This window comes from Polypterus senegalus, chromosome 10 (genome assembly GCF_016835505.1).
Source record: "Polypterus senegalus isolate Bchr_013 chromosome 10, ASM1683550v1, whole genome shotgun sequence".
Taxonomy (NCBI): Eukaryota; Metazoa; Chordata; class Cladistia; order Polypteriformes; family Polypteridae; genus Polypterus; species Polypterus senegalus.
This window is the reverse complement of record NC_053163.1, coordinates 3,659,862-3,731,950: the sequence shown is the minus strand read 5'-3', so window position 1 is coordinate 3,731,950 and position 72,089 is coordinate 3,659,862. Positions and strand designations below refer to the sequence as shown.

At 39.5% G+C, this 72,089-nt stretch overlaps 3 long non-coding RNA genes across 6 annotated transcripts; all 3 read left to right on the top strand.

Moving 5' to 3' along the window:
- Positions 1 to 19,594: 19,594 nt before the first annotated feature.
- LOC120536541 lies at positions 19,595 to 25,578 on the top strand. The gene is made up of 3 exons (XR_005635138.1): positions 19,595 to 19,634; positions 21,359 to 21,499; positions 24,078 to 25,578. It is a non-coding gene; the product is annotated as an uncharacterized LOC120536541 (long non-coding RNA).
- Positions 25,579 to 35,731: 10,153 nt separating this feature from the next.
- Positions 35,732 to 40,110, top strand: LOC120536540. The gene is made up of 3 exons (XR_005635137.1): positions 35,732 to 35,770; positions 37,515 to 37,655; positions 38,902 to 40,110. It is a non-coding gene; the product is annotated as an uncharacterized LOC120536540 (long non-coding RNA).
- Positions 40,111 to 44,433: 4,323 nt separating this feature from the next.
- On the top strand, positions 44,434 to 58,903 carry LOC120536539. 4 transcript variants are annotated; one of them, XR_005635136.1, is made up of 5 exons: positions 49,625 to 49,948; positions 51,843 to 51,922; positions 52,900 to 52,973; positions 54,143 to 54,292; positions 58,533 to 58,903. It is a non-coding gene; the product is annotated as an uncharacterized LOC120536539 (long non-coding RNA). The 4 variants fall into 4 exon arrangements; XR_005635133.1 differs by lacking the exons at positions 49,625 to 49,948; positions 51,843 to 51,922 and adding an exon at positions 44,434 to 44,516; XR_005635134.1 differs by lacking the exon at positions 51,843 to 51,922.
- Positions 58,904 to 72,089: the final 13,186 nt, after the last annotated feature.

Here is a 72,089-nt window from a genome sequence, read left to right as displayed (position 1 = left end):
TCTCCTCTGCACAAGTTCAAACCAACACAATCTCGCCCGTCTGACTTTGTCTCCCAACTGTCCCACCTGAGCAACAACAACAACATTTATTTATATAGCACATTTTCATACAAACAGTAGCTCAAAGTGCTTTACATATTAAAGAATAGAAAAATGAAAGACATAATTATAAAAAATAAATCAACATTAACATCGAATAAGAGTAAGGTTCAATGGCCAGGGGGGACAGAAAAAAAAAAAACTCCAGACGGCTGGAGAAAAATAAAATCTGTAGGGATTCCAGACCATGAGACCGCCAGTCCCTCTGGGCATTCTACCTAACATAAATGAAACAGTCCTCTTTGGATTTAGGGTTCTCACGGAAGGGCTTGATGATGATGATGGTCACGTAGACTTCTTCCTTTTAATCCGTCCATCATTGTTGGAGCATCGTGAAGCTTTGAGTAGGCCACCACCACAAAGAAACCGGAAAAAGAAACAGAAAAGAGAGTAGGGGTCAGTACCGATTTTAGAGCCACCATGAATAGTTATTATGATGAATTGAACATACAGAGTATCAGGATTAAGTTAAATTGAAGTTATAAAAGGCCATGTTAACGTAATGTGTTTTCAGCAGTGTTTTAAAGTGCTCTACTGTATCAGCCTGGTGAATTCCTATTGGCAGGCTATTCCAGATTTTAGGTGCATAGCAGCAGAAGGCGCCTCACCACTTCTTTTAAGTTTTGTTCTTGGAATTCTAAGGAGACACTCATTTGAGGATCTGAGGTTACGATTTGGAATATAAGGTGTCAGACATTCCGATATATAAGATGGGGCGAGATTATTTAAGGCTTTATAAACCATAAGCAGAATTTTAAAGTCAATCCTGAATGACACAGGTAACCAGTGTAGTGACATCAAAACTGGTGTGATGTGTTCTGATTTTCTTTTCCTAGTTAGGATTCTAGCAGCTGCATTCTGCACTAGTTGCAAACGATTTATATCTTTTTTGGGTAGTCCTGAGAGGAGTGCGTTACAGTAATCTAGTCGACTGAAAACAAACGCGTGAACTAATTTCTCAGCATCTTTCAGTGATATAAGAGGTCTAACTTTACTTATGTTTCTTAAGTGAAAAATGCTGTCCTAATGATCTGATTAATATGTGATTTAAAATTCAGATTACAGTCAACAATCACCCCTAAGCTTTTTACCTCCGTCTTGACTTTTAATCCTAATGTATCCAGTTTATTTCTAATAGCCTCATTGTATCCATTATTGCTGATCACTAAAATTTCAGTTTTCTCTTTATTTAACTTGAGAAAATTACTATTCATCCATTCTGAGATACTAGTCAGACATTGTGTTAGTGAATCAATAGAATCAGGGTCATCAGGTGCTATTGATAAGTACACTGTGTGTCATCAGCATAGCTGTGGTAGCTCACGTTGTGCCCTGAGATAATCTGACCTAACGGAAGCATGTAGATTGAGAATAACAGCGGACCCAGGATAGAGCCTTGTGGAACACCATATTGGATATCATGTGTCTTCGAGTTGTAATTCCCACAACTAACAAAATATTTTCTCCCTGTCAGGTAGGATTCAAACCAATTTAAGACACTGCCAGAGAGGCCCACCCATTGACTAAGGCGATTTCTAAGAATGTTGTGATCAATGGTGTCAAATGCAGCACTCAGATCTAAGAGGATGAGAACAGATAAATGGCCTCTGTCTGCATTTACCCGCAAGTCATTTACTACTTTAACGAGTGCAGTTTCTGTGCTGTGATTTGTTCTAAAACCTGACTGAAATTTATCAAGAATAGCATGTTTATTTAGGTGGTCATTTAACTGCATAATGACTGCCTTCTCAGAACTTTACTTAAGAAGGCAGGTTAGAGATGGGTCTAAAATTTTCAAGAGCTGAGGGTCAAGATTATGTTTCTTAAGTAGGGGTTTAACTACAGCAGTCTTAAGACAGTCTGGGAAGACCCCAGTATCTAGTGACGAATTTACTATGTCAAGAACATTATCAATTAGCACGCCTGATACTTCTTTGAAAAACCTTGTTGGTATCGGGTCAAGGACGAGGTGGAGGGTTTTAATTGAGATATTATTTTTTGTAAATCAGGTAAATCTATCCTAGTGAAAGAGTTTAATTTGTTTATAACAGGATGTTGGGGTTTAGGGGATCCTTAGTGTTGGGGAGATATACTATGTTATTTCTAATATCATTAATTTTTGATTGAAAATACAGCGACAGCCTCACAGGTTTCACTGGAAGCACTTAGGAGGCATTCCTTTGAGCTACCTGGGTTTAGTAGGCGATCAATTGTTGAAAATAAGACTCTGGGATTACTAGCATTGTTATTTATAATCTTGAGAAATAGCAGCGTCTCTCAAGACGGACAGTGTTATTGTATTCTGTTATTTTGACTTTTAATATTTCGTGGTGGATAGTAAGTTTAGTCTTCCTCCATTGACGCTCAGCTCTACGGCATGTTCTCTTTAAATCAGACACTCTTTGGGTCTTCCATGGTATACAATGCTAGAAGATTTTTTCACTGTCTTTTCAGGTGCAACTATGTCAACAGCAGCTCTCACTTTAGAATTAAATCTTTCCACCTTACTATTTACATTGTCCTCGCTATTATAGCTGGCACTATAAACGGACTGATTGCTTAAAATGTTTGTAAGTTTTAAAGCTGCTGCCGAATCAAAGAAGCGTTTTTTAACAATATGCTTCTCATGAGTGTTTTTATCATTATTTCTATATTAAAAGTAGAAGAAAATGGTCTGATAGACCAATATCAATGATCTGTTTTATATCAACTTTCAGTCCTTTAGTAATCACTAAGTCTAATGTATGACCTGCTTTATGTGTAGGCTGATTTATGAGTTGTCTCAAATCAAAAGAATCCAGGAGGTTCATAAATTCTTTTACTTTTAGATCACACTGATTATCTATATGAAAATTAAAGTCGCCAACTATTAGGAGTGTGTCATAGTTAGTAATTAAAATTGACATTAAGTCAGAGAATTCCTCAAAAAACGACGCGTTATATTTAGGAGGTCTATACACGGATAGTACTAGAACTTGAGAATCTCCATGAATAACAACGGCGAGATACTCAAAGGACTTGAACTTACCAAAACTGACATCTTTACATTTTAATCGCTCGAGTAAATGTTAGCCAATCCGCCCCTTTTCCCTGGCGGTTTGCATGAGTAAAACTGTAATCCGGAGGCAGATTCGATTAAAACTGACGCGCATCTGAATTCAGCCATGTTTCATTTAGTGCAATAAGATCTATTTTTTATCATTAATAAGATCGTTGATAAAAAACGTTTTGTTAGTTAAAGCTCTAACATTTAATAGTGCCATATTTAATGTTTCGGAGGTGCAGAGATGAGTACTATGTGCGTTATTGTTATTTGGAATAGGAACTAAATTATTATTATTAGCGCTCTGTGTATTTTTGTTTAATCTGTGATCTGTTTTATAGTTTTAATACATTGTTCCTCTAAAATAGTGATTTTAATTAGATTATTGGAGTTTATGCCGTATTTCCTAGGTTTTCTACGTGCATTGAGATTGCTTATTACAGTATTAATGGTGTGAACTTTAACGGAAGACTCTATTAAACATTCATCATGTCCTGGCACAGCAGTATTATTTCGAAGGGGTTAAGAGCAGAGATAGATAGTCAAGAAAACGAATTACCTTGATATGTTTTCGGAGAGGACCCGGCCGAAACTGTTCGGATGCAGGCCATCACGCTTGAAGAGACGGCCTTTCCAAAAGAGATTCCAATTGTTGATGAAACCGACATCCTTCTTCTTGCAGAAACCCTGTAGCCAGTTGTTCAACCCTAGCAGACGACTGTAGTACTCGTTGGATCGTCTGACGAGAGGTAGTGGACCCGAAACGAAGATCTTTGCCGATTGGGTCCTCTCCTTCGTGTCTTTAATCAAAGCTGCGAAGTCAGCCTTCAGGATTTCTGATTGTCGGTGCCTTATATCGCTTACGCCGGCATGCAAGACGATTGCTCCAACTGCCCTCTCCTTGTGTTTCTCGTAGACTGCTGGCGCACGTTTCATTACATCTCGGACACGAGCACCGGGAAAACAAGAAACAAACGATTTTGCATTAGGGCATGCGACATTAAGGTTTCTAACGATAGAATCACCTACCACTAATACATCACCAGGTGCTGAAGGCGAAATGGGGAAGCGGAGAGGGTCAAACCGGTTCTGAGATAAAATGCTCACCTGTGCCGATGGAGGTGCTCTGGCCTTGAACCCCCGCCTGCATAGCTGAAATCCACCGAGGTCAGCAGCGCGCCGCTCCTACGAGACGCTGGGTGAGGTCGGCACAACGCTGGGTTGATGTTTCGCCGGTTCCAGATGGCAAGGACGGTTTATCCAACAGCCGGGCCTTCAGATTTCTCAGGTATTTCCATCGGGACAGGAGTTTCTGAATCTGTTCATCAAGTGCTTGGAGTTCCTCAACTACGATTTCAACGCGAGTTACCCCACTGTCGGCCATTTTCTGCTTCGTGCCCTAGGAGAAATGAGAGAGAGAGAGAGGTTAGCAGACCCTCTAATGTCCTCATTTCTAATCCTGTCCATCCTCATCACACCCAATGCAAATCTAACAGTCTTTTGTATATATTGACATGATTTCAATGTGTAATACAGTTATTTCATGGTTTCTGGTAGAGAAGGTAAGGTTGCTTTTGTAAGTAAATAAGCAAGCTAACATTTTGTTCTATTAGATTCCATACCATATTGTAAACCACTCCTTCTGTTTATGAAGGCCTCAGTTTCTGTAGTCATTGCCTTATGAATGTACAAAATAAACAATGTGCCTATTAGTTATCTGCTAGATGAGACCAGTTTTATTTTGATACGAGAGTATAATATTTTACAAACTCTAACACAGCTCCAGCCTTAACATCTTTTCATTGCTAGTTTTCTTTTATACCATCAAAATATCAGATTTAGAAAATGAGTGAATCAACTTATCAGATCCCTGAAGGTTTTTAAACCCAAATTCAAGAACATATTCTTTCTACTCACCAGTACATCATTGCTACTCAAGGATTGATTACTTCTTTATAGATAATAACTTCTTGCCTAAGATTAAATCTTGTAAATACGATGCTATTGTTATTTCAGACCATGCTCCGATGATCTTGGAGCTGAAATTACTAAGCCCCATACACTCACCCCAAGAGATGGCGTCTCAATCCGCTTCTATTAGCTGACGAGAATTGTACTGAATTTATATCCAAACAAATTGAATTCTTTCTAGAGACAAATACATCCCCTGAGATCTCTGCAGGAATACTCTGGGAAACTCTTAAGGCCTTCTTAAGAGGACAGATTATCTCATATCTTTCCCACAGAAATAAATCCGCTAAGAAAGTAGCAGAGATAAAAAGCGAAATTACTAAAATAGATGAAGAACATGCCAGACTACCAAGCGAGACTCTACATAAGAGGAGGCAGGCTCTACATTCAGAATTAAACCTCTTGACAACTAAAGAAACCGAACAACTAATTTACAAATCCAGACATCATTATTATGAACATGGAGAGAAAGCTAATAAGCTTTTAGCAACAAATTCACAAGCAAGATGTATGCAACGCAATCTCGTAATTACTAACACTAACGGAGATAAAATCATCGAACACAAAAATATAATGTACACTTTTAGAGACTACTATAAATCCCTATATACTACTGAGTTTAAAGAAGACAATATACAATCTAATGCATTTCTGGATAAATTACAGATACCACAAATTGACGCTATTAGTGTGGAGGAGCTGATAAACCTCTGTCATTATCAGAATTACTGGATGCTATAAAGTCACCCAAGGTGGAAAAGCAGCAGGCCCTGACGGCTACCCTGCAGAGTTTTACAAGAAATTCTCCGCTCAGCTAGCTCCCTCCTATTAGCAACATTTACAGAAGCCAGAGATAACCAATCTCTTCCACAAACCTTTCGCCAAGCACTAATCACTGTCTTCCAAAACAAAATAAGGACTTATTACAATGTGCATCATACAGACCAATTTCACTTCTGAATAACGACGTTAAAATACTCTCTAAAATCATAGCTAGAAGGATGGAGAAAGTGCTCCCCTCAGTAATATCACAAGACCAAACTGGATTTATTAGGGGCCTACACTTATCTTCAAATCTTCGACGCCTGTTTAATGTAATATACTCACCAACTAAATCAAACACCCCAGAAATATTATTATCATTGGATGCAGAAAAGCATTCGACATGATTGAATGGAAATACCTTTTACTATTTTGGAGAAGTTTGGGTTTGGCCCAACATTTGTGCATGGATTAAATTACTGTATACTAACCCAGAAGCTTCAGTTTGCATCAATAACATTTGCTCAGACTACTTTAAACTAGAACGTGGCACAAGACAAGGATGCCCTTTGTCACCACTGCTGTTTGCAATTGCCATTGAACCACTGGCAATACATTGTCGAAATACTGATCAGATAAAGGGGATTAGCAGAGAAGGACTGGAACAGAAAATCTCATTATATGCAGATGACATGGTACTGTATATATCGGACCCAGAAAATTCTGTGCCTGCAGTCTTAGCAGCACTCACAGAATTTCAAAAGCTCTCTGGTCTCAGAATTAATCTGAATAAAAGTGTACTCTTTCCGTGAATTCGCAAGCATATAATATTAGATTAGACACCCTTCCTTTTATCATTGCAGAACAGTTTAAATACCTCGTAAACATCACAAGTAAACATAAAGCTCTTTATCAACAAAATTTCGCGTCTGCATGGAAAAAATTAAACAAGACTTGCATAGATGGTCAACCCTTCATCTCACACTAGCTGGAAGAATTAACACTGTTAAGATGAATATTCTTCCTAAGCTCCTTTTTATTTCAAAACATACCAATATACATTAATAAATCGTTCTTTAAGCAATTAGATTCAACAATAACCTCATTTATTTGGAATTCTAAACATCCACGCATCAAAAGAGCGACCCTACAAAGACAAAAGGCAGAAGGCGGCATGGCTCTACCTAACTTCCAGTTTTATTACTGGGCAAATATACAGTCGATAAGAACCTGGACACAAATAGAAGAACATACACAGGCATGGACCGCAATAGAAGTAAAATCCTGCAGTACTTCTTTGTATTCCTTGCTTTGTGCTCCAATAAACACACGTTATCGGCAATACACTAATAACCCAATTGTGCTCCACTCACTTAGAATCTGGAACCAATGTAGAAAGCATTTTAAGACGGAGAAGCTTCTTTCTGTGGCACCCTGCAAAAGAACCACCTCTTTCAACCCTCACAAACATATGCAGTTTTAATATCTGGAAAAATTTGGAATTAACTTGCTTAGAGATCTTTATATAGACAACGCCTTTGCATCCTATGAACAATTACATTCCAAATTTAACATTCCAGCTACAAATTTCTTTCACTATCTTCAAATCAGGAACTTTGTTAAACAGAACCTTCCAGATTTTCCTCATCTTGCACCCTCATCCACGCTGGAAAAATTATTGCTCAATTTCAAGGAGTTAGACTCCATCTCTACAATATATAAAATCCTTTTACAATCCCTTCCTTTCAAAGATCCAAGAGGACACTGGGAAAATGACCTCTCAATTAATATATCAGAAAAGGAGTGGAAAGTAGCAATGCAGAGAATTCACTCAAGCTCCATATGTGCAAAGCATACAATTATACAACTCAAAATTATATATCGAGCACATCTGTCTCGACTAAAACTCTCCAAAATGTTTCCAGGGCATGATCCAACCTGCGAACGCTGCAAATGCCCCAGCCTCACTAGGTCACATGTTCTGGGCCTGCTCCAAATTAACATTATTCTGGACAAAAATTTTAATTACCTCTCAGACAGTCTTGGACTCACAATCCCTCCTAACCCATTAACAGCTGTGTTTGGGGTTCTTCCAGAGGGTCTTAAAGTGGAGAAAGACAAACAAACTGTGATTGCATTCACTACACTGTTGGCACGCAGACTTATTCTGATAAACTGGAAGAACCCAAACTCTCCTCTTTTAAGTCAGTGGGAAACTGATGTGTTATATTATTTAAAATTGGAAAAATCAAATACTCAGTTAGAGGATCTGTGCAGACTTTTTTCAAAACATGGCAGGATCTGATCAGTAATATTTTGAAATGATTTTATAAAGCACAGAGAATTTGTTGATTTAGGTATTTTTAAAGCCTTAAATTTTACACGTTTGGCTTGCTCTCTCTCAAGGGTGGGGATCGATCTGTTCTTAGCATAATTCTTTTTTTTTTTGTAAAAACTTGATTGCTATGTATTGATTGTAATAAAATTAATAAATAAAAACATAAAAAAAAAAAAAAGAAAATGAGTGAATGGATATTTATGAAGAAGAGGCATCAAAGTTGTGCAGGGGTTAGTTCTGATGACCCACAGACACAGAGTCCTCATTTTAAATCCCCTGCATGTCTGCTTAGCACTTTGTGGGATTTTTCTCTTTGTACTTTGGTTTTTCCACCATCGGTAACTCTTTGGTTTTGGGATGAAAGGCGGCTCTAATTTCAGCCACGTGACTGTGTACATAATGGAGTGCCACTTCATCCATGGTTTCCTTGCCTCCTTTCTTTATGCTGTTGTAACTGGTCTCGTCTGCACGCACAATCCTGCTGCGTCCTGGCCTTGGATTTGGGTAACTCTCAAAGCTCCCGCGTTGTGATATACAATGTGCCATACAAACCGCCAATAAGGATTCAAGCACACACCCTTCATTTCTTGATTTTGTCTTTTTTAACAGTCTGAAATGTTTAAACAGAGAACATTAAAAATGACAATTGAAGCTCTGTGATTCCTCCTCCACTCACAGTAACACAATGGGATCAATGCTAAATTATAATGACATACAAAGCCATGCACAGCTCAATATACAGATAATAAAAAAAGGAATAAATAACATACCTTGAAGGATTAATGTAAACACCCTTTATTTCTTTATTTTTTATTAACAGAGAACATAATTAATGACTTTTCAAGCTTTCTGATTCCTCCTTTTAAATAAAAAAATAAACAAAAAACCATGGAAAGGCTGTTAACCGCTCACATTAACACGTAACCAAAATGAATAAAACATCATTCAAAATATTTCAAACAGCAACTGTACACTACAAAACCATATTACCTTTACTGTCATATACAATAGAAAATAACTCCAGCAATTTGAAATAATTTGATTAATCTACTCTACAGAGAATAACAGCGTGCTTACCTCACACTGATGACGTACCATAACACACTAAACGGAGTAGGAAACATAACAGGAACACATACAGCATAACGAACGTTATCAGGGTTTGGTGAGGCTCCAAACAACTAAACTTATTATTTTAAACACTTGTTACATTCACCCCTCCTGAAATTCACCATCAGTCTGATAACCAACCATCTTTCCGATTAGACACCAAATCATATGGTTTGCTTTTCTCTGGCACAAGTATGAATGACAACAGTCATCTGTTTCAACTTGAAAGTTACCCTCAACAGAAAAGGTGAAGTGGTACATGAAGTTGACCAGGCTTCATAACCCCATAGAACAGGGTGGGCAAAGTCGTTCCTGGAGGGCCGCAGTGGCTGCAGGTTTTTGTTCCAACCCAGTTCCCTTATTGCTCTAGTAACTCTTCTGCTTCATTTTAGTGGTCTCGCTCATTAAGATTTTGAACCCTTATTGCTTATTGAAGTCTTAAACAGCTGTATTTTTGGTTTTTAATGGCATTTTATTAGCAATACGATTCAAATGACCAAAGAAACCAGCATTTCTCCATTTAGCTTGTTTCCACTCACACCTGTGTGTATTTATCTTGCACATTAGGGTTTAAGTAAGCACTTGGGGGGAAAGTGAAGAGAAAAAAGTGAAAGATTGAGTATTACTCATACATTTTAGACTTCAAATAATTTAGATGATATCCTTAGAAAGGAAAAAAAGTCTAGGATATGAGAATGGCCTGATATGGCAGAGTTAAAGCACGAGCAAGCCATGAAATTGAATTATTGGCAAGACCTGTGCAGAGGAGAGATGCTGGGTATATTGGGAGAAGGGTGCTAAGGATAGAGCTGCCAGGCAAGAGGAGAAGAGGAAGGCCTAAGCGAAGGTTTATGGATGTGGTGAGAGAGGACTTGATGGTGGTGGGTGTAACAGAACAAGATGCAGAGGACAGAAAGATATGGAGGAAGATGATCCGCTGTGGCAACCCCAAACGGGAGCAGCCGAAAGAAGAAGAAGAAGATTGTTTTCTAATTAAGCAACTGCGTTCGAGCAAAAACCTGCAGCCCTCCAGCAATGACTTTCCCACCTGTGCCATTTAATAATGTGACATCTGATACTCCACATGGCGCTTTGCCAACATACAGGATGTATCAGAAATGTACAATATAGATAAATTCATCTTATTTGTGGATACAACTAAGTAGAAAAAAATTAACGTTTAACCAGAGCAAAAAGAGATGGAGGATGTCTCGTAACTGAACTGGAATCACTCTTAAGAGAAGGATTCTGAACCGAACTTTCATTGAGCTGATTGACAGGTTTAACCACCCTGCCTGTTTTTGTTCTAAAAGACCTACCAGAAGTAGAAGCAAGGTTAGGGTTAGGGTTGAGTAGCATGTGAGAGTGAGGCTACGCTTGATGGTAAACGTGCAACTACAGAAGAAGCGGTCTGTGTAAATGGAGAGACTACTGCTTCATTGGAGGACTGATTAGGTCTCTGCATATTTTCATCTTGACAATCAATTTCATTTTTTGAGTTGGAGAGCAGGAAGTCTCACAATTGTCACTATCTGTGACAGCAGGCAAGTGAGAAACTAACATCCTTGACATGAGTGTTTGAGTAACTTCTCCTGTTCCTGCATAGCTGATATGATCCTGTTTACCATCAACAGGAGCTAAGCTAGTTTCTTCATTATCTGCAAAATAGAACTGCATGTACAGTCTCCAAAAAGAGTTGCATGAAGACACAGAAAGTGTATCAATCTCTTCAGGATCTGCATCTGAGAGGTTCAGTGGAAAAAGCTAACACCCAGAGGCAAGTTCCTGTGTACCACTCTCTCCTGTCCCAGTTCATCCTTGATCTTATAAACATGAGTCTGAGGATTTCCATCCACACCAGTAAACACTGTGCTTTCCCATTTGTCAGCTAATTGTCTTTTGCCGTGCTCATTCTTGTTAGCCACAAGCAGACGATCACCAGGTCTGAGATGGGGGCCTTTGATCTTTTTGTTGTATTGCTATGCCTGATGATGCTGCGCACTGAAGGAATACTGCTGAGTAACATTCATTGCATTTTGCAAATCAGATAGTAAAGTCTTTGCATATGTACTATATTCAACTACAACAGGATCCTGCAAGACTTGTTTGAGCAGAACATCCATAGGCAGTCTTAGAATACAACCAAACATATGGAAAAATGGATCATATCCTGTGGTTTCATGCCCTGGAGCATTGTAGGCAAAAGTTAATGTCTGAATCTGCTGAGGCCATAAGTGTTTTTCTCTTAAAGGGAGGGTACGAAGCATGTTCTCAAGTGTGCGATTGAACCGTTCTGTCCCTCCATTCCCATAGGGTGGTATGCAGTCGTGTGGGACTTAGATCTGCCTGACAGATGAAGCAATTCAGCTATTAGGTCAGTCTCAAAATTTGAACCCTAATCAGTGTGTATCCTTTCAGGAAACCCATAAACACAAAACACATTATCCCAAGTTTTTTTTAGTAATTTGCTTTGATGTTTGGTTAGCAAAGGGAAAGGCATGAGTCAGTTTTGTGAAAAGGCCTGCAACCACAAGGACATTCACAGATCTTTGCTTGTGATCTTCTGCCGACCATAAATGGTAAACCAACTCCATAGGAGCTGAAGTCTTGATACCCCTTAAAGGTCCTAATGGGACTTGGCATAAACACATCTCTGACAGCATTTGACATAGGCCTTGATGTCATTTTCCATATCAGGCCAGAAAAGATGCTACCTGGTCAGGTACAGTGTTCGAGCCTGTCTTTGATGTCCTGCCAGATCGTGAATACCAGATAGTGCTTTGTCTATCAACGAATAAGGAAGAACATACTGAAATTTCTTCTTACCTTGCACAGAGTCTTTAATCAGTCTGTACACGATGCCATTTCAAAGTTCTAACAAATCCCTTTGTTTCAACAACCTATATATGGACATTTGAATTTGCACCAGGTCGTTCCCTTCGTGAAGGTCGTCTCTTTTGGATCACAAAAGGTAGCACAAAAGTAAAAGATGCCAGCTTGGACACCCACTGCTGCTCACATGCATCAGGTTTGGGCTTAGTTAACAGATAAGTAAGTGGCTTATTATCAGTCCATACTGTGAAGTTATGACCCTTCAACCAATGACTAAATTTTTCACAGTTGCTCCATTTTAATGCCATGAATTTCAGCCTATATGCTAGCTACCTTCTTTGTGAAGCACTTAAAGTCTTACTTGCAAATGCAACTGGTCAAGCCTTCCCTTCACCAGGAACAACCTGGGAAAGCACAGCACGAAGAGCATTAAGAGATGCATCTACCGAAATAATGGTTCATTGAAGTCTGGATGTACAAGCACAACTGATTCAAGAAGCTATGTCTTTAGTGAATGAAAAGCGGTTTTACATTCTTCTGTTCGATCAGATGGTATGAGTGAATGAAAAACATGCTGTCTTTTCCTGTCCTTGGCAGATTTTCCTCTTCGTTTCTGTTAGTGCAATCAAAGGCTTGGCTATGGTAGAGCAGTTAGGAATAAAGTGCTGGTAGTAAACTACCATTCCCAAAAATGATTTAATTCTGCATAAAGAGGGAGTGCAGCCATCACCTTCCATTAGATCTTGTGTCGTTAGATTAGAAATAGCTTCCACCTTAGAAGGATCAACCAAAACACCAGTGCTGTCAAAAATGTGACCAAGGAATTTGACAGTCGTCTGCATAAAGTGACACTTCTTTGGGGGCCAATTTATGATTATTTTCCCGTAATCTTTGAAACACAACCTGAAGACTGCAAAGGGCATCTTCTTCAGTAGGAGAAAAAATTAAGAGATCCTCCAAGTAGCATAGCAGCTTCGTGAAATTCAGATTCTCACAAATGCTGAGCATCATCCTCATAAAACAGGCAGGACTATTACACAGCCCTTGATGCATTCTGCTGTATTCATATAAGCACAGAGGTGATATGAAGGCTGTGTATTTTTGTCCTCTTCATGCAAGGGAATGTTGTAATATCTGGAAGTACTGTAAGGTCCATTATGCTAACAATAGAATTGCCTCCTAAAGCAGCCAAGCAGTCTGCTGGATTTGACAAGGGGTTGGCAGCTTTCAAGGTTCTTGCATTCAGCCAATGCAAGTCAGTGCCAATTCATACATTACCATCCTCCTTCCACACTATCACCAAAGGTGAAGCAAACTCGCTCACTGACTTCCTGATTATTCCATTTTTTTTCCATTTCAGTTAAAACTTACCTCCACTTCGGATAATGTGCAAGGTGCACCCTATGGTATGGAAGATGAAATGGATGCTCATCAGTTAAACAGGTACAACGCACAAAACCTTTAGCTTCTCCACAGTCCAATAGATGTTTCAAAAAGATGTCTTTGTACTCTATTAGTAGTCGTATAAGCTTTTCTTTGGTGGGACTACTGATCTGGCAGTCTTCAACATTAATATCACTGAGCCCAAAGTCAGCAACAGTAGGTGTAGTACTATAGCATAGAATCTATACCTGTGGGATGAACTTAGGTTGTTGTCATCGGGAATCATAAAAATACCTTGAGAAAAATCTAGATCTTCCACAGTTAAACATGGTGACACATCAGCTATTTTACTATTACGTTTCAAAGTAATTGAATTATCTGAAAGATTAAGAAGCTTAACCATGCTTTGGTAAAGCACGTTGCCGCACCCACCACACAACGAAACAGCTCTCGATCTCGGGTTAGAAACACCCAAGGCAGAAACGCAATCCAGTCCCAACCATCGGAAATGACCTTCTATCTGCCGCAGTCAGGTGTTATGTGGGCAACCCCTTGGCCTGGCCAGCCACTCAGGTTTCCAACAATAAAGATCCTATGCTCTGGATCGCCCCACACTGTAGTGCTGTAACTGACTCTCCCTCACCATGCACGTAATGTGCCTCATTCGGGAATCCGTGAGCAACACAAGATTCTCCGGGATAACCAACATGAAGGAGTCCAGTCTTCGTCTCAGGTTACTGGTATAGCGTCCATGTCACAAACAGGATGCACCAGGACTTGGACCTTCGTCCTTTTGCAGACATATCAGGGGGCCGCACTCCCTTTTCCAGCGACCTCATGACCCCCATGCTCTCCCAGTCCGTCTACTGACTTCATAGGAAGAGTCACCAGAGCCACATGAATGTCACTGCTGAGATAAATAAACCTCTCGACGAGGTCGACACTCTCTCTGCAGACAGACACGCTGTCAACTTAAGGTATTTGCAATTACTACTTCAATGTGGCAACGTAACAGGTTTATATCCATATTAATACACACCATCTCTTAAAGATTTAACTCAATATCTCAATAATTTACAGGCTGAATCTACAGTATATTAAACCGAGTACAAACATCCTCTGTTTTACACAATGGTATTTACGGTAATAATAAACACTGCGTAACGTAAAATATTAACATGGCTATTAATTCAGAATGGGTTTCATCTAACATTTAACGCTTGACTTCTAAATATGCAGAAAAGAACTTAGCTTTGGTCACCAATCACACAAAATTTCTCTAGCAAGTCATCTTTCAGTTTGCCGGAGACAAGGTTTTATTTGTGCCGCCGGCGATTTTTAGGCGAATACAGTTAGATTTCAGGCTGAACTTCCCCCATAGCCCCGCCTCCGGGCGTTCCTAAACTGTTCTTAAAACGGAGGTGTGCGCGCAGTTCTGCTCGCAGTCGCAGGTGAGTTAATCAGATTTCTCTTTAATTTATGTATGTATGTATTTATTTATTTTTTATGTATCAGTATGCTGCTGCTGGAGTATGTGAATTTACCCTTGGGATTAATAAAGTATCTATTTATCTCGTGTGTTCTAACTGACACACCACAGAGACTTCAGCGAACAGCAAGTCATCCTTCTCACCTTCTTTTCCAATAGGGGGCTTGCACCTGTGATCAGTGGCTGTTTTTGATATGGGCGACATGGGCCGTTGCCCAGGGCGGCATCTTGGGCATTGGCAATTTTTTTTTTTTTTTTTTTGTTGCGCGCGCCCATGCTGCCCCGACATCATGCCAGCGCATTTCTGGGATTGCATGGGCACCGATTTTCAATTGCGCATTTGCGAGGTGTACTTGCTGCTTGCAGAAAAGGGAGGAGAGGGACGGGGCGGCGGGGGATTCGTTGGGTGGCAGGCGCGGAATCAAATAACCAGCTCGCAAAATAAAGCAAACTAAAAACAAACAAACACAAAAGCACCAGACGTTATGATATTGACTTGTAATTTGCACCGACGTGTTTTCTAAATTCTATCACACCCATATGCGGGAAGTGAGCGCGATGGCCCTCCGCGCGCCAGTTTGCTGCTGCTGCGCTGAAGTCTCACACACAATCTGTCGAAGGGGAGGGGGATGGGGTGCTTCCAAATAAAGCACATTTTATTCATAATATTGTCAATCCAAGCCCATTATGTCACAATTAATTTTTTCTGGGTTGTGCGAAATCGCAGAAATCGTTAGATGGGCGCTCCTTGCGCGAGCAGAGTACAGCAAACAGGAAGAATAAATTCTCCTGTGTGAAGCTGACGCCAGCTCAATGCGTGTGCTCTCTCTGTCCTTTATCACAAGGTTAGTAAATTCTCCATAATTGAAGTGCACATTACTGCCTTCAAAACGGTAAAATATCGTCAATGAGATTTTGAACATGTTGATAAAATGATTTGAGTTAGTAAGAGTGAGTTTTTTTTTTCTATGGATGTATATGTTTGTGTTTGCGTGCTAACTTACTAATGCAAATAACTCGCGAAAGTGGAGAGCAGTAGACTGGGAAAGTTAACCCGAAATAATAAACTGACTAGTGACCTGGTGAACTGATGACTGAAGATGGTACTAAAGTGAAAATTCTTTACACTGTAACGAAATATTTTGGTGCTGTATAAATGTAAAATTTGATTTTGTCTCTGTTAGACATTACATTTCCAATAGTTTATTTTATTGTACTGATTTTGTTCAGTGTTTATTAGAACGCGGGGGGCTGGGGGGTGGGGCGCCAGAGGGGGTGTTCGCCCAGGGAACCAAACAGGCTAAGACCGCTCCTGCCTGTATTTGTGGCACGGGGTCGGAGAGGCGTCCATGAGTGATCGGGAGCTAAAACATTACCACCCGCAACTGTAAATAACTCTATATGTGTATGTCTATGTCTGCGTTATGTCACAACCCGTAAAATTTGTAGAGCTTTGTCTTCTTTGAACTGTCCGATATGCAGCTCCGAGTTTGTAGGGCGTTCATGTGGAATTTCTGATTGGAAGCTCAATTTTATCGTTTCGTTAACAGACCGTTTAACACATTATTCAGTACAGTAGAAAGATATCGGCCACAACAGAGAGGTTTACGTAACGTCTGGTATAAGGCGCCGCTCCCCTGAGCTCAGTCTCCGCCTGGTTTCCACCTCTAGAGCTAATTGAGCAGCCGACGAGCTGCGTCACAACGATGCGCAAAGGACGCAGTTTTTATTTTTAACAATAATAATTTTAATTGTTATGTTTTGGAAAATGAATTAATACCCAGAAAAATATCTCGAAATAAAAATAAGGCTAATTTATTTTCAGTACTTCGTGCAGTGAAATTTAAAACAAGAATGAACACAAGCAACATAATGAAAGAGAGAAAGAAATACATCACCATCTAGTGGCTTGAACTAATACTGGGCAATACAGTAAAACGCTTTTGATGACCATATAATGTCAATGCTAGACATAAATTCTTTGACCAGACCTCATTAAAAAGTAATGTAATGTAAACAGCATTAGTAGTAGTATGTATTTACATCCTCAAGGACTGTTTTTATATGCAAGTAGTTAAAAGATAAAAGGCAGGCCAATTAAACAGTCATTTACTTTAACTCTATACATTTTTCTCTTCAACACCTCTGTGCAATTAGTGGTTTCCAAATGAAGTTCTGTCAGAGCCATACGCCTGTGATGATGTTCTTGTTCTACTGCACTTCTTCAGTTATATGACTTTATTTTGCTTGCATGGCAATCTGCATTTTTATGCATGAATAAATTCTTTATTTCTAGTAAAGTTGTGGAGCTCAATTTGCTCTGATTGCTGTTTTAATTTTGTATTATATTTAAAATATATATTTGCTTATAGAATGTGTTTGTTTTCTCTGGATTCCACGCTGTGTTAAATGCAGAGTCCTTGCTTCTGTTATATTTGTGTGCAGATTTACAATATAAGTTTATAATATTACATGTCTAAATTGGTAAATTCAAATTGATGAAAACGTTTACCAGAGTTCTGTAGCCCTTACTTGTTTCCTGTGTCCCTTGTCACTCGTGCTAGTGATGCAGTGCTGTGAAAGTCTGTTCTTCCCATGTGGGAAATTAAACTAGCTAAGAGTAATTCAGTTAAAGTGTAAAAACCAAAAAACGTAAACTTATATTTCTTATCTATACTTATAAATAAAACAAAAAAGGCCAATCTAGTAACATTTTCATTGAACAGACAATTGTCAAACATTTCATAACAGGAAAAAGATGATTCAGAATGGGACGGAATGTGTCTTTCAATGATAAAGGCATAAAGCCACAGGTCATTATCATTCATTTGAAAACAGTAAAGCAAACAAAGATAAACAACAGAAGTTGGGGTTGGCCCTGTGATTTCTCACCCAGTAGTAATCCTCTCAATCCAAAAAGTACAATTGGCTGTATACTGTTTTATAATCTGTAATTAGGACTACAGGACTGAGCTGAAACATTTTTTATTTGAAGGGATTCAACCTCCTATGTTTTAAAGTTATCCAATTCAGAAGATGGTGGAGTAGGTACATTTTTATCCCACTAAGTAAGTTAGTTACCTCTGGACTGCACACCTTTCTCATGTTACAATGTAACTTAAAAGCTAACATTTTTTGTTAAGTCTGAAAACTGGACTGTGTCTTCATTAAAGGATTTATTGATTTGGGTCTCTAGGGTTAGGTCAGCATGGCCCCATCATAAGTTTCCTATTAATACGAGCCTCAACCCTCTACCACTCCACTAAATATAAACCTTAGGTGGTGATCTACAGCAAGCATGAAATGCACTTTAATGTAACAATACAGCAAGCATCATTTAACACACAATATCAGGGGCCTTGTACAAACGTGCACCTTGAAACCTGACTGTGGCAGTACGGCAAACCATATAATGCCAACAACAGTGTCTGAATATGTGACTCCATTGTACATTTCACATCATAAGTGGCAAGGCCACTTCTACTTGTCTACATGGTGACCTACTGTCCTCTAGTCAGTCATCCAACAACCTCCACAACCAATGTTATAGTTTATCTGTAAAGCACCTTAATGACCTTTTGTCCATCGTGGTCCAATGCATGCAACAATTGTATCTTGAGACTTTTTAACAGTGGTTTTAATTCTCCTTTGAGTGCTATATTTCAAAAATGTTATTTATGAAATGTGAACTGTAATTAGGTACAGACCTTTGACATCCAACAGCTAACAGCACTTCATTCTACACCATTTGTTTCTCTAAAGCTGTTGAGTCTTTTTGAGGTCCATTCTTAACTACATGACATTGTAAAGTGCTGGAAAAAGTGTGGACTTCATGTAGTCTACTAATGCATTAAACTACATTTTATTGTCACTATTAACTCTGGGTATGATTTGCTGTTGCAAAAAAAGGAAAAATGTGGTATGTCTCTGAAAAAGAAACTAATCTGAATTTTGTCTGAACTTGTTTCCTACATTGTTTTAGGTTTTATAACTCAAATTTCACATTTAGGTTAATTACTGTACCTGTAGATAAGAAGGATGTGGGTTTTGTTTTGTCACTTCAAAGGGTCAAGCATTTCTTTATTTAAAAAATTATTGCATTTGCTCTTTTCCAAGTGTACCAGTTTTTGGATTAAGAACTTCCATTGGTTGAAATGTTAACTTTATTTATATAGCACATTTAAAACAACATAGGAATGCTGTGGCCAAAGTGCTTTACAATAATAGAATAAAAGAAAACACAATTAACATGAATAACATAAATGGAGATAAAATAAATAAACATAAAATAAATAATCACCGAGGAAACCATCAGTATTACTGAAGGCCATGGAATGCAAGTGAATAGAAATGAGTCCTTAATCTCATTTTGAATTGCAGACGACTCCTTTATGTGATGAGGTGAAGAGTTCCACAGGCGAGGAGCAGCAGCTGCCAAAGCCCTGTCTGTCCACCTTAGTTTGACACTCGGTATGAGGGACAACAAGAGCAACTGACCAGAAGATCTAAGCACTCTGGATGGCTGGTGTAAAACACACAATTCAGATAAATAGGCAGGAGCAAATGATGGCTGATATGAGAACACACACACACAAAGTCATGTCAAAGTAAGTGAAATCCCTTTATTTCTCTCCTTGTTACACAAGATCACTCTTCAGGACAAAGCAACAGCCATACTATGGCACTCTGTGCCTCACATGCATAAAATTCCTTGTGATACATTTGATCCTGATGGTCATCATGATTTACTGTGACAGGTCATGGGGTGCTGGTGGTAGTTTTGGCTGGGACATTGGTATAGTTATTGTCTTTAAGTCCTTGTCCATTGTGCCCATGAGGCATTCTTCTCAGGTGTCTCATTTATAAAACTTTGTCTGGATTGAAACATAAGAAAATGCATTGTGGAAATCAGGGGCGCTCCAGCTGCCCCAACCCCAACACAGACAGGCAGAGGCACGAGTCCCAGCACAGCACACGCTTATTTTCACACATGGAGCACATCTCTTTCGCTCCCCACAACAGCGCAGCACCAAAGGTTGCAGACAGTCCTTTCTATCCCTCCTTTTCCCAGTCCTTCCACCCCACTCCTCTTTCTGCAAGCTTTGTATTTCTTCCTCCCTACTCTGGCCTCTTTAGTGGAGTGAGGCGGCTCCTTTTACGTTAGCCCTGGGAGTGTTCCAGGTGGCTCATTAATTAGACCAACTCCCATCTTGCCCTGCGGGAATCTGTGGTGCCACAGCCACCAAGGAAGACTGCCCACCAGTGTCCTGGGGAGGAGATGCCCTAAAGATGCTCTCCCCCCTGGTCCTTTCATCCAGTTGGTGTCTCAGCCGTGTAATGGCCTTGGCCACCCTTCACAGCATATGCAAAAAAATCAGATTTATAAAACCTGGCGTACGACCATTTCTGCATAATTTAACTCTCATAAATCACAATCATCTTGTAAATGCCCATATGTGAATGTGCCTCAAACACTGCCCAGTTGCCACCCTGAAGCAGACATATATGGACTGTGCTAAATACATATGCAATTAGGATGCTGCAGACATTTATTGGCTGGTAGAGCAGCCTCCCTCCTGATGTTTTGAGTCCTATGATGTGCTCCACAATGGAGTGTGCCAAGAGCTTGTGTGATATTGTAGTGCCTCTCCTACAAAACTATTGGATAGCACATACAGCCTGTCTCATTTCAATGAAGTGAGCTCATTGCTTTGTGGTAAGCCACTTTTTATTACAACCATTTGCTTTACAGATATTCTCATAACAGTGACCTCACTCAATAACTTTCCTCATAACAATCACCTGGTCTTGTGGACCTTCTCATAACAACTACCTTGCCTCATAGATTTTTTCATAATATATTTCCTTCCCAGTAACTCTTCCCATTACAATCTCTTTCCCAGCAGATTTTCCCACAACGACCTTCTTCCCAGTACACACTGTCTCATAACTATCACGTGTGGCTCAAAGGGCGTACTTGCCACCTGGAGGTGAACCTCACCTCTCCATTGATTCTCATGGGTCTAATCTGGGGCTGTTAACGATTGATGGTCTTCTGAGTTGTAAAGAATTCACATTAAGTGTATGGAAAATCCTGACCAACTGTACTTTTTGCTCCTGACTTATGATTTTGTCTTCTTTACTGCACAAGCTATGCCTGATCTCTCAGCTTAACTTATGACCCACAGGAAAAATATCTTTTTAATTCTGCACTTTGTACCATACAGAGCCCAAGTTCTCCTGTAATCGTGGAGGCTCATTGCAGTTGGATTAGTGGTGTTGATTTTTCTGTACATACATGACCGACTCATCCTTATATTGATGTTGCCAGATATCCTAACCAAGCAATTAACACACTGAGGACTGTGAACCAAACCTCAGTGGTGACTTGTGCCCACCTCAAGAGGAGCTCCAGCGTGGAACGCCTTATTACAATGAGCCAAAGCCAGCCATCAACTACTCCATTTGCCAAGTAAGATTTGTTTTTCTTCCATTCCATTCCTGTGTCTGGCACTCTCTCCAGTTTGACTATAGCAGACTCTGAATTCCTGGGTGCAAAGCTGAGCTTTCAGTTCAGTTATAAATAAGAGCTTGTAAACCGGAGAAGGTACAGAGTTTGTAGAGTCAGCACAGATGGGGAACTGTCAGGCTAATGGCCGAGGACGTATGCACTAATTTCACAGTACACACAAATCTCTGAATATTCTAGCATTCTCCCAGCACCAAGTGTGTGATAGCTTCCAGTAGTGCTGAGGCTTTTCACAAGTGACACTGCTGTCAAGTTCACGTGAGCAAGTAGACATTACAGAAGAGAGAAATTCATTCTGCCTACCTACAAATACAGTATTTTTGAAACTCTTTTCTTTGTTACCCAATTGAAGCTTGACATGACCATAATGAATATGGCATCCATTTTACTTTCTGTGCTGTCTACTGAACCTATCTAGTGACAATATTCTGGTCTGCTTAAATTGAACACACTAAGAAAAAGTCTGATATTTAAAAAGCCACAGAGCTGCCAGTCAGTTCAATCATTTCAATCACTCCAATGAACCTCACTAATATCCACTGTTCAAGACCAGATTTTGCTTCTCAGGAGCAAGTCAGAGATACATTTCTGTCTCCCTTTCCCACCACGCATTGCTCCCTTTTGAAGATGTCAAGTGATTTTTGAGATCTTCTAATGTGTCCTAATTCACAGTTCTTGCTTTTACTTAAGAATTCACATGAACAGGAAATTTTTTTTGTAACTCTGGTTACCCTGATTTCCTGCATCCAGCTTTATAATAGTGCCAGAGTGCCACATGGAGAGCTGCTTCACTGACCATGCTACACTCATAGGGAGCTCACATTGGTGTAAAGCAGATCCAATGAAGCACTCTGGTGCTCGTGGTCCTCTCCTTAGTTCTCTGTCTTTCTCATCTTCTGGTTTGTTTAACAAATGGTTGGAAAGTCCTGGTTATGGATATGGCTGCTCTACTAATGGTATTTAGACAATGAGAGGAGAGAGAGAGAGAGAGAGAGAGAGAGAGAGACACCTGTTAAGACTTGTGAACATTCATTTTGGTATTAAAGTCAAATATTTCTCCAGGTCAAAGTTCTGTTGAGCATTACTCTAATATGCTGCTTAACTGGTCAGCCATTTTATTTCCTTAGGATAAAGTACCATATTATAAGACTGTTCTCCTCTTTACAAAGATCTGTTTTAGCATTGAGTATCTTCAAGATTTTAAGAATATATATTGCTTGTGTGCTAGATAACATTTTTTTTATAAGAGAGTATTACATTTTACTCAGTTTAACCTACAGTACATCCAGTCTTAACCACTACTGCATCAACATTTTGTTTTTCCTTAATAAGGAGGTGCAGAGGTTATTCCTGATGACTCTTGGCTGCAGAATCCTGGTTTTCAATCCCATGGCTGGCCATCTTTGTGTGTGTGTGTGTGTGGGTGTGTTTGTTTTTCCTTGTTCAATAGTTTTGTATTCCTGTTTATAAAGACATGAAAGTGGGGCTTAATAATAGTTATAATCTTGGTCAGTCCCATGGTGAGTGCATGATGGACTGGCACCCCATCCAGGGTTTATTCTTGCATCCTTTCCTGTTCCAATAATTCATATTAAATCACCCACAGTCCCTACCTGTTAAACTTCTGCTATATTTGGTAAACAGGATTCAAATGTAAGTAAAAGAATTGAAGATTGTGGCACAGAGGTTAGAACTGCTGCCCCATAGATTCACCAGGCTGGGTTTGAATCCCCTTTCTGGTTGTTGTCCATAAGGGGTTTGTATTTTGTGCACATACCTGTGTGCCCACATCCTCAAAAACGTGCGAGTTTATAAATCTTCTCAGTGTGAGTGTCTGATATTATGAGTATCATTAATAGCATGTAGGAAGCTGAGAGTTGCTCCTTCATCATTAGTCATATGCATTTCTTTGAATGCGCTCAAATACTTCAGTAATTCATTGTCTTTATTTTCCCACTTGGTAAATTGACTTGTGTTTTTATAAATACTGAACAATATTGACACGCTTGGGTCACACATTTGCACAGAAGCAGAGGAGGTTGTGAAGACAGGAACTTTATTCAGACACTGCAAACAATTATATTTCTCTTTCAAAAGTTTAAACGTGCTCCTTGACAGGACAGAGATGACAGTTTTGTCTCACAATTAAGAGAATGCAAACGTATCTTCCTCTTCAAAGGAGTGCGCGTCCAGAGCAGAGAATGTCCGAGAGAGAGAGAAAAGCAAACAATCAAAAACTGACAGTTGCTGTTCAGGTTCTTAAGTATGTGGAGTACTGCACAGAAAGTATATTGTGCGACAGAGCAGCCACAAGTAAGGGAGCAATGTGAAGATTGTCTGTCAACGTTTTTAGGAGGGGTTTTCCGAGGAGCGTCCGTATCCTGTAGGGGTGTGATCAGCCCCCCAGCTCACAATATAAATAAAGTGTTTTATTATTGGAATCGTAACATTCCAGTTCTCCTAACTGCACCTAACCTAACTGTCATCACACACTGACATCCTGCTCTTTGCTTTTCTACAGGGTGACTTCACAAGAAACCACAGGCTTGTGTGATCAAGAAAAATGAAATTTTGCCTAAAGGTTCCCAGTGTGCCTAACAGGCTATTTTTTCAGATTTTTTTGTTTCTTTAAGATTTGATTTGTAATTTCTATTTATATTTTTTAGTTGGGCAGTGGTCAGTATTGCTGCTGTATGGATCCAGTGTACTATGTTTGAATCCTATGCCTGGTCATTATCTTTATAATGTTTGCACATTCTGTGTGTGGATGTGTGTGTGAACATGTGTGTGCGTGAGAGAGAGAAATAACTGGGTGGTTGGGGGCTCTAATTTTCAACCTCTGACACTAAACTGATGTATTGTAGATGTATACATATACTTGAGACTCATGATGAACTAATGCCCATTGCCAATGGGATTGCAAATAGTTTTAGTTCTTGTCAATTTTTATTTGTTTAAGTACACCTTTAAGTTTATGAAATGTAAATATTCTATATTTATTACTTTTTTAAATTACCAAATGTTCATACAGAAGAAAAAGTATACAGGTGATATTTTTAGAAGGACAAGTGTTTGTAGAAAAAAAAAAACAAACTGTTAGTGCTGTCCTGAAGAAGTAACAAACACAGGGTGTTAGACATTGTGCCTGAAAACCTGAACCTTTTATGCTTTAGTTACTCAGCTGTCAAAACCCGAATGTTTCAGAGCATTTCTGACACGCAGAGCAGTGATCCATGAGCACAACATGTCCTCTAAAGTGTCTAAGCTGCTATTTTCATGCATTTCTGTTCATTTTGTTTCTTAGAGCAAACCCTTCTTTAGTGTCTAGTAGTACTCTCTAGTTTTTTTCCACAGTACTTCTGATTTGTCCTATTTGCTCAATATTTCAATTACTGGGGTTTTGTTCATAAGCAATCTCTCACATCATTTTTGGTTCATAGACTTGTGTGTTTTAAATCCCTTGTCTGGGGTGAACACTCGTGGAGAGCTCAGAATTAAGGAAGGTGGGGTTTTAATGCCACAGGGACAATTTGAAAGAAAAGTGAAGCTAAGAAGTAGTGTGAACACAAGATTAAATGTGTTAAAAGTGTACAGTGTTTATCTGAATTATGCTATCTTAACATTTTTTTATGTTGAGCATATGAAAGCAGTATGAATAGTTGAATGGAAGTTTAATGAAGATTAATACTTTGTAATCATTTAAGAATGACCTTAAATTGATTACTTAAAAGGAAAGTTTACTGGCTGTGTGTTTGAGATATATATGGAATGAAGTTAAGAAGTAATGTATGGACAGTGTACAGTGTTAATCTGAATTATGCCATCTTTCAATTTTTTTATAAACGTTAAGCAATATGAACACTTGGAAAGATTTCTGTGCAAGTGAACAATGTTACTATGAAGCTGTGTTATATAACTGACATGAAATACAAGGAAAGGATGAGTTTCTTATTTCACTTTTATAACATTTTGATCATTTTTACAACAGTGCAAACTCAATAAAATATTTTGTTTAATTGGAATGATTGTATTGTCTTTGTCCTGGATCAGAAAATCTTTTATTTTTTGAAAGTGTTCACTTTTTATATTAATTTTTGCTCAAACAAATCAGTATGAACTGATCTTACATGACTCTTAAAAGCAATTTAGCTGCAGAGGAAATTCATATTTAAAGTGTTTTTCTTTCATACATTCTTTCTGTGTTGCACCAGTAATTTAAAATCTTAAGGCAACTGTTTCAATTATCTGAGAACAGAAAATAAGTATCAATCAAAAGCTGTTTTAAAATCTTTATAGCTTGCAAAAGGAAAATGACACACAGATCAAAGATTTTGAGCACACTCATTTATTGTGAAGACTGGTGGCCAATCAAATGTGTGCGTGGTCACATGTCCCGAAGCTCCATGTGAAACTTTAACTAAATACGACTTGTCTGAGGCGACAAAATTGGAACTTCACAAGGAGCGATGTCGGAGATCGAGATACAAGACCATTTCATCTTTACATCAGAGAATATAATCTGTGAGTAATGCTGAACCCTACCTCGAAACGCTGCCAAAGACAACATCCACACTTGGTGATGCTGATTTTCACTAAGCTTTTCTAAGACTATCTATACATCCAGACTGTTCTGTTTGTTTTCTGTTATATTGTCTATTTGGTGTTTGGTATACTTTAATAAATGCCACATTACTTTAACATTTCCATACTTTATCTTTATCTCTTGAGTGCTTGAAGTAAATATTCTGTCTGTTATCTTAAGAAAAAGGAATTACATTTTTTTTTTAGTAATCATTTCTGTTGCTCCAACTAGAAAATGTAGGGCAATATAATAAATAATAATACTATTATATCTATCTATCTATCTATATATATATATATATATATATATATATATATATACAGTATATATATATGAGAGAGAGCGCTTTCCCATGCTCAAGGCACTTCAGAGTCTTGCATATACCCTGCTGTTTTTTTTCTAACATTGGATACAAATGTTTTACTGAATATAACAATGAAACCGATAACAAACCATTAAATACAATAAAGGACAATAAACCAGAGTAAAATACTAAAAGAAGAACCTAACAGATAACCTAATTTGTGATATAACAGACACACAAATTATCCTGAGCACCTGGACAGAGAGGTAAACTGAAAGAAAGGGCAGAATGTCAAGTTAAGTTAAAAGCCTTCCTATATTGATGAGTTTTAAGTTGTTTTTTTTAAAGAATGAATGGAGTCGGCTGATCTCATTGATTTCAGGATGTCATTCCATAGTCTGGGTGCTGTGGAGCTGAAGGCCCTGCTGTCACCCAAAGAGTGCAGGTCAGTGTGAGGCACAACAAGATTACCAGAATCAGAGGACCTTAGTAGGCAGACAGGAGCAGAGTGATTTAGAAGGTCACTGATGTGGTCCAGTGTGACGCCATTTAAAACATTGTACGTTATTAATAGAATTTGATATTCAGTCCTGTAAGACACAGGGAGCAGTGAAGGCGAAGCACAGCACTGTTTTATTTTTTTTTAAACTTCCTTTCTCAGCAGTCTCAGAATGGACTCAAGAGGGCCCCAGCATATTTAGGACTGTCTTTTCTTTTTAATGTTGCACTTTTCTCATGTAGTTGATCCCCTTTTATTTTTAAATAATGTAAAATAAAAATCTTAATTCTTGATTTTTTTTTGTCATTACTTAATAATTTCTTTAGTTCAATAACCGCACAGACAACATGATGCCAGCCCTGAGTTTAAAACTCATCTTCACCAATCCAAAAGATAAGAGCGCAGTGATTGGTTGAGTTCTTCTGAGAGACCCGCCTGTTGGGACTACCACAGAATTCCCAAGGCAGACAATATGGGGTGGCCAGTGTAACATCTTTGATTTTATTGTGGTCAAGATTGTGACTGTGTGTGTCCATAGTAAGAACCGTAACTTGCTTAGACTTAGTTTCTCCTACATCATGTGACACATTCAACTTCTACCCAATTGACATTTACTGATGTTAGTACTTCTTGGAACGTTGCCCACCACCTCTTTGATAGGTGACCCTCATGACACATTGCATGACAGTGTCTTCTTAGAATGGCAGGCCACCCTGTTGGAGTACTTGTTATATCTGATCATATTTTGGTAGGACATTGCCACTATGCAATGTAAACATCACTGATGGAAGATGTTTACCCTCCAGTTGATCTTACTTGAGATGGACCAGGCCTCACCAGAGAAATTCACACCACTGGCCTGGCTGCTAGTGGTTATTTTGTGGGCTCTGGCAGTGATCATCCTGGTCCTCCTTGCCCAAAGGGCCAGATACCGGTGGGTCCTACTGATGGGTTAAGGACCTTCTACGAGGAGCCCTGTCCAGTTCTCCTAGAGGAACTGCCTGTCTGTCTCCTGGAATCTCATCCATACCCTCAAGACTGTGCTGGGAGACACAGCAAACCTCTGGCAATGCCACATATTGATGTACCATCCTGGAGAAGTTGGACGACCTGTGCACAAGTCCAGCTGCCATTTGTAGTTCATGGAGGTACAAGCAGAGGCTCTGCTCAAATCTATCAATTCTAGTTGTGTTAATACGCAAGTTGATTGGGTCAGCACAAATTAAAACACTCAGTATTGTCACTACCAAAAACAAAAGTTTATTAAAAATTATTCAGTATACAATTGTACAAACATTTCAAGAAATAATATTTACAATTGACAAGAATGTTGGGTCAGTTGAACTGCAAGAAAGAATGGACAAAGCAGATTAATTTAACAAACAAACTGATCGGGGAATATGCTGAAGTATTAAAACTGCAGTATGCCCATGACAGATAGATACTGTAGAACAATGTAATGGGGACAGACATGTTTGCTTGTAATGCACCAAAAAAAAGGGATAATGTACAATGCAGTTATAAAAATTAAAGAAAAAAATGCAGATGACATGAATTGGCTAAAAACAGATAAGCAGACAATTTCAAATATACAGAAGATGAACAACAATCCTCAACTGTAACAAAGTGTTCTTTATTATTTACATCAAATAGTTAAATACAAATATACACAACTCTATTATGCACAGTCAGTTTAACACTAAGAAATAAAAAGGCCAAAGAAAAATGAAGGAAGCGACATGTTTATTAGAGGAGCAGTTGAGATGGAATCCCAAGTTGAAATGTCTTAGTGATGCTGTCTGTCTTTGTGCTTCGAACTGTTAAAATACAAATACAGAATGTCAAACTCCTCTCTCTCACTCAAAATAAATAAATACATTTTACCAATACTAAAAGTGTATTAATGCAGATTTTAAATTTCACTTCAAACATATATACAGGTATTTACATGTATAGTATTTAGTTTATATTCTTGTCTAAATTTACTACTAGAAGTAAAATGTTATTCTATTTAACAGAAGAATTGTGATGGAAAGAAAAAGAAAGGACTGTCCAGTTCAGCTCCCAAACCCCCCAACACCACATGACGTCCCACTTACTGTCTACTGGCCCATCAATGAACGGACCTTCTGCTTCTGGTAGAGAAATCCTCTCAAGTCTTTCTAGAGCTTTAACGAGAGCCGATCACAAACACAGAAACAGAGAGGATGTTACTCAGAGACACTTTCTGTACTCATTACTGATTCACTGAAGCCAAATGAGCCTCTGGTATCAACACATCCAGGATGATACCAACTCTGTCGAGCTTTTCAAAAGTGCCTACAGCACTTCATCCAGTTAGTTGTAGAGGCCATCTGTCAGCTCCTCATCTTCTACTGTATAGAGGTCATTACCCGGTGACCTTTAGGATCTTCATCATTTCTAAACCCTTTGGATGACACCTTTTCAGATACAGCAGCTTGTTGGACAAGCAAATACAAGAGTTTGGTGCTATAAAGTCATCATAGCTCTTTTCTACTAGATAGATTACAATAACTAAAGTTTTACTTGTTGTCTGAACTAAGTTACCAGCAAGTTATCATGTGCTCCATGGTCCTTTATGATGAACTCCAACAGATTTTCATGTTGAGTCCTCCTGGAGGTCCTGCTGATCTCTGCAGAAACAAAAACCTGAGCCCCTTGTTCTCGAGTCAGTTGCCCTGCTGCAGCCACACAAATAACACAACAAAATTGTCATATGTAGGATTTGTCTTGTGCAAGCTGTCTGGATTTGGCCTGAACACTACGGTTTCCGCAGAAAAGTGGACACATTGCAATACAGTTCAAACTGTGAGGATTACTCTGTGGTTCACTACAAAACTCCTGTTGGAGGTTATCTCAATAGTTTTTAGAATACATCAATTATTTCAGAGAATTACAAAACCACCAATCTGGACACAATCTAAAGTAACATGCAAGTCACAGAAAAGCTTTGTAGATACTTTTATTCTAATCATGAAATAACCAAACTAACACTCCCCAGGAGGTAACTGGTTCCTGACAGAGCTTATGACAATCCTTCATGTCATGTTCAATTTTAATTTTTTTACTCAAGTAAAAAACTATGGTGGTAGACTATGTTTTACATTGATACCTTGGTGTAGGTATATCTGTATATTCCTCAAGGAGTTCACTGCTGCCATGGTCTTCTTGATCCTGACTTTTAGACAAGGTGGCTCGGGCATCTGATCAGGATGCCTCCTGGACGCCTCCTTGGTGAGATGTTCCGGGCATGTCCAACCGGGAGGAGGCCCCGGGGAAGACCCAGCACACGCTGGAGGGACTGTGTCTCCCGGCTGGCCAGGGAACACCTTGGGATTCTCCCGGTAGAGCTGGAAGAAGTGGCCGGGGAGAGGGAAGTCTGGGCCTCTCTGCTTAAGCTGCTGCCCCTGCGACCCAACCTCGGATAAGCAGAAGAGGATGGATGGATGTTTGGATGTTATCTGGTAACAGTTTACCAGCACATACCAAAACACACACTGGTGTATTTAAAGTTACACTATTTGATCTAAACTAAACACTGGAGTATTTAAAATTTACACATAAAAAAGGAAATGCTAAATATTTACCAGACATACAAGCCGCTTCTCCAGAAAAAGCAAGCAGCACCACTTTCTAATGGCTGCCATGTCATCCTAAGATAAAAAGGATATATACAGTGCCCTCCACTATTATTGGCACCCCTTGTAAAAATTAGTGAGGGGGATCAGTTTGCTGAAGAAATGTCATCTTGTACTGAAAAAATGAAACATCAAAATTTTAACTGAAACAAGTTCAAAGAAAAACAAAGCCCTCATCAAGAAATCAATATTTTTTTTCTAACCCTTCTTACTAATTTTTAGAAGGGGTGCCAATAATAGTGGTGGGCACGGTAAAAGAATGCCACAGTTAAAAGTATGCCACACATGAAGGAAAAAAATATATATTATTGTCAGCATATTTAAAAGACTGTCAGTTGATCTGACCATGGAGGAACCCTTTGATTTTACTGTCAAAGGATAAGAGAACAAAAGTACTGAAATCCTACACAATCTAAACACAAATGTAAGGTTACATAAAGCCTAACATTAATATTCAAATACCATCAACATGTCTATTCCACAGTCTGCTGAACCAGCAGAGATGTCCTAGGAAAAGGAAAAAAAAAAAAAATACAGGTGAACGTCAAACACTACAAGTGAATTACAAGTTTAACAAAATGATTGTTTGCAATTTACTTGATTTTTTCATTAACATCCAATTTCCAAAAGATATTCTTATAGCAAGTTGGCTGAAAGGAAAAAATCTAAATGTCACTTGTAATTAAATTGAAAGGCTCTGTGCACATCGCGACTGTCAGTCTGAGTCACATACGATTTAGTGGCACAATGCCCACCGCAGGAAAGTCTTTTAACAATTTAGAAATGGCAGGCATCATCTGCACAAAACTACCATGAAATTCTATTAAAATTGACGGTATAAACATGGCAGATTATTTGGTTTTACAATTTAGACAAATTACTCAAAGAACTCCAACATAAGGAACTAAATTGAAAAGAAAAAAAGGTAATATCGTGCACCACTGTAACCAATCTGGACTTTATAAAAAGCCTACTTCACGACAGAATAACTGATCAAGCATTTCCGAAATGCTTGTAAGAGGTTTTTTTTGTTTTTTTTTTTGTCTTCCATGCACAGTCGAGGACTTCTCGTTAAACTTGCCTTGAAACTTGAAGAGTTGCCGGTACCGCTGAGTGCCGATCCACTTCAAGCACTGAATATAAATCAATTACTATAGCGAAAATGATTATTAACACAAACGTAAAGGTTCACGGTACAAAAATAACCATGTAACACAAAGTTATTTCATAAATATGAAGAAAACCGTGCAAATGCAAATTTCAAACGTTTTCATTTCGAAGCACACTTACTTACTTCGTCAAAAATAACGAGCAATTAGTTTCGCCGCCGCCGCTGCTGCTGCTGCTGCTGCTGCTGCTGCTGCTGCTGCTGCTGCTGCTTCCTTTTGCTTCATTGAGTTTCGTCACTTGGTACAAAGCCAGGTTATTTAAGAGGAATCTATAAGGCGGAGCCTCAAAGAGGAGGGGATTATGGACTGTGAAACGATTGGTCGAAGTTACACTTGATAAACAACTTCCCACTTTTACGCAAACTGAAAGCAGGAACAAGTGGAGCCGTGTGTCAGTGCGTGCGCTTGTTGACCACATGTAAGTTCTTATGTACATTTTTAGAAGCCAAACGTTAAATGTCGGAGAGAAAACTGTTCTGAATTAATGGTCATGTTAATATTTTACGTTACGCAGTGTTTATTATTACTGTAAATACCATTGTGCAAAATAGAGGATGTTTGTACTCGCTTTAATATAGATTCAGCCTGTACATTATTGAGATATTGAGTTAAATCTTTAAGCGATATTGTGTATTAATATGGATATAAACGTGTTACCATGCTGCACTGAAGTTGTAATTGCGAATACTTTACGTTGATAGGGTGTCTGTCTGAAGAGAGAGTGTCGACCTCGTCGAGAGGTTTATTTACTCCAGCAGTGACAGTCATGTCTCTGGTGACTTTTCCTATGAAGTCCGTAGACGGACTGGGAGGGCATGGGGGTCATGAGGTCTACTTTAAACACATTATTCAGGAGAAAAACATCGGCCACAACAGAAAGGTTGAGCTGAGCTGAGTCTCTGCGACGCCCCGCCACCTCTCCTGGATCTCTGCGACGCGCTGCGACGCCCCGACCCCTCCCCTGAGCGGAATCTCTAAAGCAGTGTTTTTCAACCTTTTCGTTGGAGTCGAATCCTGCGCGAATGGTTCCCTTCCTCACGGAACCCAGTGCAGTTATCCACCAGTATGTCCTATATCATTAGGACTTTTTCGGCGGAACCCTTGGGTTCCCAGGAACCCCGGTTGAAAAACACTGCTCTAAAGGGTTCCTTGAGCAGGCGACTTGCTGCGTCACAACAATACGCAAAGGACGCACTTTTTATTTGTAATTTCGCCTCGTGTTATGTATTGAAAATGAATTTATACCCAGACAAATATCTCTGAATAAAAATAAGGCTAATTAATTTTCAGTACTCGGTGAAATTCAAAACAACAACAACGAACACAAGCAACATAATGAAAGGGGGGAAAAAAAGCATCAAAAGAAATGCATCACCATCTAGTGACTTGAACTAATACTGGGCAATACATTACAACGCCTTTTGGTGTTCAAATTGTAATGACCCGGCAGTCAGCGCTAACAGCCTGGTGCATTATGGGTATTTCTTTAAAGTTTACTTTTTATGTTAATTAAGCAAGGCAGTCGATTTCTTTTGTATTAGATATGTTATGTGTTTATGTCAAGTTAGTTTAGGTGGGTTTGGTTCATTTGCAGCCCAGTTATATGAGTGTAACAGTTACCATCATGGAAAAAGATGTCTTTATGAATGACCTTGGCAATGGCCTTGCAATGTGTTAAGCTTTGTTTTTGACTCTCTGCTCTATTAAAGAGGTTATAAAGGACAGAGCTGTGTCTTGCTAGATATTCCATCTATGCAATTATTTACAGAGACACTCGGGGTCGTGCGGTGTATGGGACACGAGTGTTCGCCTGCTTACTGAGCTCGGTACAGCTGCGTGTATGGCGCTGGCATTCTGCTCGCCGATAGCTTGGGGGAAGTGCGCAGCAAAGTTCAGCTCCGAGAACTTCAATACTCAACTACCAGTTGTTACAATATAATGTCAATGCCAGAAATAAATTCTTTCACCAGACCTCATTAAAAGTAATGTAATGTAAACAGCATTAGTAGTAGTATATATCTAATTCTTCAAGGACTGTTTTATATGTAAGTAGTTAAAAGATAAAAGGCAGGCCATTAAAACATAGTCATTTACTTTAACTCTACATTTTTCCTCTTCAACACCTCTGTGCAATTAGTGGTTCCCAAATGAAGTCCTGTCGTAGCCATACGCCTGTGATGGTGTTCTTGTTCTACTGCACTTCTTCAGTTAAATGACTTTATTTTGCTTGCATGGCACTCTGTATTTTTATTAACTGAAGAAACTCTTTAGTTCAAGTAAAGTTGTACTGTGGATCTCAATTTGCTCTGTTTGCTGTTTTGATGAGTAGATGCACATGAATACAGTTGTTTGTATTCTATTTAAATGATATATTTGCTTGTATAATGTTTTTTTTTTCTCTGGATTTCACACTGAGTTAAATGCAGAGTCCTTGCTTCTGTGTTATTTGTGTGTAGATTTACAATATAATATTACATGTCTAAATTGATGAATTCAAATTGATGAAAACGTTTACCAGAGTTCTGTAGCCCTTACTTGTTTCCTGTGTCCCTTGTCACTCGTGGTAGTGATGCAGTGCTGTGAAAGTCTGTTCTTCCCATGTGGGAAATGAAACTAGCTAAGAGTGATTCAGTTAAAATGTAAAAACCAAAAAAACTAAATTTAAATTTCTTCTGTATACTGTACTTATAGATAAAACAAAAAGGCCAAGAAGTGCAGATCCACAGCATCATTTTACACACAATATCAGGGGCCTTGTACAAACGTGCACCCTGAAACCTGACTGTGACAGTACGGCAAACCATATAATGCCAACAACAGTGTCTGAATATGTGACTCCATTGTAAATGTCATGGCATTAGTGGCAAGGCCACTTCTACTTGTCTACATGGTGACCTACTGTCCTCTAGTCAGTCATCCAACAACCTCCACAACCAATGTTATAGTTTATCTGTAAAGCACCTTAATGACCTTTTGTCCATCGTGGTCCAATGCATGCAACAATTGTATCTTGAGACTTTTTAACAGTGGTTTTAATTCTCCTTTGAGTGCTATATTTCAAAAATGTTATTTATGAAATGTGAACTGTAATTAGGTACAGGACTTTGACATCCAACAGCCGACAGCACTTCATTCTACACCATTTGTTTTCTCTAAAGCTGTTGAGTCTTTTTGAGGTCCATTCTTAACTACAAGACATTGTAAAGTGCTGGAAAAAGTGTGGACTTCATGTAGTCTACTAATGCATAAAACTACATTTTATTGTCACTATTAACTCTGGGTATGATTTACTGTTGCAAAAAAAGAAAATGTTTTATGTCTCTGAAAAAGAAACTAATCTGAATTTTGTCTGAACTTGTTTCCTACATTGTTTTAGCTTTTATAACTCAAATTTCACATTTAGGTTAATTACTGTACCTGTAGATAAGAAGGATGTGGGTTTTGCTTTGTCACTTCAAAGGGTCAAGCATTTCTTTATTTTAAAAATTATTGCATTTGCTCTTTTCCAAGTGTACCAGTTTTTGGATTATGAACTTCCATTGGTTGAAATGTCAACTTTATTTATATAGCACATTTCAAACAACATAGGAATGCTGTGGCCAAAGTGCTTTACAATAATAGAATAAAAGAAAACACAATTAACATGAATAACATAAATGGAGATAAAATAAATAAACATAAAATAAATAATCACCGAGGAAACCATCAGTATTACTGAAGGCCATGGAATGCAAGTGACTAGAAATGAGTCTTTAATCTCATTTTGAATTGCAGACGACTCCTTTATGTGATGAGGTGAAGAGTTCCACAGGCGAGGAGCAGCAGCTGCCAAAGCCCTGTCTGTCCACCTTAGTTTGACACTCGGTATGAGGGACAACAAGAGCAACTGACCAGAAGATCTAAGCACTCTGGATGGCTGGTGTAAAACACACAATTCAGATAAATAGGCAGGAGCAAATGATGGCTGATATGAGAACACACACACACAAAGTCATGTCAAAGTAAGTGAAATCCCTTTATTTCTCTCCTTGTTACACATGATCACTCTTCAGGACAAAGCAACAGCCATACTATGGCACTCTGTGCCTCACATGCATAAAATTCCTTGTGATACATTTGATCCTGATGGTCATCATGATTTACTGTGACAGGTCATGGGGTGCTGGTGGTAGTTTTGGCTGGGACATTGGTATAGTTATTGTCTTTAAGTCCTTGTCTGTTGTGCCCATGAGGCATTCTTCTCAGGTGTCCTTTTATAAAGCGTTGTGTGGATTGTAACATAAGAATATACGTATACCAAAAGACAAGAAAATGCATTGTGGAAATCGGGGGCGCTCCAGCTTCCCCGACATAGACAGGCAGAGACACGAGTCCCAGCACAGCACATGCTTATTTTTACAAATGGAGCGCATCTCCTTTGCTCCTCCACAACAGCGCAGCACCAAAGGTTGCAGACAGTCCTTTCTATCCCTCCTTTTCCCAGTCCTTCCACCCCACTCCTCTTTCTGCAAGCTTTGTATTTCTTCTTCCCTACTCTGGCCTCTTTAGTGGAGTGAGGCGGCTCCTTTTACGTTAGCCCTGGGAGTGTTCCAGGTGGCTCATTAATCAGACCAACTCCCAGCATGCCCTGCGGGAATCTGTGTTGCCACAGCCACCAAGGAAGACTGCCCACCAGTGTCCTGGGGGAGGAGATGCCCTACAGATGCTCTCCCCCCTGGTCCTTTCATCCAGCTGGTGTCCTGGCCGTGTAATGGCCTTGGCCACCCTTCACAGCATATGCAAAAAAATCAGATTTATAAAACCTGGCGTACAATCATTTCTGCATAATTTAACTCTCATAAATCACAATCATCTTGTAAATGCCCATATGTGAATGTGCCTCAAACACTGCCCAGTTGCCACCCTGAAGTAGACATATATGGACTGTGCTAAATACATATGCAATTAGGATGCTGCAGACATTTATTGGCTGGTAGAGCAGCCTCCCTCCTGATGTTTTGAGTCCTATGATGTGCTCCACAATGGAGTGTGCCAAGAGCTTGTGTGATATTGTAGTGTCTCTCCTACAAAACTATTGGATAGCACATACAGCCTGTCTCATTTCAGTGAAGTGAGCTCATTGCTTTGTGGTAAGCCACTTTTTATTACAACCATTTGCTTTACAGATATTCTCATAACAGTGACCTCACTCAATACCTTTCCTCATAACAATCACCTGGTCTTGTGGACCTTCTCATAACAACTACCTTGCCTCATAGACTTTTTCATAATACATTTCCTTCCCAGTAACTCTTCCCATTACAATCTCTTTCCCAGCAGATTTTCCCATAACAACCTTCTTCCCAGTACACACTGTCTCATAACTATCACGTGTGGCTCAAAGGGCGTACTTGCCACCTGGAGGTGAACCTCGCCTTTCCATTGATTCTCACGGGTCTAATCTGGGGCTGTTAAGGATCGATGGTCTTCTGAGTTGTAAAGAATTCACCATAAGTGTATGGAAAATTCTGACCAACTGTACGTTTTTGTTTCTGACTTATGATTTTGTTGTCTTTACTGCACAAGCTGTGCCTGTTCACTCATCTTAACTTTTGACCCACAGGAAAAATATATTTTTAATTCTGCACTTTGTACCATACAGAGCCCAAGTTCACCTATAATCATGGAGGCTCATTGCAGTTGGATTAGTGGTGTTGATTTTTCTGTACATACATGACCGACTCATCCTTATATTGATGTTGGCAGATATCCTAACCAAGCAATTAACACACTGAAGACTGTGAACCAAACCTCAGGGGTGACTTGTGCCCACCTCAAGAGGAGCTCCAGCCTGGATTTTCTTCTTGACCTGAGCCAAAGCCAGCCATCAACTACTCCATTTGCCAAGTAAGATTTGTTTTTCTTCCATTACATTCCTGTGTCTGGCGCTCTCTCCAGTTTGACTATAGCAGACTCTGAATTCCTGGGTGCAAAGCTGAGCTTTCAGTTCAGTTATAAATAAGAGCTTGTAAACCGGAGAAGGTACAGAGTTTGTAGAGTCAACACAGATGGGGAACTGTCAGGCTAATGGCCGAAGACGTATGCACTAATTTCACAGTACACACAAATCTCTGAATATTCTAGCATTCTCCCAGCACCAAGTGTGTGATAGCTTCTAGTAGTGCTGAGGCTTTTCACAAGTGACACTGCTGTCAAGTTCACGTGAGCAAGTAGACATTACAGAAGAGAGAAATTCATTCTGCCTACCTACAAATACAGTATTTTTGAAACTCTTTTCTTTGTTGACCAATTGAAGCTTGACATGCCCTTAATGAATACGGCCTCCATTTTACCTGCTGTACTTGTCTAGTGACAATATTCTGGTCTGCTTAAAATGAACACACAATCTTTGTGTGTGTTTTTTTCCTTGTACAATTGTTTTGTATCCCTGTTCAGAAAGTGGGGCTTAATAATATTTGTCATCTCAGTCAGTTCCATGGTGAGTGCATGGTGGGATGGCACTCCATCCAGGGTTTATTCTTGCATCCTTTCCTGTTCCAGTGATTCACATTAGATTATCCAGTCTCTGCCTTTTAAATGTCTCCTTTATTGCTAAACGTGATTCAAATTTAAGTAAAAGAATGGAAGATTGTGGCACAGAGCTTAGAACTACTGCCCCATAGATTCACCAGGCTGGGTTTGAATCCCCTGTCTGGTTGTTGCCCATGAGGGGTTTTCATTTTGTCCTCAAAGACACACAGTGTTTATACATTTGCTCAGTGTGAGTGTCTGTTATTATGAGTATCATTGATAGTATTTAGGAAGCGTAGAGTTGCTCCTTCATTATTGGTTGTATGCTTTTCTTTGAATGCTCTCAAATACTTCAGTAATTCATTGTCTCTATTTTTCCCCTTGGCAGATTGACTTGTGTTTTTTACAAATCCTGAATAATATGAATAAAGAGATACAGTACTTCACACACTGGATTAGCAAATGTCTTTCTCATTCTATATATCTGAACCATATAAGTGAAACATTTTTCTTATTTAAAAAAACAGAAGTGTTTTATTATTAGAATAGTAGCATTCCAGGTCTCCTAACTGCACCTAACTGTCACCATACGCTGACTTCCTGCTCTTTGCTTTTTCTACAGGGTGACTTCACAAGAAACCACTGGCTTGTGTGATCAAGAAAAATGAAGTTTTACCTAAAGGGTCCCAGTAATGCTTGCTTGCTTGCTTTCATTTTTCTTTAAGATTTGATTTGTAATCTCTATTTATATTTTTTAGTTGAAGAGAAAAGTACCAAGTGGTCCGCATTGTTGCTGCATGGATCCAGTGTACTGTTTGAATCCTATGCTTGGTTATTCTCTTTATAAGGTTTGCACATTCTGTGTGTGTGTGTGTGTGTGTGTGTGAGAGAGAGAGAGTCTGAGTGGTTGGGGGCTCTAATGTTCAATCTCTTTGCCAAGGGCATACCTGCTGACACTAAACTGATGTATTGTAGCACATATACTTGGGATGAAGTAATGCTCATTGTCAATGTGATTGTACATTTTTTTAGTTTTTTTTTTTTCCCCCAATTTTTTCACTAAGGGTTACGCCTTGAAGTTTATAAAATGTAAAAATTCTATATTTGTCACTTTTTTTTAAAATTACCAAATGTTCAAACAGAAATAAAGTATACAAGTGATATTTTTAGCAGGACAGGTGCTTGTAGAAAAAAAAAATGTTAGTGCTGTCCTGAAGAGATAAGAAACACAGGGTGTTAGACATTGTGCCTGAAAACCTGAACTTTTTATGCTTTAGTTACTCAGCTGTCTAAACCCTAATGTTACAGAGCATTTCTGCCACGCAAAGCAATAATCCATGAGTACAACATGTCCTCTAAAGTGTCTAAGCTGCTATTTTCATGCATTTCTGTTCATTTTGCTTCTTAGGGCAAACTCTTCTTTAGAGGATAATAGTACTCTCTAGTTTTTTCCACAGTATTTATGATTTGTCCCATTTGCCCAATATTTCAATGACTGGGATTTTGTTCATAAACAATCTCTCACACCATTTTTGCTTCATAGACGTGTGTGTGAATGTGTGTTTTAAATCACTTGTCTGTGGTGAACACTCTTACAAGAGCTCAGAATTAAGGAAGGTGGGGTTTTAATGCCACAGGGACAATAAAGTAGTGTGATCTCTAGATTAAATGAAATGTATACAGGTTTAATCTGAATTATGCCATCTTCCACTTTTTTATAAATTTTAAGCAACATGAACACTAGGATAGGATTTCTGTACAAGTGAACTATGTTACCATGAAGCTGTGTTATGTAACTGACATGAAATAAAAGGATGAATTTCTTATTTCACTTTTATAACATTTTTTTTTTATTCTTGCAACAGTGTAAACTCAGTATTTTGTGTAACTGGAATGCTTGCTTTGTCTTTATCCTGGATTAGAAAAGTTTAAATTTTTTGAAAATGGGCACTTTATATATATATATATATATATATATATATATATATATATATAATTTTTTTTTTTAATTTTTGCTCGAACAAATCGGGAAGAACTGAATTTACAGAACTCTTAATATCAATTTAGCTGTAGGGGGAATTCAAATTTAAGCATTTTTCTTTCATACATTCTTTCTGTGTTGCACCAGTATTTTAAAACCTTAAGGCAACTGTTTCAATTACCTGAGAACAGAAAATAAGTATTGTTCAAAAGCTGTTTCAAATACTTTATAGTTTGGAAAATGTGAATTTCCCCTTGGGATTAATAAAGTATCTATCTATCTATCTATCTATCTATCTATCTATCTATCTATCTATCTATCTATCTATCTATCTATCTATTATATAGTGCCTTTCACATCTATCTATCTATCTATCTATCTATCTATCTATCTATCTATCTATCTATCTATCTATCTATGTATTATATAGTGCCTTTCACATCTATCTATCTATCTATCTATCTATCTATCTATCTATCTATCTATCTATTATATAGTGCCTTTCACATCTATCTATCTATCTATCTATCTATCTATCTATCTATCTATCTATCTATCTATCTATCTATCTATCTACTCATGCCTACTATACCAAATTCTATCTATCTATCTAGGAAAATAACATGCAGATCAAAGATTTTGAGTACAGTCATTTATTGTGAAGACTGCTGGCCAATCAAATGTGTGTATTGTCACATGTCCCGAAGCTCCATGTGAAACTTTAACATAAATACAACCAGGAGAGACGACAAAATTGGAACTTCATAAGAAGCGATGCCGGAGATCAAGGAACAAGACCATTTCATCCTTACTTCAGAGACTGTAATCTGTGACTAATGCCAATCCCTACCTCAAAGCGCTGCCAAAGACAACATCCACACTTGGCGATGCTGATTTTCAGTAAGCTTTTCTAAGACTATCTGTATATCCAGGCTGTTCTATTTATTTTCTGTTATATTGTCTATTTGGTGTTTGGTATACTTTAATAAATGCTGCATTACTTTAACATGTCCATACTTTGTCTTTATATCTTGAGTGATTGAAGTAAATATTCCATCTGTTATCTTAAGAAAAATTAATTGCATTTTTTAGAAATCGTTTGTTGCTCTAACCAGAATGTGTAGAGCAATATGGCTCTGTTAGAGCACTGTTTTTAATTAATTAATTTTTGTTAAACTTCCTTTCACTGGAGTTTTGGAATGGACTCCAGAGGGCCACAGCAAATTTAGGACTGTCTTCTCTTTTTAATGTTGCACTTTTCTCATGTAGTTGATCCCCTTTTATTTTTAAATAATGTAAAATAAAAAACTGAATTCTTGTTTTTTTTTTCATTATTTAATAATTTCTTTAGTTCAATAACAGCACAGACAACATGATGCAGCCCTGAGTTTAAAACTGTCATCTTCACCAATCAAAAGACAAGAGTGCAGTGATTGGTTGAGTTCTTCTGAGAGACCACCCTGTTGGGACTACCACAGAATTCCCAAGGCAGACAATATGGGGTGACCAGTGTAACATCTTTTAGAGACCACTGATTTTATTGTGGTCAAGATTGTGACCATGTGTGTCCATTCTAAGAATCATAACTTGCTTAGACTTAGTTTCTCCGACATCATGTGACACATTCAACTTCTACCCAATTCACATTCACTGATGTTAGTTCTTCTTGGAATGTTGTCCACCACCTCTTTGATGGGTGACCCTCGTGACCTTTCTTTTCCTGCAGCAGCCATGTTTGCGATGTTTGATGTACAAGAAATCAAAATATGTGACCAGCTAAGCACCACTAACATTGCATGACAGTGTCTTCTTAGCATGGCAGGCCACCCTGTTGGAGTCCTTGTTATATCTGATCATATTTTGGTAGGCCATTCCCACAATGCAATGCAATGTAAACATCACTGATGGAAGACTTTTATGCTCCGGGTGATCTTACTTGAGATGGACCAGGCCTGACTGGCAAAAAAACCCATTGGGACCTCAATGCTCTTGTAGAGTTGGATCTTAATGGCTGTGGCGATCAATGGTGCTGACCAGTGTTGCAGTTATTACACTGCAGTTGCCTTACCAATCCGGCACTGCACGTTCTTTTCAGTGCCCTCGGTGTTCAAAAGAATGGTCCTGATGAATGTGAATTCCCACCTTATTGGTGGTGATATCTAGATTTGCACAGTCTTTTTCTTTCTGTGCTGATACATATGCTCACTCTTCAATGTGCCTAGTCATGATATACAGGCTTTGCTTCATCTCTGATGACAATGCAATGTTATCTGCAAAATCCAAATCGGTGAACTGGTTATGATCGTTCCAGGGAAATCGCAAGCGCACTACCGTCATTGCTCTTCTCATGAAAAAGTCATTGGAAACCAGAAATAGAAATGATGAGTTAACACAGCATTGATCTACCGTATCAACATCCAAACAACCCAATGGTGTCACTAAGGTTGTTGTCATCCAGTGCGGTAACTCATGGTATTACTCCCAATGGTCCTCCTCCCATATGAACCCATTCAGAATCATCAGTGATGTTTTGGTACAAATGTTACTCACAGGAGTGTTGCTGGTTTCAAAGCTTATTAAGGGCTTTGCATCCTCAGTCTGATAAACTGGATGGAAAATCGTCTTCCTGCTGAGTTTTCTCACGATCATTGAACATTGCCAGAACACCGAAATGGAAGGAAACAAGAATTATAAATAGTCACTTTGGTCAGTAGATGGATTGGGAGAGCATGGGGGTCATGAGGTCTCTGGAAACAAGCATGGGGCACTCCCGATGTCTCTGCTAAAGGACAAAGGCCCAAGTGTTTAGAGTCCTGGTGCTTTCTGTTTGTGAGACGTGGACACTGTCCAGTGACCTGACACAAAGACTGGACTCCTTCATTACTGTGTCGTTTCAGAGAATCCTTGGGTACCGCTGGTCTGACTTTGTGTTGCTCATGGAGTTCTGATTGCGGCCCATGACCTGTATTGTGAGGGAGCGTCAGTTATGGCACTATGGCCATGTGGCATGGTTATCCAAGGGTGGTCCAGCTCGCAGGATCCTCATTGTTGAGTCCAGAGTGGCTGGACCAGGCCAAGGGGTCATCCACGTATCACCTGGCTGCGGAAGATAGAGTGTCATTTCCGTTGGGTGGGACTGGACCGTGTGTCTACCTGGGGGTATTGCCCACCAGGATTCCGAGCTGTTTTGTCATGTAGTGGGTGCAGCAAGGCACCTGTACCAGTGCATACTCTTCAACCTGTCCTGATCTGACTTTGGTGTTACCCTCTCAAGGTGTCACCTGGTCTGCTATACACCCATTTACTGACACCACCATTGTGTCACCCCTGCCAAAATAATCCCACTCTTCACTCTTGAGTGGAATGTCAGAATCACATCACGTCATCAGTATTGCCTATAGATTGTGCCCTAAAAATATCATGACTGTAGCTAAAACCCAACTACTTTGGGGTGTGTGTTGGAGGAGGATTTGTCAGTGTTTACATCCCTAACAAACAAGAACTAACAAATTGACTAGAAACATGCATATGAAAAGAATTTCTGTACAAAATTTGGTCCTGAGTTTTGAAAGTTTAGAATGCGTGTCGGTTATGTCCCAGATAAGTGTGAACTTGTTTTGCATTTTAGTAAAATCAAGAAAAACATTAGGTAGCTTGGTAATCAGTTCTGAAATCCATGGACAACGACGGGTTTAGCTACAGTCGAATAATAGTTTCTGGGAACACATTTTCACAGGCTGGGTGGACGACTAGACGTAGAAGAGTACTTTCAGATCCCGGACATTCAGCCCCTGTGCTTGTAGGCGAGAGGGGTGGTGGGGGCGGAGACGAAGCGCGATCGTGTTACGAGAAAGAGTCATAAACCGCAGAACTCGTCAAATGAACAGATCTCTGCTCACAGCTGAAGAGGAATTTCAGGTCTTGAAGTTTCTGATTTTTATTAGGGAAAAGCAACCTCCATGAGAATGTATGTGGTAAAATAAAATAAATACCCAAGTTTAACTTTTCACTTTTTTATAAGCAGCTTTAGGGGTAGGTAAACACAGAAGACTCTTTTTGGTGGGGTTGAACGCCACTCACACTCAGAAAAGGAAATCAAAAACATATGGCAAGTTCCATCTAATCAAACAATGTAGATTCACCACACACACACACACACACACTGAACCCGCCCTGGTGAGCATGCGCGGCGAGGCGGAGACAATTTAGCTTGAGTGGCCTAACGAGACGGCTCTATTAACTTCAGGAGTCGTCCGGTAAGTAGAATTAAAGGACTTGTTAAAGTTGCAGTATTGTTATATGTCGCTTTTATTTCAGATAGGCAAGCTACCGCTTGTTGTTTGATGTGCTAGAACGTAAAGTACAGCTTGTATCGTCCACTAGTAGTGAGTTTTCGTTATTTTCTTGTTTAATAAAGAATCTTGCTTTTTGTGCATTTCAAGCGCCGTATTACATAGTCGTGCACCCCTACTCTGCAAATGTGTTTGTCTTAGTTATGAGCGCGGAGATGTGATATGGCGATCTGTTACAGACGGTGATTGCAGTTTTCACCGTGCACGAGTAACGGGACACATGCATGCGCATGGGACAAAACGGGGAAGGGCACTTCTGTGGAGCCAGGCTACCCACACCGTGGTGCACATGTCTGACCAAACAGTGCATTGGAATGATTTACATATCAAATATGGCGAATTAGCACATGGGGTACAAATGATTGTCGTATCTTTCACTTTCAAGTGCATTATGGTTGGCATTGAGCCGTTTGTGCTTTTCGCGGTTTCCTGTCTTCTCAAACATTCATTGGCAGAGTTTTGAATGCGGTAATCGAAACCATCAAAAAATTTAACACCTTCATAGCCTGTTTGCATATAAAAGCGTACCTTTACATACCTTAAACCAGCGTTTCTCAACCTTTAAGTATTTGAGACCCGAGTTTTCATAACAGTTCTAATCGCGCCCCTCCTAACATTTTTTTTGAAATGTAAATGCATATTTTATTATACCTACTTAACTTTTATTGACATTGATCTAACTCTATATTTATTGTTCTAGTATCAGAATGTACTTTAAGTTAATTTGTTTTGGTTTCAACACATGATTTTTTCATATTTTTGATTCTTGTTGTCTTTTTTTCACATCTTTGCGCCCCCCTTTTTGTTACTTCTCGCCCCCACAGGTTGAGAACCACTGCCTTAAACAATCTTAATTCAAAGATCTGATTTCATGATGGGGAACACACCAGTGTAAAGTTATGCATGCAGAATATTCCCCGCCACAGATCCCAAGCGTTTCTAAATTAAGCAAATTCAACAATGATGTTAAATGAAAACATCTTTTGAAAGTTTCTAAAAGCAGATGTGTTGTAATTGTTTTGTTTTAGAAAACAGCAGAATAGGCCAAACTAAACATCTAATCAAATGACCAAACTTTTACCTCATCATTTTCCATTCGGTTCATTTTCTTTTTAGCTTGAACTGCACACACCATAACACGATTGTGAGTCTCTTTACTGTCAGTTTTCTGTGTTAGCTCATTAATGGAATTCTATTGAAGGATATTACGTGGATTGTGTTTCAGCGTTTTAAGATCCCAGTAAGCATTGTAATAAACCTCATTGCACATGTGCAGTTATTATTGCAACCCTGAGTCCTGACCTGAAAGTGTCCAGGGACTGTCCAAGGAGACTGGTGATATTTGGGAGGGCGCGCCTTAAAACCAGCACGAGGGGAGACGCAGACGCAGCACTTACTGTAGAGAGCACTGCAGACTCGTCTTTGAGTTGCTAAAGGCCATCGGCCTGGGTATGCGTTGTCATTAGTGAGCCCCATTGGTGGACTCTGAGTTGGCTCATAGAGTTGGGGGATATAGTTGGTGGCAGGTGGGTTGCCTGTGACCCCAAGTGAGTGGAGTGAGGTGGAGCTGGGTGACATGTATGAACAAGCAGAGGGACGAAGCAGCTATGAGCACACGGCGGCGTGATGGAAGTGACCACTGAAGAAGTCAACGGTTCTTTTTAATGCATAAAGTGACTGATTCCATTCCATCATCTCTTGCACCCCTGGATCATTACATTGGTGGCAGCAATGGGATGCAAAGTGCTTCCTTAAGTTCTCCGTTATAAAAGCTGCTTTATATCCGGCTTATCAGAGTATTCCTGACCTCCTCACAGTACGAGGACACCTGAAGAACATGTCTCCTTCAGGTCCAGACAGAGGTGAACTACAATATTTTTTTATAAGAAGCTGGCCTCATTCAAACTTAATAATAATCTGAGTATCAATATCAGTTCAGTTATTAATCAGTCTCTCAGCAGTTCTCATGCACAGCAATGTTAAATAAGTAGTTAGACGTCATAAACTGCTCTTCATTTGGTGGGCACTTACCCCTTTAGCTAGGCCATGTGAACTATAAGTATAAAAATAAAACATTCACTTCTGAGCACAAGAATGGCCACATCCTCAATGACTACTGATCTCCAATTCATTAAATGCATTTGCATAAACTGCACAGCATTTGTCATCACGTCTGTTCATCTGTCTGTCTGTCTGTCTGTCTGTCCACAATAAACCAAATCGCCTCAAATTGATCCAATTGTTGAAATTCATTACACTTACAGTTCAAGGAAGTGTGTTGGGAAAATGGAGTAAACTCAGCTAAAGGCATACTGAGCTCATTTTTAAACCTGTAAAACCCAATTTAAAAAGCATTTAGGAATCTTTGAAATCGACTGTCTTAAAAAAGAGAAGCATTGTGTATTATAGTGGACTGTCTTTAGTTTAATGTGAGAGGTGATTTCATGATATACGTATTTTTGTATCTTGTCTGTTTGAAGTAAATCAACAAAAAATAAAACCGTTTCAAGTTTATAAAGAGTTAGCAAAGTCCCTGAAAGTGCCTGAATGTTACTCCCTGCAGACGTTTATTAAACGCCATCCAAACGCGAATAGAACTGCATACTTAGTGTGAGGCGCGTGGGTGGAAGACATAACAGCGGACAGGAGATGTGGATTTGTCTCCTCAAGCTGAGTACTGAAGACAGAAAGCAAAGGAGACGTCGATAAAGAAAGGTGGCAGCAGAGGCTTGTTTCGGTTGTTTTTCTGACTGGGATTTTAACTTTGCTTTAAAGGAGTATTTATTGATTATTTATTTATTTATACTGCAAACCTAACAGCAAGTTTACGACGGTGATGTTGACAGTTTAGTTACAATCCATCCATCCATCCATTTTCCAACTCACTGAATCCAAACACAGGGTCACGGGGGTCTGCTGGAGCCAATCCCAGCCAACCCAGGGTGCAAGGCAGGAAATCAATCCTGGGGAGGGCACGCACACTCACTCACACGCACACTCACTCACACACACACACACTCCCTCACACACACACACACACACACACACACACACACACATCAAGCACACACCAGGGACAATTTAGAATCGCCAATCGACCTAACCTGCATGTCTTTGGCCTGTGAGAACATGCAAACTCCATGCAGGGAGGACCCGGGAAGCAAATCCAGTTGGGTCTCCTAACTGCAAGACAGCAGTGCTACCCACTGCGCCACCATGCTGCCCCTAGTTACAATCTTATTAAGAAATCCCCAAAAGCATTTACTTTTTCATTTAGGATGCAGAAATAAATTAACAAACTTGATATAATCAAAAAAGTGAAATTGAAGGATAATGATTACCTTTAGGGTGGCACGGTGGCGCAGTGGTATTAAGAGTGGAGTTTGCATGTTCTCCCCGTGTCTGCATGGGTCTCCTCCCACAGTCCAAAGATATGCAGGTTAGGGGCATTGGCAATTCTAAATTGTCCCATGTGTGTGTGTGTGTGTGTGTGTGTGTGCACCCTGCGGTTGGCTGGCACCCTGCCCAGGGTTTGTTTCCTACCTTGCACCCTGTGTTGGCTGGGATTGGCTCCAGCAGACCCCTGTGGCCTTGTAGTTAGGATATAGCAGGTTTGATAATGGATGGTAGATGATTACCTTTAAACATTTACCCACAATTCCTATTTATTGTATCCTCACTAACTAACATATGCAAATAATGCATTTGTGTAATCCATTATACAGAATAGATTGCTTGACACGAACCAGTCTGGCTGCAAGAGGAACCACTCTACTGACAGTGGCTGACCAGCTACACCTTATTAGAGCTACCAACTTGTTCTCAATCCTGATCCTGCTAGATCTCTCTTCTACCTTTGCCATTGTCAGGCACAGCATCCTTTTTGCCACCCTCTCTGACCTTGGCATCATTGGGACTGCTCTCAGTTGGTCTGAGTCCTACATCTCGGGCAGATCCTACATTGTGTCCTGATGAGGTGATTTGTCAAAGGCACACCAGACATGTACAGGGGTGCCCCAGGGATTGGTGCTGGGTCCTCTACTTTTCATTCTGTACACCACCTTGCTAGGCTCCATCATCCAATCCCATGGGTTTTCAGTGCTATGCCACTGATACACAGCTGTACCTGTCGTTCCTTCTGGAGAACAATACGGTATCAGCGAGAGTCTCGCCATGTCTTTCTGATATCTCATCATGGAAGAAGGACCACCATCTACAGCTCAACCTGACAAAAGATGAGCTTCTTGTGATCCTGGCCAACCAGTCTGTTCAATTCCCCATCTCTGTAGAGCTCGGCTTATTGTTTCTAACATCTGCCAAGTTGGTACACAACTTTCGGGTGGTGATTTATGGGCAGTTATCTTTTGTAACCACATTTCTGCTGTTTCTCATTCATGCAGGTTTATGTTGAAAAAAACCCACAAGATCAGGCGTTATCTGACAGAGTATGCCACACAACTCACTTCTCACAGGAGTACCCGCATGTGCTATCAAGTGACTGCAGATGATCCAGAATACAGCGGCCCATCTTGTATTTAGGCAGCCAAGATGGGCACAGGTCACTCCTCTCTTTAGGTCGCTACATTGGCTTCTTGTAGTAGCATGCATCAAGTTGAAATCCCTGATGCCTGCCTATGGAGTAGTCAATGGGGCAGACACTGGTGACACTGGAGACACTGCTAAAGTCCTATACTCCTTCTCGTCCACTCAGGCCTGCCAGGGAACAGTGTCTGGTGATGCCACCTCTAGGTGGTATCAAGTCTCAATCCAGACTCTCTTCCTGTGTAGTTCCTAGTTGGTGGAACGAGCTTCCCACCTCCACCCATACTGGTGACTCCTTCAGTGTATTTAAGTAGTCATTGAAGACCCTTCTGTTCTGTGAATATCTGTCTAAATAATTGAAGAAAAAAAATTCCTATGCTCTATGATATTTTATATTGTTGGTTAATTTATTCAAGTTTAATTGCTTTATTGATTGTAATCTATAATTGTAAATTATTAGTTATATCATCTTTTCACTTGTGGCAATCAACTTTTGTTACCTGTCCTACTACACTTGCTGAACAAACAGGCCCTAATATTACTCGATTATCTACCTGTTTTGTAAGTCACTTTTGATAAAAGCATCTGCCAAGCAAATAAATATAAATTTATGAGACAGGAATTTCACTGTGCAGCTGCACAAAGATCTCAAATCTGTCATGCGTTGTAACTGTCCAACCACTGCTCAGCCTCAGAAAGATTTTCCAGTAAGAGAGGCTCTACGGAGAACCGCTTTAGTGTGCTGGGAGTGAACCTCATTGATGGCGGTGAACAACAGAGAGAGATATTGACCAGTAAGTTTTAACACCAATTAAAGTAATGTAAGCCTGTTTGGCAGATAATTAGAGTTTAAATTAAATCAGCCTTTAGCAATGCAGTCCTGCATGCTGTTTTCATTGTTTAATTTTATTTTGTTCCATCTGTGTGTCCTATAAATATGGACGAGTATTAGAACCAACAGAGAAGAAAAAAGAAAAAATACGGACACAGTGAAAAAACAGCATACGTCGAGAATAAAGTCGACATGTTGACTTTATTCTCGACTCTTCCTCTTTATTCTCGCCTATTATGTTGAGATTGAATTCAGTGTTTCCACTTTATTCTTAACATTTCCTCTTTATTTTCACCGTTTATATTGAGACTAGCAGACCTCGTGCGCTTCGCTGCAGTCGCTGTAGTTGGAATAATTATGTATCTACTTGCGACTTATAGAGCTTCTTTATTTACAACATTTTTGGTTTGTCCTCCTGGAGGCAAAATATATAAATTTTCTCTATGACTAATTCGTGAACATGCTACATAAAAAAATAGAAACGGGAAAAACGGCAACACCGCCGCGAACACCGGCACACCGCATCTACTAAACACTAAGAAACACTAAGTAGAAACACTAAAGAAAAAAATACTATTCAGTAAGTACTGCGTCTAGTAAACAGTAAATCAGTAAAGGAGAGAGGACTAAACACTAAGGAAAAAGAACACAAGACCGCGTCAGCTGCGGAGCTCAGCTCGGAGCGAAATGAAGTGAATGAAGTGAGGTGAATGGGACGGGAGATGATGACGTGACTCCCCCACCCGCCTTAACTCTCAATCCCTCCACAAACACACAAACACAGTCTCTCGGATCCCAACTCTCTTTTATATGTATACTGTAGATTAAAGTCGACATATTTACTTTATTGTTGAAATTTACACTTTATTCTTGCTGTTTATGTTGAGATTAAAGTTGACATTTCCACTTTATTCTCGACAATTCCTCTTTATTTTCGCCATTTATGTCGAGATTAAAGTCAACATGTTTATTTTATTCTCGACATTTCCACTTTATTCTCACCATTTATGTCTAGATTAAACTCAACATTTCCACTTTGAGTTTAAAGTCGACATATTAACTTTATTCTCGTAGTTTATTTTGTCATGAAAGTAGAACATCATAAACCTCATCTTAAAATCAATGCTTAATTTACTAGATTTTCCCAAATCCCAGGATTTGAGAAAATCTAGTAAATTAAACATTGATTTTAAAATGAAGTTTATGAAATTGGCAAAGTTAAACTAGAGAGAGAAAAACACAAAGGTTTAAAGTGGAAATGTTGACTTTAATCTCAACATATATATTTTTTTTTCTTCACTGTGTCCGTATTTCTTTCTTTTCTTCTGGCCCTAATACGCTTCCGTATATGCAATATCAGTTTGAATATTATTATTATTATTATTATTATTTATTATTATTATCTATGTTGTAGCCTTTGATGTTCACCAAATCATGTTTATGACAAGCCGGCACCCCAAAACGAAACTAGAACTATGAACCTGCTCCAGAAGAAAATAAAGAAATCCAAGCATTTCATATAAGCTGAGTCTCTGAGAAGCTTAGGGTGGCTCATTCTGGGATTTGGAAGACCACCCATAATAGGCTCATGTAGGTTGTCAGTCACTAACAGCCAACTTCTAGTACATGAAAATAATACAAGACTCACCAGTGATATAAGTGTAAGTGTTCATAAGTCAGGGTCTGGATTGTGTTTTTTTTATTAGGCCCCCATATTTTGCCACCCTAGGCAGTCACCTAGTTCACCTAAAATGTAGTGCTGGCCCCGAGTGACATTACTGTATTGTGCTATGTGATAAATCTGCAGACATCGGAATAGCAGCGCCCCTTCTCCATCCATTCTTATTGTACACCAGATTGCAGCTCTGGGTTTGCACAGCCATACCTGACCTGGTGCAGTCCCTCGTAAAAGAATGATGTCAACGACAAGAGCCAAGTGGGTATAGCAGAAGAGAGCCAACAATTACAAAGGCCCTATTTAAATGAAGTTTCTAATCTAAAATTAAGAAGTGGAACTTTGTCAGGAATCCAGAAGGGTTAGCAAAGCACAAGTTTCCAAATTGCAATACTAAGGCAAAAAAAAAAAAAGGTAAGAGAGACTACTAATGAAAGGCAGGGCTTGGGGGGCTTTCACAGAGAGAGACAATTTGGAGAGACATGCACCCCTAAAGCTGAATTTACAGTGAAGGAGCAACAAGTGCCATTTTTCTATCTTTGCAGCATTGAATGGGTCACCGTTTAGTTTAGTGCCTCCCTTTTATTCCTGCTGCCCCGTAGATCTCACAGCACTAAGTCGTCAGAGTGGGTTTGTCTCAAGCAAACAGCACAAGAGTAGGACCGTGATGGAGCTCAGGCCCTTGTCTGACACAACTGGCGGGTGTTACCTGTATTCCAGTAAAACGGGCATTAAACAGGCATCTGAAGATAGTGTTTTAGTCAGGGAACATCTGCTAAACAAGACAATCATTTAGAGGAAAGACGTACGAGTCTGCCCAACGCCTGCCAAAGACCATAATGCTCAGCTACAGTATGTGTTGAGCTGTTTTTGTATTCATCTTAACATCTGTTGTAATTGTATTAGGATTTCAGTTACTTAAAATACCTTACAATAGCAATAGTGTTAGCATTCAGGTTAAATATACACATATGATCTTTGGATATATTTTTAAATGCATTTTCATCATTGTATTATAAAGCAGGTTTTCCCAGTTTGACGTTCTCTTAACATGTCCCTTGTCCTACATTTTTTTTAAAACATTTTTCACAAAGTTAATTTCACTTTTTGGTTGATTAATAAAAAATGTTAGAATTTTGTTCACTTTTTGTCATTTGCATAAAAGTAGAATATATCATTACTTGTAGAGTTGTGGGTATTTTGTTCTTAATCTTTTATTTATTAACTTCATTTTTCAGTTTTTGGAATATAAGGTTTCTTCATTACACCTGATGGAGAGAAGGAGAATGGAAGTATCAGGAGACATGTCAGAGTGAGTGAAATTCCTTCATTTACAGCGAATTCAGGACAAATTCAGGGCCCTTCACTTTCTGCACACTTTATTGTATTGTAGATTTAATTTTTAAATGGATACATATTTCCCTTTTTTCCCTTCAGTCTACACTCAGTAACCCATAATAAGAATATGTGACGCAAATTTTGACCGGCAGTGTAATCGATCAGTTCACCTACACGCTGGGTTCCACAGTCACCATTTGTGTCACACGGTTGGTAATTTATATGTCTACTAGCATCGATTTAATTTCTTTTTTGACCGGGAGGATATTAGCATATATTGGTTAAAGGTGTTTGTTGCTGGCTATAACTCAATAAAGTGTTTTTATATAAAAATAGTTATTGATTATAATTAATAATTCATAGTTACCGTATTTTATTCAAGAACACTGTAATCACCTAATTGAAATGCAAAATTGAAAAAAGTAAACTTAGGTTCATTTTTTCCTCACTCCTTAAAAAATACAAAAATGAACTGACCATGAACTAGTTGAAATTGAAATGGTGAACTATGAACATTAATTTTATTCATTTTAATCGGTGTGAACTGAACTTTGAGCGAGTTCTTGTGAGGTGTGAACTTGCACAACTCTGTGTCTGGCTCTCAACAAGACCATCTGGTTTCTAACCCATGGCTGTTCGTCTTTTTCCAGATCTTTTCCCCCATTTGACTCTGGCAGCCATGCTGGCAGTACAACAAGACCCAAACTTGACTACCACTGGTCTAGGAAAGACCCCCAACCTCTGTAACACGTTTGCCTTCATTTAAATTAGTTTTCTATGAACCTTCTTTTAGGACCAGTAAGTGGTGATGTTGAAAATACTGCACAACAAGTACTATGTTGGACAGCAGGACTTCAGAGACCTTCAAGTCTCGACTTTATGTCATTTTAGCAGAAATCCGGTTAATAGGATTGGTGAGCTTGTTCGACTCTATGGACTGTTTGTGTCAAACTTGTTCTAAGGCTGTAATCACTTTATTTTAATTTGAGCTTATTCACTTATCTTGTCTGAGGGTGATGGCCCACAGGAGAGGTGAGCCTCGAGTCGTACAGTCTAAGTCCTCCTGCTCTGTGAACTCATAGAAGTGATGCTGATTTTGTTGTGTTTGTATCTCTGGCTCACTCTTATCCTGAATTTTATCAGGCATCCTGACCAGACATTGGGCTCACAGCAGACAATGAAGGAAACCTCAGGAGTGCCCTTTGCTCTCCACAGAAGACGGTCAAGCAAGGATAACACTATTATAAACCTGAGCCAAGACCAACCTTCGGCGTCTACACCTCCATTAGCCAAGTAAGATTTGCTTTTTCCAAGTGAACATACAGAGAAAATGTAAAACTGAGATTCTCACTGCATGCCACCCACCCGCAGTAATGTTGTAGTCCTCCAGAAGCTGGTGCATTACTCAAAAGAAGCCTGAGGCACTCACATTGAAGGTGTATCTCATTTTTGCTGCAGCACTTGCAGTATATCTTGGCCATGAATGGCGTCAGATTTTTGATCTGCTCAGAATGAACACACTGTGCATAAGCATTCACTTAAAAAGGTGCAGAGGCCTTCCATAGAGGAGTCCCACAGTAAAACATTAAGCTGCCCATTTGTCCTTTGTGTCCAGCACTCTACTTTAGTGATGTTAATCTTTTAGATCCCAACATCTGACTAACAGCTGACATTAGCTTTACATATAAAATGGAACTCACTCATGTCCACTATAAAGGACCAAATTTCAATTTTTTGGACCAAAAGCATTTTCCACAATGCTTTTCTCTCTGATGATAGTCTCTTAGTAGATCTCTAAATGTTCATTTACATGGAAATTTTTGTTACTACTTTGGAACACATGATGATAGGCAAAGGTCTGAGAAAAAGGTAGTCAGTCCATGTATACTGCTCAAAAAATGAAAGGAATGCTTTTTAATGAGAGTCTAGCATCAAGTCAATGACACTTGTGGGCTATTGATCTGCTCAGTTAAGTAACAGAGGGGCCTGTTAATCAATTTCAGCTGTTTTGGCGCACTAGAGGGGCAACAATGAGATGACTCCCAAAACAGGAATGAATGGCTTAACAGGTCAAGGAGGCCACTGACATTTTGCCCTCCTCATCTGTTTTGTCACCCGTTTTGCATTTGGATACGGTCAGTGTCACTACTGGTAGCATGAGGCAATACCTGGACCCTACAGAGGTGGCACAGGTAGTCTAACTTCTCGAAGGATGGCATTGCCAGAAGGTGTGCTGCGTCTCCCAGCACAGTCTTGAGGGCCTGGAGGAGATTCCAGGAGACAGGCAGGCAGTTCCTCTAGGAGAGCTGGACAGGGCCCCTTGTACAAGGACCTTAAACCATCAGCAGGACCCACAGGTATCTGCTCCTTTGGACACTGGTAGAGCCTACAAAATGACCTTCAGCAGGCGACTGGTGTGAATGTATCTGACCAAACAATCAGAAACAGACTTCATTAAGGTGGCCTGAGGGCCTGACGTCCTCTAGTGGGCACCGTGGAGCTCGATTGGCATTTGCCATAGAATACCAGAATTGACAGGTCCACCACTGGTACCCTGTGCTTTTCACAGATGAGAGCAGGTTTACCCTGAGAACATGTGATAGACGTGAAAGGGTCTGAAGAAGCTGTGGAGAACATTGTGCTGCCTGTAACATCGTTCAGCATCACTGATTTGGTGGTAGGTCAGTGATGGTCTGGGGAGGCATATCCATGGAGGGACGCACAGACCTCTACAGGCTAGACAATGGCACCTTGATTGCCATTAGATAGATAGATAGATAGATAGATAGATACTTTATTAATCCCAAGGGGAAATTCACATTAGGTATTGGGATGAAATCCTTGGATCCATTGTCAGACCCTATGCTTGGTCCTCCTGGTGCATGACAATGCCCACCCGGCCTCATGTGGTGAGAGGATGAAGGAATTGATACCATTGATTGCCCAACATGCTTACTCGCCTGACCTTAATCCAATAGAACACTTCTGGGTGGGACTTTATGTTTTAGTATGTTTAGGGGGATACAAACTACTGAGTACGATTCGGAGTTGGTAAAATGGACTAGCCTGGCACATCATTTTTTCCCTTTGATTTTCGGGGTATCTTTGAATTCGGCCCACTGTTGGTTGAACATTTTTATTTCCATCCTTTCATTCCTCACACATCACCATATCAGTCCATATCAATAGAGATAGCCAGCAGGATGTTTTTCCCTTTGAGATCTGATACGTTTTCAAAGTGTACCTTTAATTTTTTTGAGCAGTGTATAATGATGCCAGTAATATGAAGAGTATCACATGGAGAACTGCTGTTAGAACCACACCACCTTTTAGCATGATCCAGTGAGGTGGCTTTGCACCTGGAGTCCTCTCCTTATGTCCCTCTTATGTGTTCATTCAGACTGGGTTATTTAGGGCATAACAAGATAGTCCTGGGAGGGAACTGGTTGCACAAAGTGTGTTTTTAGGCTGTGTGGAATAGTTGTTAAGGCTTTAGATTTTGAACCCTGAGGTTGTAAGTTCAAAGCCTGCTACTGACACTGTGTGACCATGAGCGGGTCACTTCAACTGTCTGTGCTCCAACTGGGAAAAAAGAAAAATGAATGTGCTAATTGTATCACAAATCAATCAATCAATCAACTTTTATTTATATAGCACATATTCATACAAAAAATGTAGCTCAAAGTGCTTTACAAAATGAATAGAAAAATAGAAGACACAATAAAAAATAAACATAAGTCAGCATTAATTAACATAGAATAAGAGTAAGGTCCGATGGCCAGGGTGGGCAGAAAAAAAAAAAAAAAAAACTCCAATGTTGGTGCATCCTGATGCTTTGAGTAGATGGTGGTGGCGCAGGCCACCACCACAAAGAAACCGGAAAAAGAAACAGAAGAGAGAGTGGGGGTCAGTACGGATTTTAGAGCCACCATGAATAGTTGTTATGATGAATTGAACATACAGAGTATCAGGATTAAGTTAAAGTGAAGTTATGAGAAGGCCATGTTAAAGTAATGTGTTTTCAGCAGTGTTTTAAACTGCTCTACTGTATCAGCCTGGTGAATTCCTATTGGCAGGCTATTCCAGATTTTAGGTGCATAACAGCAGAAGGTCGCCTGCCCGCCTCACCACTTCTTTTAAGTTTTGCTCTTGGAATTCTAAGGGGACACTCATTTGAAGATCTAAGGTTATGATTTGGAATATAACGTGTCAGGCATTCCGATATATAAGATGGAGCAGATTATTTAAGGCTTTATAAACCATAAGCAGTATTTTAAAGTCAATCCTGAAAGACACAGGCAACCATATATGTCACCTCGGATAAAGACGTCAGCCAAATAAATAAATGTAAATGTGCACAGACAATAAAACAGAAAACCTCATTAAGACTCTTCCAGCTTGTCATCTCTCCTCCCCAAATACAGTTTGCCTCGAAGGGGATAAAAGGTCTTTCTTAGGACACCCCAGCCAGTGCTCTCAAAATCAGGAATGGTCAGAGCCTCTCTCTTACCTCATCAGCTAACACTCCAAGTGTGTCCCTGCATTCACGGACCCCATCTTCTTATTAACTGACCTACTAACTTTCATGCTCATTCTAATAAGTAACAACACAAAAAGGCTCTTGGCAGCCACATACTGGAGTCTTAATTAACATTATCAATTTAATTCCATTTAATTTTGTATAGCAGTCTTCACTAACTGCATGCTCATCACGCTGTAAACATTCACAGATAAAAACAAAATAAAAATTGTGTAAAGTGCCTAAGACACACACATAAAAACACTTATTTGCAATTTCAGACTGACTGACATACAATCATTCTACCCTGCACCGTCTTTGCTGTACCCGTGTGCCCTAGCAGTGCAATCCAGTAATCTGACCGAGAGCAAGCAGAACGTGTTGAAGACTGAAATGAATTGTCTGATTTTGAATACGCTTTATACGGCACATTGTGATGAACAGCTCCACCTGCTGTTGTTAGCCTAGTACTTGGCTTATGCATCGAAAATGTGACAGGAGCAGTGCATGTAAATTATTTGAATATGCATTTCATCTTTAAGAAAACTCTAAAAGTTGATGAACTATTAAAAGGTGAAGCTTTATATTCAACACAGAATCTGCAATAAATTGCACAAAATCTGGGCCTTGCAAATTTCTTCAGTAATTGCTGAACTTAGTTTCAGTTTTGATAAAAGAATGGGACATTGTGGCACTGTGGTCAGTGTTGCTGCCTTTAGACCCCACATTTTTGGTTTCAGTCCCCCTCCTGGTCATTGTCCATGTGGATTGTACATGTTCTCTCTGTGTCTGTGTAGGTTTTTCTCCCACATCCCCAAAACTCTACCTTTTAGACTAGCTGACGTTTTTGAATTGGCCCAGTGAGACTGGGTGCATTATTTCACCCTGTAATCTGACATTATTTTGCATGTCATTTGACTGCCATTCAACTGTACCATCTTTACCACTTGTCACCCCTGGGGTTTATTCTGTTTGTCACCTCATACTAACCTGCGTCTGTTTGCTTTTCTACAGGGCAAGTGCAGGAGATACCGGGGGACTGCAGTGGAATACCACTCAAGGAAAATGAAAAAAAAAAATTTTCTTTGAAAATAATTTACATTTTTTTGTATTATTATGTTTACATTTTTTACTACACTTTATTTTTTTAGCTAAAAAACATGGATCTAGCATCCTACTTGAATGCTACATGTGGATGCTTTCCATGTTGAATGTTTTCTTTTTTCCTGTGTCTGCAGATTTTCTCTGTAGGCATGCTGCTTTCTTTTATTGGTAAAGTATTTATGCTTAGCTGCTTTTTTAGTATAGTTTGAATTTGTGTGTTTTAGGTTATTAATGATACTCTAGAGCAGGGGTTCTCAACGTCGGTCCTGGGGACCCCCTGTGGCTGCAGGTTTTTGTTCCAACCAGATTCCTAATCAGTGACAACACCTTATAGCACTGATCTCATTTAATTAGCTGGTATGTTTTTTTTTTCTTTTTTTCAACATTCAGAAAAGCACAGCCGCAGGATTTTTATAAGACATTTATAAATATTTCTGCTTTTGCTGTAGATTTAAATGCTTAACTCTCTTTTGTTGATTTCATTATACTTTGCCTTGTCTCTGTGCAGTGTTTCCCTCTTCGTTGTATGTTAATAATGACAACTTAAAACGAACAGAGCAGACAACCAGGAAAACAACACTAAATAATCAAATAGAGTCAGACCCACTAATTAGTAAATAACAGATTAATTAAACAATTAGAACACCTAGAAAAGTAGAATAAAAATCAAGATGAAAATACTGATAAAAAGAAAAAAAATACATTATTCATATATAACTGCGTGGTACATTTTAATATAAATTGCTCAAAAAAATGAAAGGAACACTTTGAAAACACATCAGATCTCAATGGGAAAAAGAAATCCTCCTGGATATCTATACTGATATAGACTGGGTAATGTGTTAGGAACGAAAGGATGCCACATCGTTTGATGGAAATGAAAATGATCAACCTACAGAGCCCTGAATTCAAAGACGCCCCAAAAATCAGAGTGAAGACATGATGTGGCAGGCTAGTCCATTTTGCCCAAATTGAATTGCAGCAACTCCAAATTGTACGCAGCACTTTGTGTGGCCCCTGTGTTCTTGTATACATGCCTGACAACATCGGTGCATGCTTCTAATGAGATGACAGATGGTGTTGTGGGGGATCTCCTCCCAGATCTGGACCAGGGCATCACTGAGCTCCTGGACAGTCTGAGGTGCAACCTGGTGGCATTGGATGGACCAAAACATAATGTCCCAGAGGTGTTCTATTGGATTTAGGTCAGGAAAGTGTGGTGGCCAGCCAATGGTATCAACTCCTTCATCCTCCAGGAACTGCCTGCATACTCTCACCACATGAGGCCAGGAATTGTCGTGCACCAGGAGCCACTGTACCAGCATAGGGTCTGACAATGGGTCCATGGATTTCATCCTGATACCTAATGGCAGCCAAGGTGCCTTTGTCAAGCCTGTAGCGGTCTGTGTGACCCTCCATGGATATGCCTCCCCAGACAATCATTAACCCACCACCAAACTGCTCATGCTGAATGATGTTACAGGCAGCATAATGTTCTCCATGGCTTCTCCAGACCCTTGCACTTCTGTCACGTGCTCAGGGTGAACCTGCTCTCATCTGTAAAAAGCACAGGGCACCAGTGGTGCATCTGCCAATTCTGGTATTCTATGGCGAATGCCAATCGAGCTGCATGCTGCGTGGCAGTGAGCTCAGGGCCCATTAGAGGACATGGGGCCCTTGGGTCACCCTCATGAAGTCTTTCTGGTGTTTGGTCAGAGACATTCACACCAGTGGCCTGCTGGAGGTCATTTTGTAGGGCTCTGGCAGTGCTCATCCTGTTCCTTCTTGCCCAAAGGAGCAGATACTGGTCCTGCTGATGGGTTATGGACCTTCTATGGCCCTCTCCAGCTCTCCTAGAGTAACTGCTTGTCTCCTAGAATCTCCTCCATGCCCTTGAGACTGTGCAGGGAGACACAGCAAACCTTCTGGCAATGACACGTATTGATGTGCCATCCTGGAGAAGTTGGACTACCTGTGCAACCTCTGTAGGGTCCAGGTATCGCCTCATGCTACCAGTAGTGACACTGACTGTAGCCAAATGCAAAACTAGTGAAGAAACAGTCAGAAAAGATGAGGAGGGAAAAATGTCAGTGGCCTCCACCTGTTAAACCATTCCTGTTTTGGGGTCATCTCATTGTTGCCCTCTAGTGAACCTGTTGTTAATTTCATTAACACCACAGCAGCTGAAACTGATTAACAACCCCCTCTGCTACTTAACTGACCAGATTAATATCCCATAAGTTTCATTGACTTTATGCTATACTCTGATTAAAAAGTGTTCCTTTAATTCTTTTGAGCAGTATATATATATATTTTTTTAGCAAACTTAGTTTTCTAATTAATATATTGTTCCTTAAACACAGAACTTGGGAACTATCAGTTCACTTAATTAGCCCAGGAGTTCAATTAAAAACAGAAGCTGGTTGGAACAAAAACCTGCAGCGACAGGGGGTCCCAGGACTGACATTGAGAACCCCTGACCTAGAAGTTTTTTTGGGGGGAGGGGGGCATTTTTAAATTAATTTAATGCTTTAATTATGTTTTGTATAAAAATTATATTATATAAAATATTTATCTTTATTTAGTTGAGATGCCACATTTTTCCCTTGACTTTTTTTAGTTTGTATTTTAGTCATCGACCACTAAGTCCTGGCTGAGCTCGTAAGAGAGTCAAAAGAGTGGTTGATGCATTCATTGACCTTGAAAGCTCTTCACATGTATAACATGTCTTACTCACCTCAAGACTCTTCAGTTGCAAAACGCAAAGGAACACTAAACCCCACATAATGTAGTTTTTAAGATCAGTGGGGCTCCACCACAACACTAGTGAGGTACAGCCAAGATTTAGCGATTATCCATTCGCAAGTCTGTTGTTTGTAGATGATGCTGTCCTCTTGGCCTCATCAGACTGTGACTTGTGGCGGGCACTGGGATGGCTTGAAGCTCAGTGTTGATGATTATTAGTGCCTCCAAGTTTAAGATCATGGTTATCTCCTGGAAAAGTGCGTCTTGCTTTCTGCAGAATAGGGGGCATGTAGCATCTTGAAGTGGGAGAGTTCAGGTACCTCACAGTCTTTTTCATAGAGCGGGTCTGCAGCTTCAAAAATATATGTCCAGTTTTAAATCCAGACAGCCATGTCAGTCTCCTTGGGCATGATTGCACAGCCACGAGGAGTTAATGAGGTAATTGGGGCGAATCACATCTGCAGTGTGTGATTAAGGTGCTGCGTCCACGGAGCCGTATATGTACGGGCCAGGAGGATTAGGGAGGAGAGAAAGAAGAAGAAGAAGATGGTGGTGGTGGTGGTGGTTGAGGTTGAGGTTAAGGTTGAGATTTAGGTTGAGGTTAAAGAAGGGGAAAGGCAGTCATGGGGGGCGATCCAGCCACCTGGATGGGGAAGGCAGCACGAGCTCAGGCTCCACGAGGGAACACGGGCTGAGGCAATGTAGAGGCTGTTTCGCCCCACTGAACAATCGTGTAGCATGAGGCGAGCAGGACGGAAGACCTCCCTATGGATCCGAGGGACAACCAAGTGAGCGTAAAGGAAGATGGGAGGAGAGCCAACCTCAGATGGTCTGGCTGTGCAGTGTGGAGGCGGCCAAGATGGGGGTCGGCAGAAAGGAGTTTGTGGCTGCGGAGTCTCCGCCGGCTACGTGAGTAATGAGTGAGCCAGGGAGAAAGAGAAGGTGGTGGGCTGAGATCGTGGAGCTATACCGCATTTTAAGCTCTACTTTAATGGATTTATTTATTGATTTTTAATTTTAATTTTTCACTTGGTTTTATTTTTGTACTGCTTATTAGAACACTACACTGTAAACACTTTTGGTTTTATTTTGTACTGTGAACTTCCTCTGAGATGTCTCCTCATTTGTCAGCTCATCTCGGTCATAACTATCACCGGTGCTGGTTCTTCAGACTCCCATTTGTGAAGAGGGAGTCTGGAGGGGACTGGCATCGTCACAGTTGCTTGTGATAAAGTCAGGCCAAATCCCACATCCCCGTTGTTAGCTCTGGGTTGTGAATGAAAGAATGAGATTAGGAGTAAAAGCTGCAACATGAGTGTCTTGAACAAGACACCTTGATTCCGTTTCTATGAAATATGTAATCTCTGGATTGAGAGGAGTTGGTTGAGGTACTTTGGACATGCAGTCAGGATGTTGAAGACTAAGGGGTGGTTTTGAGACATGATAGATTGATCCAGAAGAGTCCTGAAGAAGTAAATGAAAGCTGTTGCATAGCATCTGTCCATCTTGCCATGCTGCTACTAAGCCCCTTGTCAGGACTGATGGATGGAGATTGCAGAAAGCTGATGGAGCACAGGCAGAGAAAGTGATGCACACATAGACTTAGACATTAAATCATAAAGATCTCAAGATTATGCACTATGTTACATTAATTTAAATGACTACACAGATGCAGAAGAGCAGTTCTTCAACTACACTGTCACATTAGTGGATTCTGGCTCAGTGACTCTAAGAGCTCATGTGATGGATCCTAATGTGACTGTACCAAACACTATGTTCCAAGCTATCCCAGGAGATTCTCCCATTTCTCTGAATTTGTAACAAGAAATTGTTATAATTTGTGTCTCATTTCAAAGGCAGACCTGCTGTACCTGGCTTTGAATAGCTTTTTGCAACATTGAAAGATTCTTTAAATTAGCAGTTTGGGCAAACACTGGCAAATGGATTGCCCTCACAGAGTTACAAAATTATATATTTGTTTTTAAAATAGAAAATACCGTTTTGTATTGTATTTTTAGGCTAAAGGAAACAACGAAAAACAGCTGTTTGACATTAACGGCAACAGATGAATGGGCTTAAAAATCCTTCAAATCTGCACAAGTTAACAAATTAGATAACAAGAGTTTCATCATGATAAGAGAACGTTTAAGTGTTGCTCGCACTCCTCCTAGTAAACATCTGGTGCAACATGCCATTACCAAACTATACCTAAAGTGACATCTATTTAAGTCTTCATTAAAATGGTATCCATCTGTGGTGAGAGGCTCCTTCTCCTTCCACTACTTGCCTCCCTCTGCCTGTTGTAGGAGACCAGGATGAGCCTCTTAATAAAGATATGCAGAGCAGCCTGACAGCCCCAGGACGAGGAAGACATAATAATATGCAGTATTTGAATAGAAATAAGTTTCAACGTGTTTCATTAATAGAGACTGAGTAGCAGTTAAGCCCCAAATTGGTTGCATTTATTTACATCTCCAGTTCCACTTTTCCAAACTTGTGGGCCATTGGAAGCCCCTTATAAAATGACAAACATGCACTTGATGCAACTAACCTCCTGCTGCTCCCTTGGTGCGTAGCACAGCCAGGATATCCTGATTGTCCTTCCCATGGTCTGCAGCACTCACTCTCTGTGATCCACCGTTGTCCCGTTGCCATCTTTTCCATGGGAGGGCTATTTATTTTGTCCAACGAAAGTCTTGGTTCTTGACTGATTGTAAAATATAACACACACCTTTTTGGAACCGGTGGAATGCAGTGCTCCACATACTTGTGTGACAGTCACTGTCAATCAGACGTCCATTTTCGAGGTAACCTTCCATCTGCCCCACTATTTTTAATGCCACAGCAGTTTTGCGCTCAATTGAAACAAGCTGGCCTTGCACAGCACAGGTTGAATGTAATTTGGTCTAACTGAATAGTTTCTGACTTCAGTGGAGAGGCAGGTGGGTTTGAAATAAATATTTTTATTCTGGGTGCGAGTCTGTTGCAGGGTGGCAGAGGCTGGGGGAAAACATGTTGCCCTACACCAGTGGACCTACTGTATATGATCATTCAGAGAAGTATGACTGAAATGCAGAACGATGACCAGATGGTCAGAAAAGTCAAGAAGAAATGTGGCCTCTAGACTGAATATAGTTTAATTATAAGCTAATTTTAGATAAAGTGTTATGTTCATTTTTTAGCAATGCTTAAAATAAAATTAATATATTTTTATGTTAATTGTATTCTATTGTATTTCATCTTTCTTTTTAATTTCTGTAAACTACAGTAAATATTCTACAGTTTTTACTGGAGAACGTTTGTTGTGTCTTTACTTGGTCAGCCAGTCATTTTCCAACCCGCTATATCCTAACTTGGGTCTGCTGGAGCCAATCCCAGGCAGCACAGGGCACAAGGCAGGAAACAAACCCTGGGCAGGGCGCCAACCCACCATAGGTCTTTACTTGGTGATTAATCATTTTTAGAAACCTTAACTGAGATGTAAAAAGGCATTATAAGCTTCCCCTAAATAACCCCTCAGCATCAAATGTTGGATTAATTTTTCCCAGTTGTCCTTTACAGAGAGAGTATGGGACATGACTCCAGTCCAGGCAGGCTACGTTACAGTATGGGCCAGAGCTTTGTCCCTGGCTCAGGGTTCTTGACTTTCTCGTCATTCATTTTATATTCTTAGATGTATTTTGTTGTGCTTTATGTTAATGAACATGTTTTTTTTTCTCCATCTTTTCCAGTTTAATTATATATATATATACTTGTCTGCTCTTTTTTTGTACCTCATTTACTTTAAATTAAGCCAAAGGGAGTAGGGCCCATGGCCACAAAAGCTGTGAGACTCCCCCAGCACTGTTTAAAGGACTATCAGGTCATAAGCTAACTGTTGTGGCATTCGTATGACCTCCTGCTCTTTGGCTCCTTCGCCGTCTGGGATTATTGAACATTTTTAGTGGACTAAATGTTGGCTTTGTTTAAGGACTAAGATTTCTGAATCACAGATGGGATTTGTTTACTGTGAGGTTTGCCATTATGGCACACCTGTTTGATTCCTTTTCACTCTCTTTCATTTTGCTTTTGTTTATTGATCCTTTATTAAATGCTCACATATTAAATAACGTTATTTTTGTTATTCTGGACCAGAGTTTGCCATAATTAACCATCCCCTTTTCTGAGATGTGTTTGTGTGTATTTTAGTCTTTGCCTTTTTGTTAGGGCTACAACAATTGATCATCATTATTGATAATATTCGATTATTAAAAACGTTGGCAACTCTCTCTTTCTTCGATTAGCTGATTAGGCTGAGCACGTTCTGGTGTGCAGTTACGTCACTACTTCATTCAGTTGTGAACACATTTGAAAAAAGGCAGACGGTACACAAATACCAGAAAAGACAGTGCAGACTAAGACTGTGGAGTTAGGGAGCACTTTACTCGGAATGCAGGAAAAAAAAGGTGTGAGTGGAAAATGTGTAGGTCTGACTTCCAATGGCACGAGAGCACAACGGAGAAGCACAAACATTTAAATAGAAACCATACCGTTACGGGCTCTGTGGAGGAGTAAGACTCCCCTTTAAGTTGATGGAAATCTGATAATGTGGTCTACCTAATCAGGTGCCCCAACACTGGACTGTATGTTGGGAACACTGGTCAGACACTGCACCAGAGAATGAACTCATGTAGATTTCATATCAATCAGAACAGTGGCAGCACACTTTAACAGTAATGGCCACAGCATAAAGGATCTGAGGGTCACTGTGCTTATGGGGAATTTCAAGACACAACAGGAGCGGAGAGAATGGGAATACAAACTTCTGCTTAAATTCAATACTCTCCAAAATGGTCTGAATAGGGACAAGAGTTTTATGAGCAGATATGTGGACTGACAGACTGACCACATCAGAGGCTGCTCTTACAGACAATGAACTTCAAAACAACCTTACAGGACTTTCTCTAGTGATGGTTATCTTATCTCTACCTTTTATTAGTTCATTGTTCTTTTTTTTCAAGGTTAATTCATCTCAGGTTTATTAATATTGCTAACATTTGAACAAAACGGTTGTTAAGATGAAAGAATAAAATCACTTTGCTGTCCCAATATAAGCGAGAGGATTTTTCAGTTTCTTTGTTACGCCTCGCCTGATGAAGGAGCCTTAGCTGCCTCGAAAGCTTCCATTTGTAATCTGTTTAGTTAGCCAATAAAAGGTGTCATTTCACCCTACTTTCTCCTTTAAGTTGATTGTTAACTTCACTGTCATGTGATACAGATCTATGAACACAATGTCATAGACACGACCTCTGGTTTGAAGTGAGGAATAATCTAATAGTCATTGTCCAGCCCCCTGCAATGAAATAAAATGCTAGCACTCAGACTTTTATGATAGGCAATTAATTAAAGAGTAATTAGCCTATAGATAGTAAACATTCAGATTTATATATACAGTATATATAAATTACAGTGCATTCACGGGTACCATTACGTGTATTTCTTTACAAAAAATTGCAAAGAAATGTAAGTCCCTGTCCAAGAAGAAGTCTTGTATGCAAAGGCAATCATGAATCCCACCGAAAGTGCAGCAGTGAATCCCACAGCACACCAACCACGACTGAAATATTTATCGCTCATTACGAGTCAAAAGTCCCAGACTAGGTGGCTTTGGAACTTCAAATGGTTTTATACAATCTGGAGGAAGACACGGTGATGTGCAAGTGCTGCTGCTGCAAGCCTAGTGTAGCCAGTAAAGCAGATCTTATGGCAGGATCAAAGTTTTAAAACGTGAAAATCTAACAGCACAGTTCTGACAGTGAATGACAAGTGACAGGCTATGACAGCGTGTTGGCTGCAAGCAAAAGTGCCAAAGAATCTGCGGTGGTAAAAGCTTTCCAGACACCAAAAAGACAAATGATGATGTCCAAAAAATATGACCTTTCAGTTAAAATAAACTCGGCATATAAAGGAGGAACTGAGTTTCACACAAATGAAATTACTTGCTTTGCTGCAAACGGAATATAGTCTGGACATTTCATCAACATATGACAACTAACTTCAAACATTACTGCCAAAGAACAAACAAAAATCTAATAAAGTCATGATATTACAACAGATTTTTCTTTGGTGTAATATTGTAGTGGTCAGATGATGATGCATGATGCTTTGCCAAAACCTGAAAAATAAATAAATAAAAAATTAAACATATCATTTAAGTTATTAAGTGTGTGTTTAGTGTGATGTTGAATACATAAGCCAAATTGCAAGTTTAGGTAATTAAAGTAAAAACTGTTGTGTTTTTAAGGAAATATTTTGTGAGTGTGTTTTCATTGCAGATCCAGAGCTAGAAGTGCTACTGTGTTTTTTCTATCTATTTTTAATGCATTATCATTTAAATTTTGTATAAAAACCTATGTTTTGTTTAAAATATCTACAAGTAGTTAATTTAAAAAATATGTTTCTGAAAAGTTTATTCAAATCTGTTTATTTGGTGAAAAGTTCCATTTCATGCACTTTGTGTTTAATTTCAGATTAACTTTTTTACAATCCAACTAATCAATTAATCAACAAAATAATCTGCAGATTATTAGGTTATCAAAATAATCGTTGGTTGCAGCCGTACTCTTTATAGTCTACGCAGACCCCAGACACCTGCTTCTCATGTTTTAGGGTTTGGTTTATTTTGGTTTCTATGCCTCAATTGGAAGAAACTCCCAGTGTCTGAGTTTCATGAGCCAAGCAGGAATCATAAGAGAGACAGGAGACAGTGGAGTAGTTCTGGACGTAACCACAAAGTAAAACGTTCACGCGGTCCAGGGGCATCAAGCCCAGCGTTAGAGGAGTTCAGCCATTTTGAGTACCATGTGGTGCTGAAAGATGACTCTGTGGTAGTCAGCAGGATAGAGAAACCCAACAGGTCACCTGTAGACCACTGAAAAGAAGAGACGTCATGACAGAAGGAGGCTCACGTATTACGAGAATGACACATAATTTTGCTCCACTACCTGGGAATGTTTTATGGTGTGTTTCCCTTTTTGCTGGAGAGGTGAGAGAAAGTTACATTTCTACGTGGGTTCCTGATGACTGAGAGGTAAGTTGGATTCACTTGGTGATTTTCCACAGTACGGGTGTTAAGAGCAATGTTGTAGACAGCTATGAAGATTAAGGACATTCGGTGCAACACTGTGGTTTGTATATTTAATAAGCTTTGTACTCATATAAATGGCCTGCTTATGAAATATTATGATTTCATGTAAAATTTCTGTTTTTATTTCCAAATTCATTATATTTATAGAGCAGATTTGAAGCAAAAGAAATTGACCAAAATGCTATACAGTTTCCATAAATCTGACAATAAATATATAAATATTGTAAATGCACCAAAATATCAATAAAAAACAATACTCTCAGGTAAGGGCAGCACGGTGGCGCAGTGGGTAGCGCTGTTGCCTCCTGTTTGGAGACCTGGGTTTGCTTCCCGGGTCCTCCCTGCGTGGAGTTTGCATGTTCTCCCCATGTCTGCGTGGATTTCCTCCCACAGTCCAAAGACATGCAGGTTTGGTGCATTGGCAATTCTAAATTGTCTCTAGTGTTTGCTTGGTGTGTGTGTGTGTGTGTGCCCTGCGGTTGGCTGGTGCCCTGCCTGGGATTTGTTTCCTGCCTTGCACCCTGTGCTGGCTGGGATTGGCTCCAGCAGACCCCCGTGACCCTGTGTTAAGATATAGACGGTTGGAAAATGACTGACTCTCAGGTAAGTTTAAAAAGCTAAGGGAAAAAGATGTGTTTTCAGACTTGATTTAAAAATGACCAAAGCTGGTGATGTACTCAAATAAAAAGGGAGATTATTGTAAAGCTTGGGGATAGCTACTGCAAAAGCACAGTCCCCTCTGAGCTTAAGTGTGGACCTCGGCATGACCAATAACTTCTGGGCAGAGGACCTCAGTGATCATGAAGGAGACTATGGGGGTAAGAGGTCAGTTCCATACAAGGTGGGACTTGAAAACAAACAGAAAAATCTTAAACTCCGTCCTGCAGTGAACAGGAAGCCAGTGTAGAGAAGCTAAGCCTGGTGTGATGGGATTTTGTTTTTGTGTGCCAGTTGGAAGCCCGACTAGCCGCAGCATTCTGGACTAGTTGAAAAACAGCAAAGGATGACTGGTTAGGAGTTGTGATAGTCAGGCTGAGAAGAGACAAAAGCTTGAATTAGTTTTTGAAAAGCATCTGCATAAAGAAAAGGCGTAACTTTAGCTGGTACCCTGAGCTGACAGAAACAGGCTTTAACAATAAAGGTCAATTGTTTGTTGAATTTAAGGGCAGTATCACTCTGGCACTGCCCACTGACAGACTGAGGAGATCACCCCACACTATGCGACTCTTCAATTCCACCCGGGGGAGTAAATGCTAACATTATTCAAAGTTATTGTCTGTTTTTACCTGTATTTTTATTACTATTTAATTTAATATTGTTTTCTGTATCAGTATACTGCTGCTGGATTATGTGAATTTCCCAATGGGATTAATAAAGTATCTATCTATCTAATCCTGCCTACTATACCAAATTCTATCTATCTATCTATCTATCTATCTATCTATCTATCTATCTATCTATCAAAAATCACAACAAGGATTTTTGTGAAGGGTTTACAGTGCTTTGTCAAAAGGCCCAAGATTACTTACAGGAGCACAAGTAAGGTCAGAAGGTCCAAAGCACACAATTGTCATTTAAACTAAGAAAATGCAGTGACATCCAGAATTGATGGTCAATCATTCACTCCAATAAGAATTTGCTTTGCGCTGCTTCATTGAAAAATACATCTGTGTATCGTGTGCATTGCAAAGAAAAGAAATATTATGTTTTTTAAAAATGGATCCTAAGGACAACACGTGCAATGAAAACAGAGCAGGCCCAGAAATAGATCCATGAGGGACCCCACAAGTGATGGGGGCTGAGGAAGAGGAGAAACTGCCCAGGCTGACTGAAAAGTTTCTGCCTGTGAGGTGAGCCCTTAATCGCTCCAAAGCAGCTCCTTGTACATCCACAGACTGCTCAAGATGGACAATGAGGATGTCACCTTCAACGGTATTAAACACAGCTGTTTTATCTAAAAGAAACGAGAGAGCAGGACACGGGTTGTTTGTGTTGTGCCTTAAACCCAATACTTCAAAAATGCCATTTTCATTCCAAAAGGTTTGGAGTTGTAGAAAGACAACGTCCTCTTTTCTAATTATAATCACCACTATATTCCAGTGCTTTCTTGTCCTTTCTGTTATGCATTTATTTTGTCTTTGTTTTGCTTTTTTGAGCTCTGCCAGTAGAAAGTCAGAGAAAGTTTATCTCTTTTTGCAAAGACTTCTAGAAACAAGAACACTTTGACACTGGTTGGTTTATTGTATCAAAACAATGTTATCCTAAAGTTATAAAAAGTGCCAAGTACATCCCGGCAATTTAAGAACCGACAACCACTGGAGCACCGCAGCTGATGATCTGCTTAAGCCAGAAGCTTTGGAATTGTGGCTGTCCACAGACATCTTGACTGCAAACTTCTGCAGACTCCTATAACATCAGGAGAAGAAAAGAAAAGAGCCAATGCAAGTGTCAATGTTGAGTTTCATCCTGGGCCTTCCAAGAGTGCACGACTGTGGATATGTCTGCTGAAAAACTCATTAATGCCAGTTTATATTTAATGTATTATTTGTGTCATGATTGTTTGTGCTTTTGTTGCTGACATTTTGCCTAACATCCTACAAAACTATTATACATGTCTTATTGTAGAGAAAAGTCAAGGAAAATGACACCTTTTATTGGCTTACTAGTTTTATAATGGCTAACACGGTACAACACCCTCGTACTACCTGCCTTATTGAGAGTCCATTGATTTTTAATTCCTGGTCTGATTGGGGGGGATGTCTATATGTGACTAACAAAAATAAAATCAGGACAATAACCCATTTGGGGTCTGGATAATGACAGTTAGAGATCAAAGAATTGTATAACAAAAGACAAAAAGAAAAGCAGCAAAGATTGTAAAAGATTAGACTCACTGCTTGATTAGTTGTTTCTGAATTTTTCTATCTTGAAGAGGAAACTTGCTGCCAAAATTTTAAATAAAATAGAAGTAGACATAGTTTTATATCAACTTTCAAGTAGGCCAAATTCAATTTGGTTGAAATAAGTAACTATTATAGCATTGATTTTTAATGTATATAATAAAACCCATCATTATCTTTATTTTTCAAATACAGTATTATTTTTACGTATGTATGTTTGAATGTATGTGAGAATGTGCTTTTATGCGTTGCTGACAGGATCAAAGCAAGGTTCCACTTGTGGACAATTAAGGGAAGCTAACTGATAAACCAGAAACGTTCTTCAGTGCAAATACACAGCATTGGCCCTCTTAACAGGGAACTCAGATACGGTCCGTACGTCATCTTCATCACTTTGAGGTGTTGTATGTTTGTCACATTATAATAGTGGCTCGGTGATGTGGATTGTTATATACGTGAGTCGTCATTTAGCTTGTTTCGCTGCATTTTCCTACTTTATCAAAGGTGTTGTCATCTCCCAGTTTCTCCAAAATGTTGTGTATTCATGTGTCTGAGTTGTAATAAGTATACACGTTCTCTTGTCAAGTTTTTTTTTTTATAAATCCCAATGTTTATGTGGGATGTTGCATATTAAGATGTTGAGCCTCTTTTTGCAAGGTTTTATAAATCTGATACTAGAAGAGGAAACACTAACTG